This window comes from Ornithodoros turicata, chromosome 10 (genome assembly GCF_037126465.1).
Source record: "Ornithodoros turicata isolate Travis chromosome 10, ASM3712646v1, whole genome shotgun sequence".
In the NCBI taxonomy this organism is placed as follows: Eukaryota; Metazoa; Arthropoda; class Arachnida; order Ixodida; family Argasidae; genus Ornithodoros; species Ornithodoros turicata.
Genome location: NC_088210.1, coordinates 2,147,437 through 2,219,525, shown reverse-complemented (window position 1 = coordinate 2,219,525; position 72,089 = coordinate 2,147,437). Strand labels below are relative to the sequence as shown.

The 72,089-nt window shown below is 47.8% G+C and overlaps 3 protein-coding genes across 7 annotated transcripts; all 3 read right to left on the bottom strand.

Annotated features, from left to right (window-relative positions):
- Nucleotides 1-16,268: 16,268 nt before the first annotated feature.
- On the bottom strand, nt 16,269-49,546 carry LOC135370399 (zinc finger protein 883-like). Of its 5 annotated transcripts, XM_064604142.1 has the most exons (7): nt 49,530-49,546; nt 46,958-47,029; nt 46,625-46,851; nt 43,030-43,182; nt 18,524-19,732; nt 17,936-18,403; nt 16,269-17,843 (listed from the first exon to the last, which is right to left on the bottom strand). In XM_064604142.1, exons 3-7 carry the CDS (start codon nt 46,758-46,760, stop codon nt 17,737-17,739), a joined length of 2,073 nt encoding a protein of 690 aa, XP_064460212.1. In that variant the 5' UTR covers nt 46,761-46,851; nt 46,958-47,029; nt 49,530-49,546; the 3' UTR covers nt 16,269-17,736. The 5 variants fall into 5 exon arrangements, with proteins under 5 accessions (XP_064460212.1, XP_064460208.1, XP_064460210.1 ...); XM_064604138.1 differs by having other exon boundaries at nt 17,936-19,732; XM_064604140.1 differs by lacking the exon at nt 49,530-49,546 and adding an exon at nt 49,164-49,321 and having other exon boundaries at nt 17,936-19,732.
- On the bottom strand, nt 17,321-17,728 carry LOC135370475 (zinc finger protein 233-like). Its single transcript, XM_064604225.1, has one exon. The coding sequence runs from the start codon at nt 17,726-17,728 to the stop codon at nt 17,321-17,323; it is 408 nt and encodes a 135-aa protein (XP_064460295.1).
- Nucleotides 49,547-62,866: 13,320 nt separating the features above from the next.
- LOC135370151 (Na(+)/dicarboxylate cotransporter 3-like) lies at nt 62,867-69,574 on the bottom strand. Its single transcript, XM_064603845.1, has 3 exons — nt 69,366-69,574; nt 64,578-64,721; nt 62,867-63,974 (listed from the first exon to the last, which is right to left on the bottom strand). Exons 1-3 carry the CDS (start codon nt 69,486-69,488, stop codon nt 63,336-63,338), a joined length of 906 nt encoding a protein of 301 aa, XP_064459915.1. The 5' UTR covers nt 69,489-69,574; the 3' UTR covers nt 62,867-63,335.
- Nucleotides 69,575-72,089: the final 2,515 nt, after the last annotated feature.

The window sequence follows — 72,089 nt, the reverse complement described above, 5'->3', positions numbered from 1 at the left end:
TTTAACTCTTAACCAGCGTTGGTGAAACCGGCCCTAAGGGAATGGGAATGCACGTGATTACGCAATTCGTCATGGATTGCGCCTACCGCGGATGCTAGGACGCCAAATGAATGGAAACGCACGCGATTACGCACTTCATTAGTGGTTGTCCTCTCCCGGGAATCTCAGTGCAGCATGGGGACGCCACGCGATCGCGGGCTTCGTAATGGGGTGCCCCTTTCCGCGGATGCTAGGACACTAAGGGAATGGGAATGCACGTGATTACGCAATTCGTCATGGATTGCGCCTACCGCGGATGCTAGGACGCCAAATGAATGGGAACGCACGCGATTACGCACTTCATTAGTGGTTGTCCTCTCCCGGGAATCTCAGTGCAGCATGGGGACGCCACGCGATCGCGGGCTTCGTAATGGGGTGCCCCCTTCCGCGAATGCTAGGACACAAAGGGAATGGGAATGCACGTGATTACGCAATTCGTCATGGATTGCGCCTACCGCGGATGCTAGGACGCCAAATGAATGGAAACGCACGCGATTACGCAGTTCGTTAGTGGTTGTCCTCTCCCGGGAATCTCAGTGCAGCATGGGGACGCCACGCGATCGCGGGCTTCGTAATGGGGTGCCCCTTTCCGCGGATGCTAGGACACTAAGGGAATGGGAATGCACGTGATTACGCAATTCGTCATGGATTGCGCCTACCGCGGATGCTAGGACGCCAAATGAATGGGAACGCACGCGATTACGCACTTCATTAGTGGTTGTCCTCTCCCGGGAATCTCAGTGCAGCATGGGGACGCCACGCGATCGCGGGCTTCGTAATGGGGTGCCCCCTTCCGCGAATGCTAGGACACAAAGGGAATGGGAATGCACGTGATTACGCAATTCGTCATGGATTGCGCCTACCGCGGATGCTAGGACGCCAAATGAATGGGAACGCACGCGATTACGCACTTCATTAGTGGTTGTCCTCTCCCGGGAATCTCAGTGCAGCATGGGGACGCCACGCGATCGCGGGCTTCGTAATGGGGTGCCCCCTTCCGCGAATGCTAGGACACTAAGGGAATGGGAATGCACGTGATTACGCAATTCGTAATGGATTGCGCCTACCGCGGATGCTAGGACGCCAAATGAATGGGAACGCACGCGATTACGCACTTCATTAGTGGTTGTCCTCTCCCGGGAATCTCAGTGCAGCATGGGGACGCAACGCGATCGCGGGCTTCGTAATGGGGTGCCCCCTTCCGCGAATGCTAGGACACAAAGGGAATGGGAATGCACGTGATTACGCAATTCGTCATGGATTGCGCCTACCGCGGATGCTAGGACGCCAAATGAATGGGAACGCACGCGATTACGCACTTCATTAGTAGTTGTCCTCTCCCGGGAATATCAGTGCAGCATGGGGACGCCACGCGATCGCGGGCTTCGTAATGGGGTGCCCCCTTCCGCGAATTCTAGGACACTAAGGGAATGGGAATGCACGTGATTACGCAATTCGTCATGGATTGCGCCTACTGCGGATGCTAGGACGCCAAATGAATGGAAACGCACGCGATTACGCACTTCATTAGTGGTTGTCCTCTCCCGGGAATCTCAGTGCAGCATGGGGACGCCACGCGGTCGCGGGCTTCGTAATGGGGTGCCCCCTTCCGCGAATGCTAGGACACTAAGGGAATGGGAATGCACGTGATTACGCAATTCGTCATGGATTGCGCCTACCGCGGATGCTAGGACGCCAAATGAATGGGTACGCACGCGATTACGCACTTCATTAGTGGTTGTCCTCTCCCGGGAATCTCAGTGCAGCATGGGGACGCCACGCGATCGCGGGCTTCGTAATGGGGTGCCCCCTTCCGCGAATGCTAGGACACTAAGAGAATGGGAATGCACGTGATTACGCAATTCGTCATGGATTGCGCCTACTGCGGATGCTAGGACGCCAAATGAATGGAAACGCACGCGATTACGGACTTCATTAGTGGTTGTCCTCTCCCGGGAATCTCAGTGCAGCATGGGGACGCCACGCGATCGCGGGCTTCGTAATGGGGTGCCCCCTTCCGCGAATGCTAGGACACTAAGGGAATGGGAATGCACGTGATTACGCAATTCGTCATGGATTGCGCCTACTGCGGATGCTAGGACGCCAAATGAATGGAAACGCACGCGATTACGCACTTCATTAGTGGTTGTCCTCTCCCGGGAATCTCAGTGCAGCATGGGGACGCCACGCGATCGCGGGCTTCGTAATGGGGTGCCCCCTTCCGCGAATGCTAGGACACTAAGGGAATGGGAATGCACGTGATTACGCAATTCGTCATGGATTGCGCCTACTGCGGATGCTAGGACGCCAAATGAATGGAAACGCACGCGATTACGCACTTCATTAGTGGTTGTCCTCTCCCGGGAATCTCAGTGCAGCATGGGGACGCCACGCGATCGCGGGCTTCGTAATGGGGTGCCCCCTTCCGCGAATGCTAGGACACTAAGGGAATGGGAATGCACGTGATTACGCAATTCGTCATGGATTGCGCCTACCGCGGATGCTAGGACGCCAAATGAATGGGAACGCACGCGATTACGCACTTCATTAGTGGTTGTCCTCTCCCGGGAATCTCAGTGCAGCATGGGGACGCCACGCGATCGCGGGCTTCGTAATGGGGTGCCCCCTTCCGCGAATGCTAGGACACTAAGGGAATGGGAATGCACGTGATTACGCAATTCATCATGGATTGCGCCTACCGCGGATGCTAGGACGCCAAATGAATGGGAACGCACGCGATTACGCACTTCATTAGTGGTTGTCCTCTCCCGGGAATCTCAGTGCAGCATGGGGACGCCACGCGATCGCGGGCTTCGTAATGGGGTGCCCCCTTCCGCGAATGCTAGGACACTAAGGGAATGGGAATGCACGTGATTACGCAATTCGTCATGGATTGCGCCTACCGCGGATGCTAGGACGCCAAATGAATGGGAACGCACGCGATTACGCATATCATTAGTGGTTGTCCTCTCCCGGGAATCTCAGTGCAGCGTGGGGACGCCACGCGATCGCGGGCTTCGTAATGGGGTGCCCCCTTCCGCGAATGCTAGGACACTAAGGGAATGGGAATGCACGTGATTACGCAATTCGTCATGGATTGCGCCTACCGCGGATGCTAGGACGCCAAATGAATGGGAACGCACGCGATTACGCACTTCATTAGTGGTTGTCCTCTCCCGGGAATCTCAGTGCAGCATGGGGACGCCACGCGATCGCGGGCTTCGTAATGGGGTGCCCCCTTCCGCGAATGCTAGGACACTAAGGGAATGGGAATGCACGTGATTACGCAATTCATCATGGATTGCGCCTACCGCGGATGCTAGGACGCCAAATGAATGGGAACGCACGCGATTACGCACTTCATTAGTGGTTGTCCTCTCCCGGGAATCTCAGTGCAGCATGGGGACGCCACGCGATCGCGGGCTTCGTAATGGGGTGCCCCCTTCCGCGAATGCTAGGACACTAAGGGAATGGGAATGCACGTGATTACGCAATTCGTCATGGATTGCGCCTATCCGCGGATGCTAGGACGCCAAGGGAATGGGAACGCACGCGATTACGCACTTCGTTAGTGGTGGCCCTCTCCCGGGAATCTTAATACAGCATGGGAACGCCACGCGATCGCGGGCTTCGTAATGGGGTGCCCCCTTCCGCGAATGCTAGGACACTAAGGGAATGGTAATGCACGTGATTACGGAATTCGTCATGGACCGCGCCTATCCGTGGATGCTAGGACGCCAAGGGAATGGGAACGCACGCGATTACGCACTTCGTTAGTGGTTGTCCTCTCCCGGGAATCTCAGTGCAGCATGGGGACGCCACGCGATCGCGGGCTTCGTAATGGGGTGCCCCCTTCCGCGAATGCTAGGACACTAAGGGAATGGTAATGCACGTGATTACGGAATTCGTCATGGACCGCGCCTATCCGTGGATGCTAGGACGCCAAGGGAATGGGAACGCACGCGATTACGCACTTCGTTAGTGGTTGTCCTCTCCCGGGAATCTCAGTGCAGCATGGGGACGCCACGCGATCGCGGGCTTCGTAATGGGGTGCCCCCTTCCGCGAACGCTAGGACACTAAGGGAATGGTAATGCACGTGATTACGGAATTCGTCATGGACCGCGCCTATCCGTGGATGCTAGGACGCCAAGGGAATGGGAACGCACGCGATTACGCACTTCGTTAGTGGTTGTCCTCTCCCGGGAATCTCAGTGCAGCATGGGGACGCCACGCGATCGCGGGCTTCGTAATGGGGTGCCCCCTTCCACGAATGCTAGGACACTAAGGGAATGGTAATGCACGTGATTACGGAATTCGTCATGGACCGCGCCTATCCGTGGATGCTAGGACGCCAAGGGAATGGGAACGCACGCGATTACGCACTTCGTTAGTGGTTGTCCTCTCCCGGGAATCTCAGTGCAGCATGGGGACGCAACGCGATCGCGGGCTTCGTAATGGGGTGCCCCCTTCCGCGAATGCTAGGACACTAAGGGAATGGTAATGCACGTGATTACGGAATTCGTCATGGACCGCGCCTATCCGTGGATGCTAGGACGCCAAGGGAATGGGAACGCACGCGATTACGCACTTCGTTAGTGGTTGTCCTCTCCCGGGAATCTCAGTGCAGCATGGGGACGCCACGCGATCGCGGGTTCGTAATGGGGTGCCCCCTTCCGCGAATGCTAGGTCACTAAGGGAATGGGAATGCACGTGATTACGCAATTCGTCATGGATTGCGCCTACCGCGGATGCTAGGACGCCAAATCAATGGGAACGCACGCGATTACGCACTTCATTAGTGGTTGTCCTCTCCCGGGAATCTCAGTGCAGCATGGGGACGCCACGCGATCGCAGGCTTCGTAATGGGGTGCTCCCTTCCGCGAATGCTAGGACACTAAGGGAATGGGAATGCACGTGATTACGCAATTCGTCATGGATTGCGCCTACCGCGGATGCTAGGACGCCAAATCAATGGGAACGCACGCGATTACGCACTTCATTAGTGGTTGTCCTCTCCCAGGAATCTCAGTGCAGCATGGGGACGCCACGCGATCGCGGGCTTCGTAATGGGGTGCCCCCTTCCGCGAATGCTAGGTCACTAAGGGAATGGGAATGCACGTGATTACGCAATTCGTCATGGATTGCGCCTACCGCGGATGCTAGGACGCCAAATGAATGGGAACGCACGCGATTACGCACTTCATTAGTGGTTGTCCTCTCCCAGGAATCTCAGTGCAGCATGGGGACGCCACGCGATCGCGGGCTTCGTAATGGGGTGCCCCCTTCCGCGAATGCTAGGTCACTAAGGGAATATGAATGCACGTGATTACGCAATTCGTCGTGGACTGCGCCTATCCGCGGATGCTAGGACGCCAAGGGAATGGGAACGCACGCGATTAGGCACTTCGTTATGGGTGGCCCTCTCCCGGGAATCTTAATACAGCATGGGAACGCCACGCGATCGCGGGCTTCGTAATGGGGTGCCCCCTTCCGCGAATGCTAGGACACTAAGGGAATGGGAATGCACGTGATTACGGAATTCGTCATGGACCGCGCCTATCCGTGGATGCTAGGACGCCAAGGGAATGGGAACGCACGCGATTACGCACTTCGTTAGTGGTTGTCCTCTCCCGGGAATCTCAGTGCAGCATGGGGACGCCACGCGATCGCGGGCTTCGTAATGGGGTGCCCCCTTCCGCGAATGCTAGGACACTAAGGGAATGGTAATGCACGTGATTACGGAATTCGTCATGGACCGCGCCTATCCGTGGATGCTAGGACGCCAAGGAATGGGAACGCACGCGATTACGCACTTCGTTAGTGGTTGTCCTCTCCCGGGAATCTCAGTGCAGCATGGGGACGCCACGCGATCGCGGGCTTCGTAATGGGGTGCCCCCTTCCGCGAATGCTAGGACACTAAGGGAATGGGAATGCACGTGATTACGCAATTCGTCATGGACTGCGCCTACCGCGGATGCTAGGACGCCAAATGAATGGGAACGCACGCGATTACGCACTTCATTAGTGGTTGTCCTCTCCCGGGAATCTCAGTGCAGCATGGGGACGCCACGCGATCGCGGGCTTCGTAATGGGGTGCCCCCTTCCGCGAATGCTAGGACACTAAGGGAATGGTAATGCACGTGATTACGAATTCGTCATGGACTGCGCCTATCCGCGGATGCTAGGACGCCAAGGGAATGGGAACGCACGCGATTACGCACTTCGTTAGTGGTTGTCCTCTCCCGGAATCTCAGTGCAGCATGGGGACGCCACGCGATCGCGGGCTTCGTAATGGGGTGCCCCCTTCCGCGAATGCTAGGACACTAAGGGAATGGTAATGCACGTGATTACGCAATTCGTCATGGACTGCGCCTATCCGCGGATGCTAGGACGCCAAGGGAATGGGAACGCACGCGATTACGCACTTCGTTAGTGGTTGTCCTCTCCCGGGAATCTCAGTGCAGCATGGGGACGCCACGCGATCGCGGGCTTCGTAATGGGGTGCCCCCTTCCGCGAATGCTAGGACACTAAGGGAATGGTAATGCACGTGATTACGGAATTCGTCATGGACCGCGCCTATCCGTGGATGCTAGGACGCCAAGGGAATGGGAACGCACGCGATTACGCACTTCGTTAGTGGTTGTCCTCTCCCGGGAATCTCAGTGCAGCATGGGGACGCCACGCGATCGCGGGCTTCGTAATGGGGTGCCCCCTTCCGCGAATGCTAGGACACTAAGGGAATGGTAATGCACGTGATTACGGAATTCGTCATGGACCGCGCCTATCCGTGGATGCTAGGACGCCAAGGGAATGGGAACGCACGCGATTACGCACTTCGTTAGTGGTTGTCCTCTCCCGGGAATCTCAGTGCAGCATGGGGACGCCACGCGATCGCGGGCTTCGTAATGGGGTGCCCCCTTCCGCGAATGCTAGGACACTAAGGGAATGGTAATGCACGTGATTACGGAATTCGTCATGGACCGCGCCTATCCGTGGATGCTAGGACGCCAAGGGAATGGGAACGCACGCGATTACGCACTTCGTTAGTGGTTGTCCTCTCCCGGGAATCTCAGTGCAGCATGGGGACGCCACGCGATCGCGGGCTTCGTAATGGGGTGCCCCCTTCCGCGAATGCTAGGACACTAAGGGAATGGTAATGCACGTGATTACGGAATTCGTCATGGACCGCGCCTATCCGTGGATGCTATGACGCCAAGGGAATGGGAACGCACGCGATTACGCACTTCGTTAGTGGTTGTCCTCTCCCGGGAATCTCAGTGCAGCATGGGGACGCCACGCGATCGCGGGCTTCGTAATGGGGTGCCCCCTTCCGCGAATGCTAGGACACTAAGGGAATGGTAATGCACGTGATTACGGAATTCGTCATGGACCGCGCCTATCCGTGGATGCTAGGACGCCAAGGGAATGGGAACGCACGCGATTACGCACTTCGTTAGTGGTTGTCCTCTCCCGGGAATCTCAGTGCAGCATGGGGACGCCACGCGATCGCGGGCTTCGTAATGGGGTGCCCCCTTCCGCGAATGCTAGGACACTAAGGGAATGGTAATGCACGTGATTACGGAATTCGTCATGGACCGCGCCTATCCGTGGATGCTAGGACGCCAAGGGAATGGGAACGCACGCGATTACGCACTTCGTTAGTGGTTGTCCTCTCCCGGGAATCTCAGTGCAGCATGGGGACGCCACGCGATCGCGGGCTTCGTAATGGGGTGCCCCCTTCCGCGAATGCTAGGACACTAAGGGAATGGTAATGCACGTGATTACGGAATTCGTCATGGACCGCGCCTATCCGTGGATGCTAGGACGCCAAGGGAATGGGAACGCACGCGATTACGCACTTCGTTAGTGGTTGTCCTCTCCCGGGAATCTCAGTGCAGCATGGGGACGCCACGCGATCGCGGGCTTCGTAATGGGGTGCCCCCTTCCGCGAATGCTAGGACACTAAGGGAATGGTAATGCACGTGATTACGGAATTCGTCATGGACCGCGCCTATCCGTGGATGCTATGACGCCAAGGGAATGGGAACGCACGCGATTACGCACTTCGTTAGTGGTTGTCCTCTCCCGGGAATCTCAGTGCAGCATGGGGACGCCACGCGATCGCGGGCTTCGTAATGGGGTGCCCCCTTCCGCGAATGCTAGGACACTAAGGGAATGGTAATGCACGTGATTACGGAATTCGTCATGGACCGCGCCTATCCGTGGATGCTATGACGCCAAGGGAATGGGAACGCACGCGATTACGCACTTCGTTAGTGGTTGTCCTCTCCCGGGAATCTCAGTGCAGCATGGGGACGCCACGCGATCGCGGGCTTTGTAATGGGGTGCCCCCTTCCGCGAATGCTAGGACACTAAGGGAATGGTAATGCACGTGATTACGGAATTCGTCATGGACCGCGCCTATCCGTGGATGCTAGGACGCCAAGGGAATGGGAACGCACGCGATTACGCACTTCGTTAGTGGTTGTCCTCTCCCGGGAATCTCAGTGCAGCATGGGGACGCCACGCGATCGCGGGCTTCGTAATGGGGTGCCCCCTTCCGCGAATGCTAGGACACTAAGGGAATGGTAATGCACGTGATTACGGAATTCGTCATGGACCGCGCCTATCCGTGGATGCTATGACGCCAAGGGAATGGGAACGCACGCGATTACGCACTTCGTTAGTGGTTGTCCTCTCCCGGGAATCTCAGTGCAGCATGGGGACGCCACGCGATCGCGGGCTTCGTAATGGGGTGCCCCCTTCCGCGAATGCTAGGACACTAAGGGAATGGTAATGCACGTGATTACGGAATTCGTCATGGACCGCGCCTATCCGTGGATGCTATGACGCCAAGGGAATGGGAACGCACGCGATTACGCACTTCGTTAGTGGTTGTCCTCTCCCGGGAATCTCAGTGCAGCATGGGGACGCCACGCGATCGCGGGCTTCGTAATGGGGTGCCCCCTTCCGCGAATGCTAGGACACTAAGGGAATGGTAATGCACGTGATTACGGAATTCGTCATGGACCGCGCCTATCCGTGGATGCTATGACGCCAAGGGAATGGGAACGCACGCGATTACGCACTTCGTTAGTGGTTGTCCTCTCCCGGGAATCTCAGTGCAGCATGGGGACGCCACGCGATCGCGGGCTTCGTAATGGGGTGCCCCCTTCCGCGAATGCTAGGACACTAAGGGAATGGTAATGCACGTGATTACGGAATTCGTCATGGACCGCGCCTATCCGTGGATGCTATGACGCCAAGGGAACGGGAACGCACGCGATTACGCACTTCGTTAGTGGTTGTCCTCTCCCGGGAATCTCAGTGCAGCATGGGGACGCCACGCGATCGCGGGCTTTGTAATGGGGTGCCCCCTTCCGCGAATGCTAGGACACTAAGGGAATGGTAATGCACGTGATTACGGAATTCGTCATGGACCGCGCCTATCCGTGGATGCTAGGACGCCAAGGGAACGGGAACGCACGCGATTACGCACTTCGTTAGTGGTTGTCCTCTCACGGGAATCTCAGTGCAGCATGGGGACGCCACGCGATCGCGGGCTTCGTAATGGGGTGCCCCCTTCCGCGAATGCTAGGACACTAAGGGAATGGTAATGCACGTGATTACGGAATTCGTCATGGACCGCGCCTATCCGTGGATGCTAGGACGCCAAGGGAACGGGAACGCACGCGATTACGCACTTCGTTAGTGGTTGTCCTCTCACGGGAATCTCAGTGCAGCATGGGGACGCCACACGATCGCGGGCTTCGTAATGGGGTGCCCCCTTCCGAATGCTAGGACACTAAGGGAATGGTAATGCACGTGATTACGCAATTCGTCATGGATTGCGCCTATCCACAAATGCTAGAACACCAAGGGAATGGGAACGCACGCGATTACGCAGTTCGTTATGGGTGGCCCTCTCCCGGGAATCTCAGTGCAGCATGGGGACGCCACGCGATCGCGGGCTTCGTAATGGGGTACCCTCTTCCGCGAATGCTAGGACACTAAGGGAATGGGAATGCACGTGATTACGCAATTCGTCATGGACTGCACCTATCCGTGGATGCTAGGGCGCCAAGGGAATGGGAACGCACGCGATTACGCACTTCGTTATGTTGGCCCTTTCCTGGGAATCTCAGTATAGCGTGGGAACGCCACGCGGTTGCGGGCTTCGTCATGGGTCGTCCCCATCCGCGAATGCTAGGATGCCAAGGGAATGGGAACGCACGCGATTACGCACTTCGTTAGTGACCCAGGCGGAAATTTGAACTGGAATCCCAAGTGGATCCACTTGACTACCAAAGTGGTTTGAAGTGGACTGAACTGGTCCCACTTCAGAGTCAAGTGGCTCCAGTAGGGAACCACTAAGCATGCTTAGTGGTTCCCAAGTGGTTCCTTTCCAGCTCCAAGTGAACGAAGGAATGAAGTGGTTCCATTTTGCCAGCAAGTAGACTTGACAATGTCCACTTTAGTCCAACATGGTTACATTTTGGTGATAAAGCGAAAATTAAAGTGGGCTAGACGGGCCCACTTGGTGTCTGACATGAGGGACACTGAAACCACTTTGACAACAATCTTGGAGAAAGTGGGAGCATCGCTGTCTGGCGCCATCGCTAGCGACAGAATCAGAAGGAGATCATTCAATGCGATCCAATCCGTGTCGTTCAGTTGTGTTTGGCGGATATGGCGTTGACGGCACAGGGGTGACACAAACCCGCCATTGTTGTACCTACCCTCAAGCGGGTGCTGTGGCAAAACTGTCATCTTGTCGTGGTCGCACGTCATAGAAAACGTCATTTTGAGCTCATGTGACTTTGTTTACATGTCGTTTTGCCGCTTACCGACATATTTCCGTCGTCATAACGCCAAGAGATGGACGTATTTTGCCGGCGTAAACCATGCGGCTCTTCTTCCGCAACATGGTGGCCCATTTCTCCTTAGTTTCAGTACATCGCATCGGCTCAGTGAGTCTTAACGCGCGCTTGACAACACATCTTTGGAAGTCGTCAACAGTACGAGGCCTTATGTGCAAAACTGCGCGTTTTGCTGCGAGATTATCAGATAAAAATAATTACCGTGATCGAAAGACATCCAAAACGTCGCGCAGAAGCAATAACCGCATTGTTTACAAACGGTTTTGCCGCCGTTCACGGGCGCCGCCATCTTTAAGGTCACGTGTGCCTTGACGTTTGCTGTGACGTGCGACCAGGACCTGTCCAGGATGCATTGCGTTCGCCCAGAACGCTTTCGTCTACGGAGCAATACATTGGATGCCACCCCTGTGGTTGACGGGAACGCTGTATTGAATCCGACCGCAAGTAATTACAAGGTAAGGCGACTACTTTTGTTGTTGTGACAATCAACATGCATTTTTTAGACCTGGTAAGGCCACTTCATTCGAACTTGAGTCCGAGTAGAATGTTGTGTTGTGGTAATGACAAGATCGCTAGACCGCAAAGACTACATAACCGAAGGTACATATTGGAACCAAAATGTTGCGATACAAACCTGATGAAAAGGTGAATGAGGGATAACATGCAAGCTTTACTATCGGCATTTTAATGATGCGAGCCGTCACTTTCAATCATCGATAACAAGTGCAGGTTTTTACTGGACCTAGGTTAGCTCTACAGGTTTTGTATTAGTCTTGGTTATGTGCTTTGAATCTGTGGTATCACAGCTGTTCTTTTATTGTAGTGCACTTTTTTTTTTCATATGCATTGCTTCCCGTCTCTGCTGATTTATCAACTGATTTTATCGCGTATATTTTTGTGATGGCAGCGCGTGGGCTTTGCGGGCGTCGGTTCATCCCGAATTCCTTGTACCAAACAGAGATAAGTCACGGTTGCATAGGAGTGTAACCTTTTATGTTCACTTTTGGTGATTAAACTATTCGTAGTCCATCGTGGGTGCTGTCCTACATTCCTCGTCCGTGTCTTTTCATCGCTGGTTTATATCTCTAATACCATGTACGAACTCCATATCATTCCGTAAAATAATAATCTGAAATGTCCCTGATGATATAACAATCAACCAATGTAATGTCCGTTTTTAATTTTATAGTGGGCTGAGATGAGTGAATGGCCTTTTGCATAAACGCTAAGTTAGTGAGCATTGAGTTCTCAAATAAATTTTCTTTTACTGCCCTTTTTACCTCGACAGAAAACCTAAGGTACTGTGGGCTGGCCTGAACAAGAAAATGATTGCCAGAAGGAAGACAGATGGCTCAAGAGCAGTTAACCAGATGTGTAAGCTTCATGATTTGGTGTACCAAGTTTGTTAAACTTTGTAATGTTTCAAGTTTTGTTGCATTCTTGTTTCCTTGGGTAAGCTAAGCCATAAGTTCCTCCTCTGGTGGCGACGAATAAAAGTGTGCCCTGTGTTGGCATGCAATGCCCAATACTAAGGACATGTGAAAATTTTGTCCAAAGCTCGTTGACTCTAAACTTAAAAACTTCAAACTTTACAACAGTTGAAGTGACTTAAAGGGAGACTTCGCAAGGATTTGAAAACAATTAGGTGAGCATCATACCAAGCACGAACCACCCCTCGATACCGAATACGATGCTCGCATTCATTTTACGCGAGTAATCAATTTGTAAATGTTGACAATTGCAAACCGATGCAGAAACGCGAAGAGCAGAAAACAGAGTTCCATACTACAGTGGTTCGTCCGGAGGAGGATACCGTGACGTCACCCAGCGTTGTTGTCTGCTTCAAAACCTGCATTCGCCCTTGCCGGATGATGTCAGCAGTGTGTTGCTTTCAGTGCCCTCACGCTTAACAGAGGCGAAGCGCTCGCTTCATAATAAATTCCTTTGAATAAAATCTGCGTAGTTCTGGAACGAGATATTTCGTACACATGTTCCCGACATCCCAAACGTTACGGATATACCGTAACCTTTGTGGTGATTTTGTTGCGGAATCCCACTTTAAGAATACATGTCTATGCAACAAACATGCATGTGCACACATATTGATACACTTTTATAGGTTGCCACCATGTACTCTTTGCTTGAAAGATTTGTGGTGACATGTCGTGTTAGAGGGTTATAGCATTTTGATAGACATTTTTCATGGCTTCATGCACAAACTGTATTGCACACTATACTCATATTCAACTTACGAAGGGAAAGAACATCTAGTCAGTCAGCTCTCCGAATATGAGTGCGCCACGGATAGAAAGGCTGGACACAGTGAGGTCATGTTCCCTGCTTGCGCCAGATAATCTAATCCATCATACTCACTCCGTTTCCGTATTGACTGTTAAGACTGGCAACATGCACTAGATTGCGGCAGAACATCATCATCATCATCATCAGAAAGTGCACACCCCCTACTGATGGCTCATGGTGGCGCTGCAGTATTTCTCCTGGCACACTATTGCTTTTCATTATCTCCAACAGCGTATGTAGTTGACAGACTAAATTCCCTTTCCTTATGTTGAACACTACTGTAGAGGGAAAAAATGTTTTTCTACTTAAGCCCTTGAATACATGTACCCGTCGGGCTCTGACATGAGAGCTCCGGTCACTGCTATTGGTAGTCTGTAAGCAAGTGACCTCTCTCACGCTTCCTCATTGGCAGAAACGCTTACCGTGACTCATTTGCGACTGGGACCTGTCCGAATAGCGAACATCTGTGAGGTACATGGTACCATAGTAGCTCTACCTGTTGGTTTTTGTGTGAACTACCGCCTTTTAAATTTGACTGCAGCAGTGAATATCAAAACTTCACAAGCTTCGATACTCTTGATGCCATTTTTCTGTGTCTATTACTCCCTTTGCTGTAAAACTTGGGATACTGGGTGACATCAGTACAAAAAACTGCATTTGACATTTTTCCGTGACAGCTTGAAATGAATTGTTGCAGCTAATTTAGTATATGTTTCTGTCTTCGCACTTCAGTGTTGTTTTACATTGCTTCAAAACCGGTTCAGTGTGTAAAAATGAGAAATAAAAGTGCCATGCTGTTATATAGGCGTCTGTGGCTGACTGTAAGTGGGCTACAGAAGTGGAACCACTTGCAAGTCGTTCCCCAAAGTGGGAAAGGTTTCATAAACCACTTGCAAATGGTTCCACTTGCAGAAAATTTCCGCCATGGTGTCCTCTCCCGGGAATCTTAGTGTAGCATTGGAAACCCCACGCGATCGCGGGCTCCGTAATGGGGTGCCCGCTTCCGCGAATGCTAGGACACTACGGGAATGGGAATGCACTTGATTATGCGCTTCGTCATGGGTTGCCCCCATCCGCGAATGCTAGGACGCCAAGGGAATGGGAACGCACGTGATTACGCACTTCGTTATGGGTTGCCCCCATCCGCGAATACTAGGACACTACGGGAATGGGAACGCACGCGATTACGCACTGCGTTATGGGTTGCCCTCTTCCGGGAATCTTAGTACAGCATGGGAACCTCACGCGATCGCGGGCTTCTAAATGGGGTGCCCCCTTCCGCGAATGCTAGGACACTATGGGAATGCATTTGATTATGCGCTTCGTCATGGGTTGCCCCCATCCGCGAATGCTAGGACACCAAGGAAATGGGAACGCACGCGACTACGCACTTCGTTATGGGTTGCCCTTTTGCGGGAATCTTTGTACAGCATGGGAACCCCACGCGATCGCGGGCTTCGCAATGGGGTACCCCCTTCCGCGAATGCTAGGACACTAAGGGAATGGGAATGCACGTGATTACGCACTTCGTTATGGGTTGCCCCCATCCGCGAATACTAGGACACTACGGGAATGGGAACGCACGCGATTACGCACTGCGTTATGGGTTGCCCTCTTCCGGGAATCTTAGTACAGCATGGGAACCCCACGCGATCGCGGGCTCCGTAATGGTGTGCCCGCTTCCGCGAATGCTAGGACACTACGGGAATGGGAATGCACTTGATTATGCGCTTCGTCATGGGTTGCCCCCATCCGCGAATGCTAGGACGCCAAGGGAATGGGAACGCACGTGATTACGCACTTCGTTATGGGTTGCCCCCATCCGCGAATACTAGGACACTACGGGAATGGGAACGCACGCGATTACGCACTTCGTTATGGGTTGCCCTTTTCCGGGAATCTTAGTACAGCATGGGAACCTCACGCGATCGGGGGCTTCTAAATGGGGTGCCCCCTTCCGCGAATGCTAGGACACTATGGGAATGCATTTGATTATGCGCTTCGTCATGGGTTGCCCCCATCCGCGAATGCTAGGACACCAAGGAAATGGGAACGCACGCGACTACGCACTTCGTTATGGGTTGCCCTTTTGCGGGAATCTTTGTACAGCATGGGAACCCCACGCGATCGCGGGCTTCGCAATGGGGTACCCCCTTCCGCGAATGCTAGGACACTACGGGAATGGGAAAGCACTTGATTATGCGCTTCGTCATGGGTTGCCCCTATCTGCGAATGCTAGGACGCCATGGAAATGGGAATACCACGCGATTGCGGGCTTCGTCATGGGTTGCACCCTTCCGGAAATGGTACACGATTACGGGCTTCATCGTGGGTTGTCCCCTTTCGCCAATGCTAGGACACTACAGGAATGGGAATGCACGTGATCACGCGGTTCGTCATGGGTTCCCCCCTTCCGCGTATGCTAGGACACTAGGGGAATGGGAATACACGTGATTGCGGGATTCGTCATGGGTTGCCGCCTTCTGCTAATGTTCGGACGCCACGGGAATGGAACTAATCAATGTGTGGACGTTTCGTCATTCATCACGTGTGCTACCTCGTTTGGCGCAACCGATATTTCGAAGGCCGTCGTTACCGGACGGTGGCACTGTGCAAAATATGGCATTTGAGCGTGATGCCATGTAGCCCAGCAACCACCAGAAGCAGTCGAGAGGTGGTTTTAAATGAAATATTCGTTTTCTTATCTATCTCTTTCGAAACGCGTCTGTGTCGCACCGCTCACAGGGTAATGTGCACCGCGCGATGCTCTCGTATAACGATCAAAACTTGCGGTAACAGGCAGCATCGCTATATGTGGTGTGTTAAAATGTAATTCACAAATGTAATGTATTCTCCAACAGATGCTCGTGACACAAAAGGTTGCTCTAGTGGATATTGGTTACAACTTGTTACACATGTAGAATCATTCTTTATTTCCACTGGTTGAGGAGACAGACACAAATGATGTCGAAGATAGTATTCATTATGACAATAATAAAAGGGAAACAAGCATTTTGGTCATAGAAATGAACCTCGGTTGGCAGTTCAGAGTCCGTCTGAGGCTGTTGTTTCCATTTTTGTTTGTTTGTTTGTTTGTTGGCAGTGGATTTTTTTCATCTCACATGCATGAATACGCTATCCAGCTCCGGTCTGTCCACGTGTGGTAGTTTCAAAAAAATCGAACAGAAACAAGACACAGTGAGATTCACAGGTGGCATCCCTATAGTCTTTCGTCTCTCTGAATTGCCACGTGCTTCTTTAGGTCTCCAGACTGAGCACACGCGAAAGAACATATTTGACATCTGGACGGACACGTTCGTGTGTAAGAGTGTGTCACCTCTGCACTTTACTCTGCACTACAGTTTTTAACCTAAGTCTGTCCCAGGTCCACGTGTGAAGCCAGAGGTACGGCCTCTGGCCGAACTACCTCGTGCTCTGCTAGCAGCTTCTTCTCAGGCTGACGTGTGTCTGTGCTCTTGCCGAACTCTGCAGAACAGAGGTATCATTTCACGCCCACATACGAGGGTGGTTCCATAAGTTTCCGGCCCGAGGTAGAAAATGTGCGCGAATTTGAAAATGCGATTAAGGACTCGTGGCGCCATCTGTTGGAGGGCCGGAGCACCACCCTCAACCCTCTCCATGCTTTTGTCGGTTGGAGAGCGGCATTTCAAACAGCCAGGGTGCACTCTTCAGTTAAAGTAGAAAAAATCAAGTACCGCGCTGTGATAAAATTCTTGACAAAAGAGGAACTTTCGCCTAAAGAAATTAAAGCGCGACTGGACAACGTGTGAAAGAGTTTTTGGAGCTCTGTCAAGAGAACGAAGAAAAAATATTGAAGTCAATTGTCACAGGGGATGAGACTATGGTGCGCTACTGTGATCCCCTTTCGAAAAAGGAGTCGATGGAATGGCGCAAACCAGGAACCACCCTCGTATGTACGTCCGCTTGTAGCAGCAGGTTTGTGCTCCGCGTCAAGTTTGCAGAACAGAGTGCGCTGCTTCTCACCTGTGTGTGTCTTCCTGTGATTCCTCTGGTCCATTGCTCTTGCTGAACTCCGCAGGGCAGATATCGTGCTTTCATGTCCGTGTGTGTCCGTTTTTAAAGCTGTAGGGTCCCGCTCTGGCGAAAACTTGCGAGGCAGACATCGCATTTGTATGGCTCTTTGCCAATGTGCGCGCACATGTGACGCCGTAGATGCAACTCAGCAGTGCAGGCATTGCACTTGTATGGCTTCTCGCCCATGTGTACTCGCTTATAGCGTTGTAGGTGCTCGCTCCGGCTGAATTCTGCAGGGCACACATCGCTCTTGTAACAATTCTGGCCTGTGTGTGATCGCTTGTGATGTTGGAGGTGCTCGCTCCGACTGAACTCCGCAGTGCAGGCATTGCACTTGTATGGCTTCTCGCCTGTCTGCTCGCTTGTGACGTTGTAGGTGCCCGCTCCAGCTGAATTCTGCAGGGCAGAGATCACACTTGTACAGCTTCTTCTCGGTACACTTCGGCACATGGTTCTTGTCACCCCCAGACTGCAAGAATGCAGATGAAGAAATGTCGCACCCGAAACTCGTCTCTCCCATTTGAGCATCCGATGGACGAATAGTGGAACAACTGCTTGTGATATTCTGCAGGACAGAGACCGCACTTGTATCACACTGCAAGTTGGGGCTGTGGATGAACACTGCAGGACAGAGGTTGCAATGTTATGGCTGCTCACCCGTGTGTCTCCGCTTGTGACGTGACAAGCTTGCGCGCTGTCTAAACACTCCAGGACAGAGATCGCACTTGTATGGCTTCTCGTCCGTATGTGTCCGCTCGTGACGTGACAAGGTTGAGCGCTGTCTGAACACTGCAGGACACAGATCGCACTTGTATGGCTTCTCGCCCGTGTGTGTCCGCATGTGCTTCTGTAGGTCCGCACCCCTGCTGAACTCCGCAGGGCAGATATCGCACTTGTATGGCTTCTCGCCCGTGTGTGTCCGCTTGTGATGCCATAACTGTCCGCTCTGACTGAACTTCGCAGGGCAGACATTGCATTTATATGGCTTCTCACCTGTGTGTACCTGCTTGTGCTGCTGTAGGGTCCCGCTCCTGCTGAACTCTGCGTGGCAGACATCGCACTTGTATGGCTTCTCGCCCGTGTGTGTTCGCATGTGCTGCTGTAGGTTCGTGGCCCTGCTGAACCCTGCATGGCAGACATCGCACTTGTATGGCTTCTCGCCCGTGTGTGTCTGCTTGTGACGCTGTAGGCGCCCACTCAGGCTGAACTCTGCATGGCAGACATCGCACTTGTATGGCTTCTCACCCGTGTGTGTCCGCTTGTGACGCTGTAGGTGCCCACTCATGCTGAACTCTGCAGGGCAGACATCGCACTTGTATGGCTTCTCGCCCGTGTGTGTCCGCTTGTGACGCTGTAGGTGCCCACTCAGGCTGAACTCTGCATGGCAGACATCGCACTTGTATGGCTTCTCACCTGTGTGTTTCCGCCTGTGGTACTGTAGGTGCCCGCTCCGAGTGAACTCTGCAGGGCAGACATCGCACTTGTATGGCTTCTCGCCCGTGTGCGTCCGTTTGTGACGCTGTAGGTGCCCACTCAGGCTGAACTCTGCATGGCAGACATCGCACTTGTATGGCTTCTCACCTGTGTGTTTCCGCCTGTGGTACTGTAGGTGCCCGCTCCGAGTGAACTCTGCAGGGCAGACATCGCACTTGTATGGCTTCTCACCCGTGTGTGTCCGCTTGTGACGCTGTAGGTGCCCACTCATGCTGAACTCTGCAGGGCAGACATCGCACTTGTATGGCTTCTCGCCCGTGTGTGTCCGCTTGTGACGCTGTAGGTGCCCACTCAGGCTGAACTCTGCATGGCAGACATCGCACTTGTATGGCTTCTCACCTGTGTGTTTCCGCCTGTGGTACTGTAGGTGCCCGCTCCGAGTGAACTCTGCAGGGCAGACATCGCACTTGTATGGCTTCTCGCCTGGGTGCACCCACATGTGACGTCGTAGGTGCTCGCTCCGACTGAACTCCGCAGTGCAGGCATTGCACTTGTATGGCTTCTCGCCTGTGTGTGCTCGCTTGTGACGTTGTAGGTGCCCGCTCCGGCTGAATTGTGCAGGGCAGAGATCACACTTGTACAGCTTCTTCTCGGTACACTTCGGCACATGGTATTTGTTACTTCCAGACTGCAAGAATGCAGATGAAGAAATGTCGCACCCAAAACTCTTCTCTCCCATTTGAGCGTCCGATGGAGGAATAGTGGAACACTTTTTGGACTCGTGACGCTGTTGTGCTAACATGTGGCGTTTCAGGCTCGCTTTCGACTTGCATGCAAGTGCACGTGGCTTGGTCTGGTCTGGATGTCGCTCTGTGGGTCGACCGTCCTCGATGACTAGTGCAGTGTTGTTAAATCGCTGCTCAGCTGTTTTTGTGTCGATGTTGAACTGTGCACTTGTAGATGTACCACCTGAAGATGTTTCATCACAAGTGCCTCTGGGCAGGCCCTTAAAGGTGGTCTCTGCGAAGAATCCGGAATTCTAAAGTTAACGTGGTATCCACTTGGAGGTGCCTTCCGAGAAGAAGAAAAGTTTCGCTAAATTTTGTTCACGTTTTTTCATAAAATATCAAGCACGTCGAATTCGGAACCAACTGCCGGCTTCCTGTTGAAACTGCCATTTCCTGTTTTGCCTCTTCAGCTGACGTAACACTTACGTAACATTAGAATCTTCGATTCGATTGGCCATAGGCTTTGACCAACAACGAGAAAATCACCCAGTTTCACCGTCGGGGAGTAAAACCGTTCGCGAGGGACAGGGGGGCGAAATTACTGGAGTCATTTGACCCCAGTTGTCGCGGAAGATTTAGCACGTTCCCCTGAAGCCAATACCACACCTGTTACAATGTTACGTATACTTGGTGGGTATAACTTAGTTCTGCCCTATAGCAGTTTCTTTTTTTCTTTTTCTCTCAATAATTGTGAAACTTGCGGCAGATCGCGAAAGTGGCGGCATTTGTCCTGCATCAAGGTTGACACTCGTTCTGGACCGCAGCCAACGCAGAGATTTTTGAACGGAGCATCAGTGCCTGCCCACTAAGCCGTCCCAATTGTCTCTGCTCCTTCCTCAAGGTTATGGCGCGTCGTCTCTGTAACAGCGTGTGATACCCTGCCGTACAATCACGCCATTCGATGCAGATCTATAAAGGGGGCGGGAACTGTTATCGGAGGATATGATATCGGTTCTAACAGGCAAAGTCCCAAGCAGCGCAACGTACTGAAAGTGGAGCGCAATAGGGGATGGACGGGTGGTTGGAACGCGCCTTGAAGAGACTCTTGAAACTAAAGGACGTTGGTAAGACACGTACCATCAACCCCTATTGCACTCGACTTTCGGTGCATCGTGCTGCCAGGGGTGCTGTACAGCCAACACGATTAGTGTTTTCACCAGCGCCCGTCCACTTGACGGTTTCGACGAGAGTACCGTGTGCAAGGTACACGTCTTCTGGTGAGCCAGATGTCCCGCCATGGAAGTGCTGCTCGCGACACGGTTGTCTGAAATCTCCAGCCTGTGGCTGAGCGGTCCTGTATTGCCGGTGTCGCACTCGAAGGAACTATACCATAAACCGACTCCGAGGGGAAGTCGCGCGCAGTCGCCACCTGTCGCGAGAAGTAACCCTGGATACTTGGGTGTCGTCAATAGTATGACAGAGTGGGGGATAGCGGCCTCCCCTACAAAGCTGTATTGGTATAGTTCCTTCGTATGCGACACCGCCGATAGGGCACCGCTCTGCCACAGACTGGAGATTTCAGACAACCTGTCGCGAGCAGTACCTCCAGAGACGATTAATACCTTTATACAAACGGCGGTCCGGTTCCAATTTTCTTTTCACGTGCAACGGTCAACACCACCTAGATACAGAAAGCGTGCGCGCTCATCAACTTGACGTAACAGTTGAGAGTCAGCCAATCAGGATCGTGATTTCAACGGCTGTAGACAATCAGGAAAGTGCTTTCAGCGGTCGTGTAGCGGTGAAGACGAGCCACCGTCGTCTGCGAGGTGTGATCGAACGCCCCCCGCGTTCAAAACGGGAAAACTTGGGGAATAAAGCGCCAAACTGTCTCAATCTTTCTCAAAAGTCATATCCTGGGAGTGCGTGTTGCACTTTTTGTCTAAATATTTAGCTCTGCAGGTTCCAGGTGAGCTGCAATCATTTGCGGGTTCTTGAATTTTGCGGAACGGTGAATCGCAATAGCAGACAAATTCTGACTATATATGACCAAGTAGCGAAGGAGGGAGAGGAGGCAATGCATAGGCTTTCTCTATCTAGGTGGCGTTGGTAGGGTGCAGGGTATAAAGTCCCTAGATTAGGAAGTTTAGCAGGGTAACCACACGTCCCATTTTAGAGGGACGATTCGCTGCCGTGTTTCTTTTTTTGTTCTTTTTTTGCGAAGCCGTATGTCGCGTTTCCGTGGAAATTGAACAGTCTCGAATCAGTATGAAGAGAAGAGTTGGAAGTTGAAGTTGGGATCAAAGACGGCATCGCAAACGAAAGAAAGGAAAAGCGCAACATCCCTGTGGAGCTCGAAATTATAAAAGCGCGTAAAAAACAAAAAGCTGGTAATCATCGACGAACATCGTCGTGGAAGGAAGTTGACATCCATCGACCAGAAGTATTATAGCCTTTCCCCAATCGGCAGTTTGAATTATTCTGAAGGCTGACGAGAAACAGTGAAGTCGCCCGACGGTGATGGCGCAAGCAGTAGAGTGCGCGTAATGCGAGAAGAACCGGAAGCGCGCGCATATGACCAGCCTGTTGTGGACCGAATGTTCTTCAACATCGACAGCACCGATGGAAAGAAGAAGGCCCACATTTGAAAGTAACACAGCATGGTACGAGGTACGTAGGACGCCATTGACCATCGAACTGGCTCCTGAAAGCAGGCTTCGTTCTGCCAGTCCAGGGGGTCGACGATGACGAAGTGATAGATTGGATTTGGCGACCATGAAACCCGACGCAGAAAAGGTGGACAGGGAGCTCAAACTCATGTTGAATTCCAATGGCAGAATCGGAGCAATTGGCAGACTCCCCATCGGAGCGGCTTGCTCTAGCCTAGAGCAATAAGTGACCCGAATCTGCGACTGAACACTCGCGCCCACCTTGGAATTCAGCCCTGGGCCAGTCTTCCTCAATGGATGACGGCCACAGATGGAGGAAGAAGAAGGTACCTATGTTCCGCTACAATCGCATGTTTGCAGCATGAAGGTCCTCCTAATCACCCAACGCTTCCCTGTTAATGTAATGACGAGACTTCATTGGGGGACTACGTTTGAAGAAACAGCCATGACCAATGACGCCATGGATGTAGTTCCGTATCGGGACCACTGGCTTTTTTTAAAGACAAAAGATTAAAAACAAAAATCACACGCTTTTACGTAAAAGAGGAGCTAATTAGTAACGAAATTAAACAGGAATGACCCTCGTATATTGCGTGAAACCTATAAAAATTAAATTTTACAGCCCGTTTCTTCAAGGCGATCTTCACTGAGGACCTTCTGATCGAACCCAAGGCACAGTCTCGACGCCCGCACCACCTAGTGCGTGTCTGGGGCGGGGCGCCCCAGAACCTCCCCCAATCTGTAGGACATAACCTGGACTAACCTCACTCAAGTGAAATGATTTAGCCCAATTCAACGACCCTACCTCTTTCATTCAAGATGGCAAGTTTCGTGTCCGTTAGGCTTAGCATTCCTGTGTTTCTTCAGCGCTAGAAGCGAACCTCCGCTCGCATCAATCTCATGGACGGGCCGATGACCTGAGAAGCTTCTGTATTTCCTCCTCTCCACCGACTCGTATTTTCTACAATGTTCGCCGCTGTGTATAAAAGCTTGTGAGCTCCCAGTCGGAGCATTCTTTACCTTAGTGCTGTTTGAGAGCTATCGCCAGTCCTCCTCAGGCAACCGCGGATGCGGCTGTAGAGCATGTACCACCAGTGGTGGGCAGTATCGCAGATACATGTCTCTTCGATACAATCTTTCGATACATTTTGTGTATCGGTATTAGGTATCGCGTGCCAAAAATGAGAGTATCGGAGTATCTGTATCGAAAATACATTTTTAGTGTATCGTGTATTTTAACGATACTCGATACTAAAAAAAAGACGCAAATATTGAGGCTGTTGTGAGACTTAGGGTCGGCGGCGCTCGCTCAGGCGGTAGTACAAGCCAGGCCGCAGCGGCGTAGACATGTCGACCATAAATTCGTTCGAAGCTTACGTCCGCGCGCGCGCTCCATCGTCAAGGTCGCCCGGAGAGGAGGCCCTGGGTCCTGCCCTGGGACGCGCTCGTAGGCGCGCTCGGCTTCTAGTTGGTTCCAGGAGAATCTCTCCCGTCTCTTTCTACGGCGGGCGCGCCGAAAACGCCTTACACAGGACCAACCTCACGGCTTCTGGAACTGCGCTGCCCGATGTCCCCCTCCTCAGTGCGCAAGAGCACGTCCACTTGACTTGAAGTGTGGATTCCGCGTCTGCCATGCGGAAAGAATAACCGCCGCCTTAGCTTGAGCACTGTAACCCGTTCTACAGCTCACAATTCACAACGGCCAACTAAGAAAATCAAGTCAGAGGCAATGTCAGATGTTACCGGGGAAGTACTGCAGTACCAAACGATAAAAGCAGCAGAAAAAAAGTTTCAGGATTATTCGTATGTATAGTCAAGTGCTCACAGACCGGTACGCACGAAGAACATTGTCTTAATTAATTGTTATTTTGCTAGGCTGCTGATTGATGCGATCGTTTCAACGTACCCATGGCTTCAGTCTAAAGTTCTAACAAGACTAGCTGCTTAGCCAGTGCAGCTTCATTAAATCCGTGCGGTCGGATACGTTCAAGCCCTGTCAGAAAAAGTGCGCTATAAAAATACACTAAAGGCTCTAGAAATAACGAATAAATGTTTTTACTTCCCTAATCATATTACCAGCTTTATTATATTGTTATTTCAGTGATGTAAACTTCGCGAACCATAACACCAGCTTTATTATATTGTGATTTCAGTAATATAAACTTCGCTAATCATAACACCAGCTGATTATATTCGGGATTTCAGTTATGTATCGAAGTATCGACGATACAGTACCGAGTATCTGTATCGAAAATCAATTTCGGTTCTGTATCTTGTATCGGTATCGGAAATACAATTTTTGAGGATATCGAGCATCGGCATCGAAGATACTTTTTTGAAGTATCTTGCCCAGCCCTGCCAGCAACACTGAAACCGGAGGGTAATTAGATGGACAGTTTTTGTCACCGCTTTTGTAAATCATAATAACCTTGGCTACTTGCATATTCTCGGTGGAAAATTGCCGGTATATACACAAATGCCTGCCTGCTTCCATCGTTTTTGGTGCCTGAGAATTTCGTCATTTCTCCTGAGATGTCATTCGCAAATTGTTAAAAATTGTAACGCATTCCACAACAGGGGCTCGTAACACGAAAGGTAACTGTCGGGATTCTTCTTATATACAAGTTGTCACTTCTTGTAGAAGTATTCTTTATTTCTTTGGGTTGATTTATTCGTTTATGTTAGCATTTAAGGAGATGTAGGGCACAAAAGAGGCATTCATCATCATAAAAGGGGAATAAAGAAAAGAAAGGTATACAAAGGCAAAAGGGAAACAAGGCAATGCATGTTGTTCATGAAAGTAAACCTTGGTTAGCAGTTGAGAGCCACTGCACGGGTGTCTCTTCATTGTCTATCTGTTTCTCTGCACTGTTCTCTCTTTTTTTTTTACGTTTCTAATGTGTCACCACACAACCCAACTCTTTTTACCCTCGGTCTGTTCACGCGTGCGAGTTTCAAAATGTCAAACACAAGTAAAATACGGCGGGAGACAGATTGCATCCGTAGCAGTAGCATGTGCTTCTTTGGGTGTCTGGGTCCAGGACATGAGATGGCCCAGGGCTGGAGCACTTTCACGTGTACGTGGCCTCTAAGCACTTGTGTGGTTGCCATCACAAGTGTGTCTTGGCTTCATGTTAAGCCACAGCTTTGTTGCTCTGGCTGAACTAGCTCTAGCAGCTTCTGCTCTAACCTTGTGCGTTCCTGCTGTACACGAACTCCGCAGCACAGAGGTTGCATTTGAAAATAGACCAAAATCCAGGGGACATCATGAGGAAAACTTACACACACTGGCTTAACGCAACAATGAAACAAAATGTAATATGACGTTTCTATGCCTGTTCGGGCATCATCATCAGAATGAAACAAGAACGGTACGCCATCCAAATTCTACTTGTAGCTCAGTCATGACCTTGTAGCAATCAGGTAGTGGCCCTTTGTGACTGTTACATGTGTTATCATCACGGTGAATGTGCCAAGATTCCAAAAATTTTCTTACCCCCCATCTATGCTCGTGTGCCACGGTCTTTGCATTGTGAAAGTCAAAAGAATGAGTATAACTATAACTATAAGTAAGTATAGCTAACTATAAGTAGAACTCGTATGGCGTACCGTTCTAGTTTCATTCTGATGATGATGCCCCAACAGGCATCGAAACGTCATATTACATTTTGTTTCACAGTTGCGTTAAGCCAGTGTGTGTAAGTTTTCCTCAGAGGTTGCATTTGTATGGTTTCACAACCATGTAGGTCTTCTGGTTACACTGCAGGTTTGTGCTGTGCCCCAGGTCAGGAGAACAGAGAATTCTCTTTTATGGCTTCTCACCCGTGTGTGTCCGCTTGTGGTGCTGTAGAATCCGCTCTGGCTGAACTCTGCGTGGCAGACATCGCACTTGTATTGCTTCTCGCCCGTGTGAGTCGCTTGTGAAGCTGAAGGTGCCCACTCAGGCTGAACTCCGCAGGGCAGACATCGCACTTGTATGGTTTCTTGCATGAATCTGTCCGCTTGCGCTGCTGTATGTTCCTGCTCGGGCTGAACTCTGCAGGGCAGACATCGCACTTGTATGGCCTCTTGTCAGTATGCTTCGCCACGTAGTTCGCGTCACTTCCAGACCACGAAAATGCAGAGAGACAGGTGTTGCACCCAGAACCCTTCTCTCCCATCTGAACATCCGTTGGAGGAGTGGTGGAACACTTTTCAGACTCACTGTGACAGTGTGTGTGTGTGTGTGTGTGTGTGTGTGTGTGGCATTCAAGGCTGGCTTTCGACATGCATGCAAGTGCACATGGCTTGCTCTGGTCTGTATGTCGCTCAGAGGGTTGGTCATTCATAGTGACTAGTGCAGTGCTGTCGGGCTGCAGTTCAACTGTTGTTGTGCTGATCTTGAACTGTGCATTTGAAGAAGTGCAGCCTGAGTATTCTTGATCAAAAGTGCCTCTAGGCTTGTCCTTAATATGGAGTGCATCAGTGCTGTTTCTTGCATCTAAAATTTCACAAATTGGACATTACAAGGGCATACCAGACGAGGAGCATCTCCGATTCCAGATTTTTGAAAAACTAGGTGGCACCACATTCACAAAGCGTTGCCAAGCCGTTTGCGTTCCAACTCCACAAATAATCCCCATTGTGCACGATTGAGGCCACAAGCTCAAACCGGCTCGCACCACCCTCCAGTATTTGCTGAGAGGTAAAGTGTAGGACTTTCAGATAGAACAACTTGAGCTTGATTTGGGACAGTCACAGTATTTTGTTTCGTTTCTTTTCTTGTACGAGTATTTTCGTTTTGTTGTCATATAATTAGGTTATGCTTATTTTTCTTGCGTCAGTGACGTCTGTACTCTGTTGCGCAATTTTTAGTAAATCTTCATTTTGCTCGAATACCTCAAAGCTGTACTTGTGCATACTGTGTACTTAGGGTTCTTCGTTTTCGGGTTAAACACGATTTTTCACGGTAGTTCCTCCCCGAACAACATTTCCAGAACTCGGGTAAAACCCGATATCTACCCGAAATCCTTGCGGTCCTCCAACTTGTCGTTCTAGGTAAATCGTCGAAAAAGTGGATCAACATATCAGCAAAAAGAGCTATTTGTGACCTATTTCTGCTCCTTTTATAATCCCATCCTGCAGAGGTAAAAGATGAGCTTTTGCGAAGCTCGGACAACTGTTTGAATACCGCTGTCATTCACTGCCCCAGTTTCGAGCAGAAATATAAAGATCAGGAGCAAGAGTTGGAATTGTGAAATGGGGGTTGGCAGCTATGAGTCCGAGCGCTAGTCAAATGCCAACTGAAGGAGTGATGAAATGGTCATGGAGAAGTTATTACATATGATCAGAGCTGGCTTGTCAGGATGGTTTCTCGGAGTATGTCAACTTGCTGTACTAGTGGTTCTATAATATGCTACTGCATGTTTTCAGATGCGTGTTTCGATCGCGCACACACTAATACATAAAAGGGATGGTGATCTTGCTCATTTTTACCCTATTCCTTAATTCGATCTCTATACAATTGATATCAACATTTGCATTCCTGTCACGGTCCAATTAATCGAAATTCACTGTGTTAGCAAATTTGCTGCTAAGGTCGAATTAACGGAAGTTTACTGGGTTATCAAAGCCACTCGTCCTCGTCTGGTTCCCCTACCCTTACAAAGAGTGGTATAGTTTTCCGGAGTCAGGTCAAAAGTTAGCACATCTTACCACTTTTCCATTAAATGGTAACATCCTGGGACCGCGACACCACAACAAACTGCAACGACGAAAGATGAAAGTCAGTGAAAAGGTTAGCCAGCTGTAGGACTCAAACCCACATCTTCTGGATTACCGGTCCAGTTCTGTACCAATTGAGCTAACACGCCTCCTCAGCGACTTTCAAGGGTGCGTGTTAGCTTAGCTCAATTGGTAGAGCCCTGGACCGGTAATCCAGAAGATGTGGGTTCGAGTCCTACAGCTGGCTAACCTTTTCAGTGACTTTCATCTTTCATCGTTCATTTCTTAGGCAATTTGAGGCTTTGTATATGTTTGTCCTTTCTTGTTCCAGCCTCAGAACACCAGCTCTCTTTAACAAACTGCAATTCACAGGAGAGCCATACATATGTCTGCATTAATAATCGAACTCGTCCTCCAGCACTTGCCTGCTGCAGTCTGGCACATGGATTAATGCGGCCAACGACATAGGGCACTGCTGAGCTCGCGTATGACAGAGAAGGATCACTTAGTTGGCCATGGAGTACGGGTACACCCGCATTTTACCCGCAGCGGTCGCGAATTCTTACCCGCAACTCGTTACGATATGCGGGTAACTGCGGGTATACCCGGACCCGCGCTCCCCAGTAAACCAGAGATATCCCAGGTACGTCCCACAAAGGTCGCACACGTCGCATATGTCCGCCACGTCTATGCGACGTTACCTGTACGTCCACAATGTGACTTTCAAAAATATCTTACTTTCTATATCCCTGGGACATCTCATACATGTAAAAAGAAAGGAGCAAGCGCGCATTATTTTTCGGACAGATCTAGGGCACGTGACCCCTAGTGGTATGACGTAAGCAAGAGGGAAGAGTTTACTACCTTATTTACCAAGCAATCACAGTATACACGGTAGCTTGAATTAAAAACACGATATTTGCCAAGATGGGGTGTCAGGAACGTTCACAGGTATACGCTGACGTCGTTTGCAGACTCACAAGCTAACTGCAAAGACGTTGTCACCGTTGCAAACGTCATACGCCACGCTACACTTGATGAACATACTCCAACAATTTGTATTTCAGTATAGCGACTGTGCGACAAACTGGTGGCGTCACGATGCGGCCTCCGGAGAAAGTACCTTGCGTGATAGCCGCCGGGTAGCCAGCTTTGTTTACATGTGAAGTGCGGGCGTCTTTTTTTGCCACACTGGAGCTGTTGCATCGCTAACTGTGCCAGCACCTAAAAGAACTCTTCATTAGGGACCAGATGTTTCATTTCTCGTGATTTCTATGCTTCCAATACCACCGAGGGCATTAGACTTGCAGCGAATAGCGTTCGTGACGTGCGTTCTACCCTTGCATGACGTGTGCACAACATGAGCGAATATATTCTATTTCCTTTGTTCTAGTTTCGATGAAACAGAATGAGGACCTGCAAAATGATCAATGATTTACACTTTCACGACTTTCACTTTCATGACTGTGAAACGCCGCTGGATACTGTATCTCTGTCAAATGCACCGACCAAACGGCAACCTATTTTGAGATAATGATTGAGGTGTTTTATCGCCAGCGCCCAGAGACGATATTGCTCGCAGTAATCTGGTTGATGAGTCTCACAGCGAGAACGGAAGCTCTACGTTGTCCAAAACGTTTAGTATTTACGCACCGACCACTTCACATCTCTCGTGCCGCAAGCCTACGGCGGTAGCCGATGTAAAAATTCATATAATTTCTTCTTTGAGAACCTCTTTAGCGTTATTCTGTCTGAAGATACTGGAAAAACTTCAGTACAAGTTCAGACAATAAGTTGTGACCCTACGCGTTTATTTGTATAGATAAAACGGACACACGATGTAGATTTCAGTGACGAAGCTATGTGTGTGCAAAGAGGACTACAGGAATACAAGACTCCGTCAAAACATGATATTGCAAATGGCTGGAGTCAGAGAAGTACACGTATATAGCGTTCGCTAGCAAGCCAGGATTTTGTGAGGCGTCAAATAACCATCCTCTCGGCGTATCACTTACAGGTGACGACGTGAGTGGCTCTTCTCCTTTCGCACTGTTAGATGCATTATAAATACGGTGGTTGCTTCTGTGCAGTTTGTCTTCATTAGCATCGTTCGTGCCCCAGAAAAGTTCCACATTATTTGCACTTCGAAAATTAGCCCTTCTAATTACGGCGGTCGCCACGCAAGCTACGGTTCCACTTGATAATGCATAGAACGGGCGGTGTGGTATCACGTCGGATACTTCCCAGACCGCCACTGGCGGCGCTGTCGCGACGGAGCAGCGCGCCCCCTTTAGGTGTCGCACGGTCCCTATATGCTCGTTCTGGTATCTCTTGAAATCCGCGTACGCGGTGGAAGGGCCAAAAAGGGTGCCTGCGTCTTATATGGTGAAAGGCAAAAGCACATTTATTAACGCGCGGTCTGCATTCGTCTTGGATTAGGGCCGAAAGGCCTCTGGGCTGCCATTTACCACACTAGAATACGCTTATGGTGCCAAAAACCTAGCCATAATGTAGCCTTGAAATAAAACATTGTTGCACATCCTATGAGAATGTGTGGCACCCCACTGCATAGTATATAGCACATTTCTGAAAGAACACATTTATAGCGATATGTGCAGATTTGAGAACATCCTGTGAATATCCAAATATCCCGAAGTTGACGTTCGTGGAATGTGGAAAACGTGGAACAAACCATAATCGCCAGGACGTACATGCGACGTCTACAGGCTCTCTGCAATGATCCATGGGATATCCAAACATCCAATTTGGGATATCAGGTGGACATCTCCTAGACATCTATGGTTTACTGAGCTCTACATATTCTTCCCTGAACATGGTTTACACTGGTGGTGACATGAAAGCACATTTGAGCCTTGTCCCAAACGATTTGCGGTGTGTTCTAAGTGCATGTAAATACATGTATCATACGTTGCTGCATATTTCCCTGCTCGTCACATATGACAAATCTGAACCATATTTCGCATTGCAAGCCGCCGATCAAATACTCTGCATCGTGTCATCTGCTTGCGATTCCTTCCCTGCGGGCGTCCATGCCACTCTGGTTGCGCTGAATGCAGCTTCTGCCCTCTCTGGCTGCCACAGAGAGTATGACGCGTCTTCTCTGGCGCCTACCGTTCACCTGCCACTTCAACGTCGTTTCCTTACGATGCCGAGATCTAAGCCATCGGTGGTGATGGTGGTGAAAGGGCTTGCCGTTGTCGGCCTCACGTATGTGGGCAACGTCACGACTGACGCCCTGGGGGAATGTGCGTCCTGGGCCGACTTCTAAGGGAACTGTGCCGACATATGTCTGAGAGCGTCTGAGGAAAACCCAGGAAAAACCCCAGACAGCACAGCCGGCACCGGGATTCGAACCTCCCTCCCAGTCTCGACGTGACATGGCCAGCACGACCTAAGCCATCAATTTCATGCCTTACAGGAGATGGACGACAGATAATCCAGATTTGTGCACCGACGGGAAGATATTATAGTTTGCAGGATTTGCGAGAAGAAGGTAAGAAAGGAGCACGCATGGAACATTCAACTATATAGACGAGCACCACGAAGTTTCATCCCTTGACTTTTACAAGGCATGAGCTCTCATGCATTGGGGACGATTACGAACGAGAATCTTTCGAACAAATAAGCGTAACTGGGGCACAATGTACGACGCGCGAAGACGCTTAATAACGACGCAAAAATCAAGGTCGTTCTTTACTATTTATTTACTTCACAGAACTTCAACTGTCACGGCAGTTTATGTTATATGACTCGATTTTTCCTTTTTTTTCTGTCTCTCATAGGTCAATGCAGAGAGCAAGTTCCAGGTGGACCAGCATGTAAGGTCGCACATTTCTGAAAAAGCGAAGGGGAGCAGAACTTCACAACCTCTACATCCCCACGCCGTGAGCTCTGGCCTTGAGTTTGAGGAATTTTGTGCGGACCTCTCTGAAGCCTTTGTCACAACCAATATATATTCCGTGGCGCAAACTCGAAAACCCGACATCAAGAAAATGCCTCGACAAGTATACTCACAGGAAGATACCAGCAGAATCAACTCTCCGCAAGAATTACCTGCCTGTGTTGTACGAGAAAGCCGTGAAGGAAGTAAGGTCTTCCTATGGAAACGGCCCAATGCGGGCGTGCTGCGGATGAGACGACGGACACTTGCGGTCTCTACGTAGCGCAACTCGTTGGTGGAAAACTTGATGATCATCAAAGGTCCAAGCCTTATCTGCTTGCGAGTTGAACACTCGAGAAAACAAACCACGGTACTGTAGCTAAATTCGTAAACGATGCTCTCAAGCTGCTCTAGCAGATGGGGGCAGAGAGAACTTTAGGATATGTTACGCAGGTGCAGCTGCGTACATGATAAAGGCTGCTGACACCCCGAAAGTTTTCTATCCAACCCTCGTGCACGTAACGTGTTCGGCACACGGCAGAGAAAGTTAGGGGGCTCTACCCACACGTCAAGAAGATAGTGTCAGTCGTGACGAAAATTTTTGTGAAGGCGCCAAGTCGAAGAGAAACATACCGAGCAATGATGCAAAACGTTCCACTGCCCCCTGAACCTGTTCTGTAACAAGATGAAGCACCTGGTTGGGGCAGTCGATTTCTATGGCACTCAATTCAGCGACTTGAAGGATGTGGCGAACACGTTCTCTTCCGAGGACAGCAGCGCTCTCTGAAAAGCCAGTGCTAGTTGTGGAGGTACAGTTAGTGAAAAGGCACTTGGTCTTCCTTGTGCGAGCCATCCGGAAGCTTGAAACGGGAGCACTCCTGCCCATGGAATCCTTGGATCCCACTGTGGTTATATTTCACTGCAACCCCAACATATCCGGTTAAATAAAAACATTACATTTAGAAACCAATCGGGTTGGTCACGGTGTGCGAGATCGCTTCATATACAGCTCGAGTTTTCACCACATATATGACACATTTTTACTGCATGCTTTGACCATGTTCAGTGCACAGATGCGTGCATGTTTCGTTACTTTTTAGCGCATATTACGGAAGGAGACCATTTTTTTCTTCCCTTGTCATTACTAAGGTTCATGGGAACTATACTTCTAGTCGTTGCAGTCTCCAGTCAACCCTCTCGGCACAAAAAAAAAAAAAAATTCTCGAGACTGAGGTCACGGTCCTTAATCTCTTATACCGTACACGATTCTCTTTCCGTGATTTCTCCCGAGATGTCATTCACAAATTGTTACAAATTGTAACGCATTCCACAACAAAGGCTCGTAACACAAGAGGTAACTGAGGATTCATCTTACAAGTCGTGACGTCATCTTGTAGAAATATTCTTTTATTTCTTTGGGTTAATTTATTCGTTTATGTTATCAGCTGAGGAGATCCATGGCGTAAAAGAAGCATTCATCATCACAATAAACAGGAATAAATAGAAGGTTAGCAGTTCAGAGCCACTGTTTGGGTGTCCCTTCATTGTTTGTTTGTTTTACATTTCACATGTGTCACCACCCAACCCAAATCCTTTTTATCCTCTGCCTGTTCATGCGTGCGAGTTTCAAAATATCCCACAGAAATAAAACACGGTGGGGTACAGACTGCATCCATACAATGTTCCCCTATCTGTGCATTAGCATGTGCTTATTCAGGTGTCTGCGTCAAGGATATGCAACACCCAGGACTGGTGCACTTTAACGTGCACGGCCTCTAAGCACTTGTATGGTCGCTATCCCAAGTGTGTCCTGGCTACATGTTAAGCCGCAGGTTTCGTGCTCTGGCTACACTAGCTCTAGCAGCTTCTTCTCTAACTTTGTGTGTTCCTGCTCATGAACTCTGCAGTACAGAGGTTGCACTTGTATGGCTTCACATCCATGTAGGTCTTCTTGTTACACTGCAGGTTTGTGCTGTGCCTCAGGTCTGCAGAACAGAGGATGCTCTTTTATGGCTTTTCACCTCAGGGTGTCTGCTTGTGATACTCTGCAGGACAGAGAGCGCACTTGTATCGCACTGCAAGTTTGGGTTGTGGATGAACACTGCAGGACAGAGGTTGCAATTTTATGGCTGCTCACCCGTGTGTGTTCGCTTGTGACGTGGCAAGGTTGCACGCTATCTGAACACTGCAGGACAGAGACGGCAGTTGTATGGCTTCTCGACTGTGTGTGTCCACTTGTGCTACTCTAGGTTTCCGCCCTTGCTGAACTCCGCAGGGCAGACAACGCATTTGAATGTCTTCTCGTCCGTGTGTGTCCGCTTGTGCTGCTGTAGGTTCCCGCTCAGGATGAACTTTGCGTGGCAGACACCACTTGTATGGCTTCTCGCCCGTGTGTGCCCGCTTGTGCTGCAAACACAGTGACATTGCAAACATGTGACATGCGAGGCTGGGACATGCATGCAAGTGCAGATGGCTTGCTCTGGTCTCTATGTTGCTCAGTGCATCGATCGTCCATAGTGACTAGTGCGGTGCTGTTCAGCTGCAGTTCAACTGTTGTTGTGCTGATCTTGAACTGTGCATTTGAAGAAGTGCAACCTGAGTATTCTTGATCACAAGTGCCTCTAGGCTTGTCCTTAATATGGAGTGCATCAGTGCTGTTTCTTGCGTCTGAAATTTCACAATCTGGACAATACAAGGGCATACCAGACGAGGAGCATCTCCGATTCCAGATTTTTGAAAAACTAGGTGGCACCACATTCACAAAGCGTTGCCATGCCGTTTGCGTTCCAACTCCACAAATAATCCCCATTGTGCACGATTGAAGCCACAAGTTCAAAGCAGCTCGCACCACGCTCCGGTATTTGCCAAGAAGTGAAGAGTAGGACTTTCGGACGGAACCACCTGGACTTAATTCGAGACAGTCACAGCACTTTGTTTCTTTTCTTTTCCTGTATGAGCATTTTTGTTAATATGTTTATTTATGTTTAAATATGCACGGTTATATCTCTGCCATCATGTGACTGTGAACGTGCAGGAAGAGCTTCCGAGCCATTATGCACATTTGACACAGCTGAGCCATTCCAGCCAAAACTAGCCAATGTTGTACTAGCTCAGCCCTCTCGAGTAGACTGGAAAAAAAATCGTTCGTATTTCGTTACTGGCGTGCACGCTGAAGATAAACTCTCTTTTTCGCCACCCTCGCCATGGCTTTGGCTCATTTGCATATTGCCATGAATCATCTTCGAGAAACTTCCAGGGCAGGCACGAAACGGTACATCCCATCCCGGCGCATGGTGAAGAAGAAGCAAGAAGCTTCCAGACATCGCCTGCTGCACGTGCTGTTTCTAGACTTTTCGGCGCGACGCTTAAATGCTTGTGCGCTCCAAGCTGGACCATTCATGCTTTGGACTCAGTTGTGTTAAGATAGCTATCACTCTTGTGTTTTTGCTACCAAGTAATTTAATAAACCGTTTGCTGTTTATTCGACGACTCGCCGGCCCATTTCGCTTTGTGACAATATCAAAATTCGAGGATGGTTATTTTCACGCAGGTGCGTGTTTCAGAATCTGTTAGACTTTAAGTACGGCTTGCAACTAGGATGGTCCACTCAACCTGCCCTGACGCTTGTGCATGAAATCCCGATTAAAAAGTTAACCCCTTGAACTTTTTGGAAAATATCTAATTTTGTTCACTAAATTGGTAATTTTTTGTCTTCGCAGTACGTGGCATTCCATAGATGCTGGCGCAAAAATTTCTGCTCTATATAAAGAGATGGTAGAGATATTACATTCTGCAGAAAGGTGACAGAGAGAATACACAAATGTAGGAAGCTCAAAGTATTCGGTAAATTCATCAACCCCCGAAATATCGAAATGCTTCCTAAATGCCCCTGAGAATGAACAGAGGGGGAACATGAATGAGAGGGGGAATGAACATGAATGGGGACAGAGGAGGAGCAGACGGCGGGTCATTTTTTTTGTTGACAGAACGCTAGTGATGGCTGCTTGCTAAACCAGCCACACTGTCATCGTCCTCTTTGCCCAAAGAGCCCAGACGCTCCAAATCACCGCTTTCGTCTCTGCTTCCCGGACACATATCGCTGGTGTCAACGCCCAAGTCGTCGCAAATCTCGTGGTAACTTTGTTTTTATGACAAACGGGATGCATGAGAGGTTAAAAACTGTTTAAAAACCGGCGCTGTCAGCTCACGTTTTTCGCTTCAAACGGCGACACGAAGCTCACTCCAAGACATACAGTGCTGCCCCCTACACCCTTGCAGAACCAGAACATAGCGTGGACGAGTCACATTTTTCCAAAGCAATCAAACGAAAGCTGTTTTTCTGAAGACAATCGACGCTCGTGCAGAGCAGTTAAGGGGTCGAACTTCGAGAACGAGTCAGGGAGGTTCAATCATCACCAGTCAGGACTCATGTAGAGAGACACCACCTCCTATACAAGCACAAATAATCTCAGGCTCCTACGAGCACGCTAACCGGCCAAAATGTGCTCTCTCCTTAAAGGGAGACTTTGGAAGGATTAAAAAAAAATTAGGTGAGCATCATACCGAACACTGACCGCTCCCTCGATACCGAATACAACATTCGCATTCATTTTGTGCGAGTAATTAATTCGTAAATGATGACAATACCAAGCCAAAACCTGCATGCAAAGCACACAGCGGTTTGCACAAAGGAAAATACTGTGACGTCACCCGGCATTGTCGTCTGCTACGAAGCTTGCATTCTTCAATGCAGGATGACGTCGGCAGTGTTGCTTTCAGCGCCCTCTTGCTTCACAGAGGCGAAGCGCTCACATCGTAATAATTCGTTAGAATAAAATCTGCGCACTTTGGGAACGCGATATTTTGTCTGTACGTTGCTGACACCGCAAGGGTTACTGCTGTGTCACAATCGTTGTGGTAAATTTTGTTGCGGTGTCCCACTTTAAGCTCTTACCACGCCACCCAAGTTGTTCTCATTCATTGTGCCCTTCGAGAAGATAGATGGACCCTTCCACTTCGACGCTTCCAACACCAGGCAAAGAAAATGCAGCAGCACCATCTACACGTCACGAGGATGTGCAGGACGAGCAACACTTTTTCACGTTTTCTGGTGCCCCCAATGTTCGAGAAAATTAAACCTTAACGGGGGCTTATATCGTACATACGCAACACTAAATTTTATTTTTACTTATGAAATACTACAAACCCTAAAAGGGTCCAAGTAAGAGAGGCGCAAAAAGTCCAAAATAATTTACAATGAGGCACATATAGTATCACATCATGTAACAGCGTTTAGGTCTTTCACAAATGCCGTGACAGAACGGTGTGAGACCTGAGCAGATGAGAGTGAATTCGATTCTTCGACGGTTCGAGGAAAGAACGATTATCTAAAGCGGTTAGTCCTGCACTGGAATGCTTTGAGTGTGATGAGCTGACGGCTTAGAGGTGTTGATCTGGGTGCGTGTGGAGTGATGTAGTCACAATGATGAATTCAAAATTGACCACTGAGTAATTGAAAAAGGAACTGGAGCCTATGTGTCGTTCTACACTTCCAGCGCTATTAAGCCACTCTGTGCGTGAAGAACAGTAACTGAGGTGTGACGATGGTAAAACTTGAACATAAAATGTAACCCTCTCCTTTGAACAGATTCAAGAAGTCGGATATTCGCAATGGTGTAAGGGTCCCAAACAATATCACTACATTCCAAAATAGGACGGACTAATGTTACGAATGCCATTAACTTAGTGTGACTTGTTCATTCACGAAAATGACGTTTAAGAAACCATAATTTCTTGTTAGCCTTCTTTGTTATGTATCGGATGTGCTTACTCCAGCGCAAGTCTGATGTAAGAAAAACTCCCAGGTATTTGTATTCGGAGACGCTTGAGAGATCCATTGAATTAATACAATAATCGAAGGTGAGCGGTTTCCTTTTCCGAGTGACACTCATCACCACACACTTTTTTATGTTAAAGTAGCACAGAAGGCATTTTTAACACCTTGTTTTCTTCCTACAAAAACTGTTAAGTAGGCCACCAAGACGCACCGTGCGAAGTAATTCACACCACAGAGTCATAATTATTGCAGTAATTGAATTCACGTTCTCGATCTTGGTTTTCATTTGCAGTCATCTGGTGGAAACTTTGAACAACACAACCTGAAGTTTCAAATTAAAAGGAAACACTGGTCCAGGACATCTACTTGAAAGAAATTCACATTAATACAAGTGCTATTTCATCTGTTTCGGCGTTTGTCGATGTTGTTCTCTTAGTGCGGGCCACTGTCACCGCCGCCATCTTGCCAACCCGGAAGCGGCAGTACGAATACCGAGAAGGAGAGGGTGAAAGGAAGCCTCTGCGCCTGCGCCAAACCTCCTTGAAGTGTGTGTAATCATGTTCACGAACGGGGGACAAGTGTGTGCGTTGTTAATCACTGTCGCCGAGACTCTTTTTGTCCGCACGTGAGAGCGATCACAATCGCTGCCTAATCATGATTGCGCACGATGTGGATCGCGCATCAGTGCGTTTTGGGTATCACACTTGATTCCTTCGGTCACATGCATGGTTACCCTTCGCAGTTAGAAACGCAACATATGCGGTGAAAGTCTGCAAGAATTGCCGTAACGCGAAGTTGGATAAAGGACCTCCACGTGCGCGCAGCCAACTCACCCAATTTTCCACCGAAGAGAGCATAAGTTTACCCCATTTGATTACGATACTGACTGGTACAGAAAATCTGATAGCTGTATACCAGAGTTGTCGTCCAAAACAAGCTGTTTGCAAAATCGCCATGTCGGATCATATCAACGAAGAAGAACGGCGCAGGTAGAACACTGTCAACGAAAAAGTACAACGTCCGCACCTTTGTTAAAGGGACCGAAAAGTGAAAAATAACCCCCATATTTTTGCCCACTGTCGTGCACAACATCGTTGTTTGATAAGATACAGAAAGCATTACTTCTCAATTCCGCATATTTTTTACGTATAAATATTTTGAAGATTGCCGGAACATGGACGGTGCTGCCAGCGAACGGCGAAAAAGAGCAACTTGGGTTTCAGGTCCAGGGCTCCCAGGGATTGGTCAACCCTTACCACGTGAGAGTTAATTTTGTAGAGAACAAAGCTTACGCACATTATCTTACAGCTAAACGCCATTTTAAAAATGACGCTCACTTCCATAGCTTTTACGTTAATAAAGCATTCAGCTACTTCGCCGCTACGAGCTACGATCCGCCGCGCCATCTGCAAGGTCGTCTGTGTTATCGCGTTTATTGTTTACATCGTGGGTGGTCGTGTTGGTCGCGCGAAGAAATGTTGAAGAGATGACATGTTCGTGGTTGTTGTGTCAATTATTCGAGAGGCCTACATGTGCCTGGTGTAGTTTTGGTGTTCGGGGATGCAAAAATCATGTTCGTTCACCATCGGCGGCGGGCGTTTTCTACCACAAGATTCAAGAAGAGAGTGCGCGAAAACGAATGTGGTTCGAAACACTCGGTTATTAGATGTAGCAGTCGTGTCGTGTGTGCTGAGCTCATCTTGCTGCCGATGACTAAGAAGATGCCGTAGAAGGCGAATTGCGAAGACGTCCGAAGGAAACTGCCGTTCAGTAACCAGTGATTTTGCTTCACCGAGGTGACGAGTTCAACACAACGTCTTAGGTATGTACAGGCGTCACACATGTATAAATTATAATATAGCGACGACGTATTTCATTTAACTTATGTTATCCTACTTGACCCGTACTCAACATTGTCAACATCAACAAATTTAATTTTAGGGGCCTTCCACTGTTGAAGTGGCTCAAAACTGTTTCGTGTGTGTGTGATCCAGGCACTGACATGACAGAAATAGCTGAAAACAGGTATGCAAAGTCCACAGATTGAAGCACTAGATTTGTTACGTGTTGCAGACATTGTGACATTTTTTTTAGTCTTTGGACAGGTGCAGAACATTAGTATGACGTCAACAAGGGGAGAAGAAACTGGTGAGAACTACTAGCTTGTTTGAAGGGTACAAGAATACTTCCTGTTGAGATGTAGTTATGACTTTATGAATAAGGAAAGCTAATTAATTTTCTAGAGATGCATCCTCTACACTTGAATGCCCAGTGAAACAGCAAACGTTCATTGTCTTTGAAGTCCCACTACTGGAATTGTTCAATGTGTGTCAGAGCTGCAGTGAGCCATGCAAGGTTACCACATCATATTGGTCCTAAATTTGCAGAGTTCCCCTATCTCGGACGCAACTGTCATTTCTCTTTATTGCTGTTCCGATCCTACCTTCTCAGAGATTAATGTGGTTCACCATACGCTGCATGGGTACTGCCTTTCTCTATACTCATGCTTTCGGTTTCTTGTTCTGTTGAATAAATCTTCACTTGAGTTTGAGAGCTATCATGCTGTCTACTGTGTTTGCCCCTCATCTATATTGATGTGCTGTAATGGTATAGCACATCGACATGCCAACAACCTACCAAACAACCTTGCTTAGTCCTACTTTTGGATGGAAACTACACGATGTGGTAACATCTACATATATAAAGTTTTAATCGACGGAGATTTGCTGTTTTTGTACAACCTTCATTGTACATTTCTTTTGTCTCACTTAGCGTGCCTGAAGAAATGTTCTGATCTTCATCAAGATGACAGGTCATTGTTCGATCTGCAGCATTATTGTTCCTGTAATCTTTTCACCAACAGGGAACACTAAAGTGAACAAATGGTAAAATATAACTAGCTTGTTAAATTCAAAAGGGAAAGACGAAACTGTTTATACTGCTCTTGTTTATTTTGTTGCAGGTTTTACAACTCTATCAAGTACGTCAAAACATCAGAGGGCAGGAAGTCCTACTCCTGTTTTCTACTACTGTTTCCTAAATCCCTGGACAATAAAAAAGAAAGATATAGTTCGAGTTGTGACAAAATGTTGCTTCTGCTGTTATATTATATTTCAATTGTAGTGTACACTGAAGCCAGTTTCAATTTGCCGGGCAGTAAAAAGTACTTTACAAAAGTACATCTCAATTACAGTAACAGAGAACTTATGCAATAAATTATTTAGCCATTTTGGAGTACTATGCACACCAATGGTGCATGGTTAACTTTGAAACCAGATCAAGGGTTAATAATACTTGAAGTCAGCCCTCAAGTCCTTCTTTACAAATGTTGGTGATGTCTAATGGGTGACGTGATAATGAATCAGTTACAAGTACTACTCCGTTTAGCAAAACAGAGTTAATTAAGTGTTAGATCCCAATCTTGGTTCAATTATTAGTTGACATTTGGAAACGTGGTCACTAAGAAGTATACTAAAAGGTTATGAACACAGTTTAGGTGAATGACGCTGATGAAAATTATCTTACTTACTCCTCTCATGAGACTCAATTGAGACATGAGTATAACCTACAAATACATCTATGCCCACAGGTTACTTAACCCTTCAGGAACAAACTAGTAATTATAATATGCTGTTCCTGAAGAAATAAGGGTTTTCCGTTCAAGTAGCGCGTAAAGACCACACGGCGCTGCCGGGTTGCCATGCTCTCCGGTTTCTCGGATGTATGTAAAAGACACTTGCAGTACTTCGGTGTCAAGGCACAGTATTTCGAAATATTCGTTAGTTCTGATGCAATCGTCTGTCTGCTTTTTACACGCATTCTCTACCCCTCGGCAACAAAAACCGTAGTATCCATCCGTAGTATCCGTCGGTTTGCATTTCACACATGAACACCTGCACGACGAAAAAACAGCGCTTGTTTCGGCTTACACAAGTGCTTCTCCCTCATACATGGAAATTCCACAAAGCAGTTCATGTTCACGGCACGGTGAGCTACTGCTGAGGACGAATGCGACTCCGATTAATCTCTGGACGAGGAATCTTCTGCTGCGAAGAACACACTTTCCAGCACGCTAACGCACGAACAACAGTTCTGTGTGAGCGACAGTTCTCGAATGCGGAATTCCAGCGCACTCATGTCCAAGAGGCTCGACATTTTCGCCATAGAAAGTGGTCACAAATGCCCACTGCCATTTTCGTTTTCGCCGGATTAGCGCCCGGAAGTGCGTGTATTACATGCGTCCTCGACAGATGGCGCGGGGTCATGCAATTGTTGACAGACTGCTCGGTTTCCTACTAGGTCCCTGGACATGCAATTATGGAAAATTCGATTACAGAAAAACTACAGCGATTTCAGCGGAGTTCTTTGATATTTGAACTTTTGAAGGTTCAAGCTTCTCGCTGAACATAAAGTTTTGATAGGTTTATATTCACTTTTCGGTCCCTTTAAGAGTGCAAAAGCATATTAACCAGCTCTCAAGCTAGATTTGAGCCCGCCAGCTCGGCTTTGAGCCAAGACTTTTTCCCGAGGACAACATATGTACCCAGTGATTCCGTGTGAGGCTCTCCATCCCATGCATCCTTTGAGATTGACGACTTCGTCCAGTACTCGTCATCCAATGCCAAAGACATCATCATTCTCACCATCGGAACTGCATCGTCCACCAGGACGCACCTCAACCGCGGACAATCCATTGACGCGTGTTTCGGTGGAGACACGCAACCTTCTGCCATCTCAAGTTTTGGAAGTCCTCCGAGTACGTGCAATTTCAGGTCGATCCGCGTTCTTTTCCCCGGTAAAACACGCCCGGGAACCACAGTAGCACAGAGCGAACCAGAAAAAAACAAAACAAAAAGCTTAAGGGGGATTGAACAATGTGGAGAGGGAACATCCTCCTCTACTCTTATCGAGCCCTATCTAACACCAGGCAGTCGTGCGCGGATGCGTCTTATTGTCCATCGGGAGATATCTGATCGATATATGCATTATGCAGACAGACGCTTTCACGGCTATCGTTATATTGATGTCACATTCACACGTGCTCCAACGGGTGAGATGACAGGAACCAGCAATTTGATCTTCGTATTGGAGGTACCGTTATCTCAAAGATCGTAATCACAATAAGTAATCAACGTAATAATAATAAACGTAACAATAAATGGGCTCAGCTGGTGCGTGACGAGCAGAACACTGAAGGTTTCCGTTGCATCCCTGTTTCTTGACCGTACGATGCCATGCGGTTTGGTGTTAACTAATATCCCTGTCATATGGGCAGTCTCCAATGGCCATTGGGAACATGCGCAGCGCCACCAACGCATGGACTTTTCAAAGAGCATCGCATCTAACCGACTCTCAATGTTTGACTGGTTACACTCGGTGGTACTACACACACGTTGAATGGCTGTTGGTCTCAATGGTTATTGAAGACTGCTCATGTGTAACAGCCTGGGTATATATGTAAATCCCCATTTTGTATTTACCTTCTGATGCTGAATGACAACTGTGTCCCATCTGGTCCTGTTCTGTCAAGACTGCAATGTTGTAAGGCTCTGTCTTGACTTCTATGATTGGATGTTCATTCGAAGAATCCTCTCGAGGTTCTTCTTTAATGTGACATGTCCCAGACGTCACTCCTGCAATAAAACGAAAACGGAAGAAGTAAGCCACATGACAAAGCTCATATGACGGTTTACCTCCACAGCCTTTTTGAAACTAATCACACTCTCTTGTAACCTATCCGTACACATCGCATACAAAAACGTCAGTCGACAAAACTAGAAATACTCTGTGACTATACGGGGTGAGATAGCCAGATGTATGACATCTTTCTAAGGCCCCGCTCACACGTGCCAGCTTTCTGCTCCGACTCGAGCCAACCTCTCATGAGCAACTTCGAGACAGTGTTCCAACACCTGTGTTCACGCGCTCCAACTCGGTAGCTCCGCCCACAACCGTACAGCAGTCCAATGATGTGGATTCAAATCCAATTGGTCGTGCTTTTTCATCAACTGCATTATTGCAACCTAATTCAGTTTACTTTGCAAAAAAGATAATCATTATCTTAAAGGGGCACTAAAATGCAAAAACAAGTTCACTTCAAATTACGTTGCACGCTATGTCAATTTCGTACTTGTTATCATAATTCGGAAGTTTGATTCCATTATGGAGCTACTATTCAAATTATGCCGGCCTCTTTCTTGCTTTGGCGCTAAGCAGTGAAGGTTGTTTCAGCTTGTGCATCTGTGTTTTAAGCCCATGCCTGCATCTGCCACGCCATGAAGCAGTCTCTGTGAAAAACATAGTTCACGTTGCAAGGCGAACTGGCATCGCTGTTCGAAGGATGTGAAGATAAATGTTGTCAGTGGAACACCTGCAAGAACTGTTGTAGGCTACAATTTGAGTGAGCTGGTATTGGAACATGAAGCAGTACGCATCATGCCACGCATACACGGAACACTACAATCGGACCCGGTAGGTATGGCCACGATAGGTATGCACGCTCTTCTCCTGCTGTCTCATTGGATGCAGCCAATCTTTGCCTCCTGGGGATCCCATTCGTTGCCATCAAAGCCGGCTCTGTTTTCAATGTGCTTTTCTTCTAAACGGTAGCGCTGTGTCAACTAATTTTGCCTGCATTATACCAATTGAAACACGGACTTTCATTCGAGAACAAGTTGTTTTTGCATTTTAGTACCCCTTTAAGAGAATGCCTACAGATATGTTTCTTTGGCATTAGTGGAGAAAAAAATGAAATGATCTCTCAGCTGTATCTGCAGGAGTTGAACCCATGCCTGGTAGTTCGGCGCAAACGAAATCACATTACACCATTGGGAGTCACGTGGCAATGCTTCTCTTGCTGATTGGTCGATTGGCACAACCAACTTTTGAAGTTTCTGCTCAGTGACCAATCTCCACTAACTCCAGTTGCTGGTCCCGTCTCACTGCCACCAGCTCTGAAGCTGGCCTGTGTGAGCGCTGCCTTACAAACATGTGTCATACTACTATTATTACAATAATAATATTAATAATAATTTTGTACCTTTATATCGTAAGCAACTACGATAATGAGTAGAGCCCGGATATTAGGCAAAAAAAAATTTCTGTTAGGCTCAAAATCGCGATTTAGGCACGAAAAATGCCATTATTGGCACGGCACTATAAATTAATTTTTTCCAGCTGTAGCAATTGCGCAAAAAGAAAGTGAACAAATCGGTTTTATCCACAGCAACAATACCATAAATGGCAGTTGTGACTGCTTTCCTTATCTTTTGCTGCACGAAATGCAAAACTTATTGGTCCTACTATGGTCACGAGGCTTCTGGTCATTGCCACCTGTTCCACAACACTTCACAGGAGGACTTGCAGGATGTACCGTTATCTCGGCGTATTAGCCACAGCTTACACGCGATTTTTTTTCTTACAGGCGCTCTGCGGCTTATCCACTGGAATGACGTTGAAATAGATCATGTAAGAATAAAACGCTCAAAAAGAAATCTACTCGCAATATAAATCATAAGAAAATCCACACTGCTTAAATAAACTCTGAAAAATAAACTTTGAAGAATGAACACCTTCGAAATAAATCTTTTAAAATCCACCGTCCCTAATTGGTGGGCAGCCGGCGGCTCTTCGTCCGCCGCGGAAAATAGTGCGCTCATTGCGCTTGGATCGGGCCGAGGCAAGAAGTGTTACTGAGGATCTCGCCCCACCGGAATTAGGTTGTCTGTCTGTATGTGACACGTGTTGCCAACTTAGAGGGGCGATGTTGTCTGGTTTGGATGCTGGCAAATTTTTTTTTGGTCGTGTATCTTGGCCAGCTTTATCTCTCTCTGTCTGTCCTTTTCTTTCTTTCTGTGTGTGTGCACGCTTTCTCTACCTTTCTTTTCTTGACATGGTCCACTGGATATTTGTTTGTTGAGGGGAAACGAGCTTTTGGGAGCTATATTTCTGAGTGCGCTTCTCGGTGACGATTCGTCGCTCGTCACCGAGTAGGTGTTGGAGCTTTAGGATTAAATGTTTTTTTTTTCTTTTTTAATTTACAACTGAAATTCTATATAAAGGAACCCTGAATCCTACTTATGCCCATCGTATCAAACGAGCAGGTGTGCAGTCGCTACAAAACTGCTGAGGCAGCGGTAAAGATTCGGATTCGATGCGTTGTCTCCTGGCTTCAACTCACATTGCCACCACTTTAAATTATGCTACGTGTGACAGATAGCATAATAGCATCCAGCGTGAAAGACTGTCGCTGCACAATATGTCTACAACACCCCTATGGTTATGCTCTCTCCGCTATCCTCGCGAAGCTCGTTAGCCTTGTCCACAGATCGGCTGGCTCAAGGGTCAAGAGTGAGTGCCCTGTATTCATACGCGCATCGTCGTCATCACTTTAAGACTGCATATTTTGAAATCCAAAGTTGTTACGCGAAGAAATGTAATTGATAGCTGTACAAACATGAGCACAAAACCTCATAATAGCATGTTCTGCCAAAAAGAACATCGTGTCACCTATAAACTATGACACGGAACATCACCTTCCTACGCCTAACGACGATTTATTTTAACCGCGTTTATTTTGAGAGCGCGTATTTTTAAGCGGTTTATTTCAAAAAATGGATTCTGGAGGGTGAAATTTTAAGCGTGGATTTTTAGTGCTTTATTTTGAAGGATTTATTTCGACGTACAGCCATCCAACGGTGCGGCGTATCTGATCACCATTTTTCTCCGGTATTTTCCGCATATGCCGGTTTTAACGAAAGGGCCAACAGTGCCTGTGGAACAGTACCGCCCTGCCAATACACGAGCACATCCACAATCCAGTAGACTGACCTTCCCCCGAGGCCACTGACCCCTCGATCCATGGGAAACCCCTTGCCCCTGTTGCGTGTTTCTCATGGATCGGCGGTTGTATGGCTGTCTGAGCAACTTGTACTCCGCCATCAAGTTGCTGGCGTCCTCACCCGGATGTGAACCCACAACCTTGGGATGAGTGGGAGTCTACAAGATCATGTGGCATCAGTGGCATGTCTACAAGATCTTACTACCTTGAGCGTATAGTTTATATGAGGATTTTACCATCAGCACCACCTCCAGGTGAAGGCTCGTTGCACTGCTGTTGCTGTGTCTGGCTCTCTTCTGGCAGGCATGCAACATCGGGTGGTTCCGATTTCACTCTCACGAGATGACCACTGAACTCGGGTGGGAGCTGCATTTCTCGGAGTTGTGAATCCGAGGGGTTGATACGTGATGACTCGAAGACACGAGTAAGTCTCGCTCTTCCTTCATGGGGAGTAAACTCTTGGCTGTCATTGCCCCGTGTAAATTATGAGAGAGAGAAAATTGGCTCCGGAAGTGAGCAGTTGCTGCAGGCTCAAACAAATGTGTGTATCAATTAGAGCGCCTACTCACTGTTTCTCAGATAGCCAGCCCTGTCTTCAAGGGTTCCCGGTCAAGACAGAAGACGTGCCAGAGAGGGGTACCCTGTAGAGATTGTTTCTTAAGAAAGAAGCGCAGTGCTCTGCGTTGAAAGGTTACCCCGAGACAGAGGAAACGCAGAGACAACCACAAATTCTTCCAGGTTACTCCCAGCATCAGCAGAACAACCATAAACTGCACAAACTTTTTCTAGCCTCATTTTACTCCCCGCTCGGTTCAGGTTACTCCCAGGTCACTGCGGTTTTGACTCAATTGAATACCAAAACTCGGGGATGGATGTTGTAACGCATACTTCAGGATTTGTAATTTAGGTAATTAGTCGCCTCGTAATTGCACATTATTTTCGACAGCATGCCCACCTGGCCGTAGAGCTCTGCTGAAAAAAAACGACATCTGTACTGACCTCGTAGTTTTGTTACGAAAATTCCGTAAAGGCTAAAACTAAACACCCTGTATGCAGAGGTGCTAAGTTTTGTCATGGCCTCACAGCTCAGTAAAAGAATAAGGAGGAAAAAGAACAAGGAGGTGGGTAGGCACCGAAACGGAAACAAAAAGAGCAACGGTTGTTAATAGGAATCCAAGGAATCAAATCCGCAAAGCTCATGAATCTCGAATCCTTTTTTTTTAAAGCGTATAAAAAGCCACAGGGAAAAAGTACTTCTACTGAAGAATGTTCTCAAGCAGAATTTGATATTTTTGTTTAATGAAACCTGACTGAATAATAGTTGACTTTCAGGAAAAAAATATATCCGTATACTCGTTCTTAAAGGGACTATCGCGTCCGCCCCGGTCGATTCCGAAACTGTAGTGCAGTTTTACTCCGTGTTCATCACTGATAATAACGCCGAAAGCCCGACGCAAATTGGTGGCGTTGTTCCTGTGCAGTTTGATAAAAAAACTTGGCAAGAGCAGAGGACGCATTCCGGGGGGGGGGGGGGGAGTGACGTATGGGGGGGAATGGCGGCAAGTTGCACCCCATAGACGCATTCCGGGATTCCCTCCCAGGAAACATCACACGGACGAGGCCAATCACTGCGCGCCCTTTGACGTGGAGGAGACCAATCATGGAGCGGCCGGAGGGACCTTGGTAGCCTTGGCGCCCGACCGACAGGCGGGCGGGCGAGCCGGAATGCTAGGGGACGGCGTCTTCTCTGTGATCGGCTCGCGGAATGTTGTTTCTGCTTAGCGTTGAACATGTTCGTACAGCCAGGAGCGTAACACCGTGTTTCACACAACGTGGTTACGTCAGGTCTCACACTGGTAAGCGAAAGTCAGCGTATTTGCCGAAGACTTTTCACTTAGTATAGCGCGATGCGAACGCCAAGCAGACGACCTCGGAGACAATCGCCTGCGCTGCGCTCCCATACGTGTGTCTCGCTTATGTCATCATCGTGTTGGCTGCAGATTGAATGCGAACCTTTAAAACTCGTTTATTTAATATCGAAGCTGTTTCCGGAAGAGAAATTTCGCCAAATTGACTCTGAAGCGGTGACAAACATTACCCTATCGGTATCATAAATACGTTCCCGGATGAGATAGTCCCTTTAAGCGTAATTTATGTAACGTGCTGTTCATCCGCTCCGGGAAAAAGCTACCTAAACTCTCGAGCCTGAATTCTTTCCATAAATCTGGGAAACAATCGAATAAGTAAAACCGGATAAATTTTCAACTTGCAACGTAAGAGTTATTTCTAAAAAGTTTCAGTCTGAAGCAATATAAACAGACAAACAAGAAAACATCCACTGGCCAATCAGGATTTTGGCGCACTCCTCATGAGCAAATAAAAAAGAAAGAAAAAAAAAGACAAAAAGCAAACGCGGTTGGCGGATTCAAAAGATTCGATTCGACGTTTTTTTGCGATTGGGATTCCCAAATCCCTGCCTAGGGTTCAAGGATTCCGTTGGCCCATCCCTAGTAATGGAAACTGAAACGGAGGCAGTAACGGAAATGAAAAAGATTCCGTTACATTTCCCTGCATGCTACCCACCTGGTCTGCTGGTTTCATGATCAGGTCGTCTCTCGTGTCTAGTGTTTAGTTCATAATGCATTTTTTTAATATTTTCATGAGGTTGCGACCGTGTATGCTTGGAGAGGTACCATGGATTGCGTAGTACCAATTAGGAATACAAGAATAGTGCGATTGGTGGCTACTGGGGAAGACAGCCTGCCAAACACCTACGCAAGAGTCGTAAAGGTCTTCCACGAACGTGATGTTGCCGAGATACCGCTACCACCTGCCTTGCCCTATGTGGACAGTTCTTCAAATTCTTTTCAGAGAATCAAGGTTCTTTTTCTGGTCGGCTGTTAAGATGTTTTTACGCACTAGAAAAAAAACTAGAACACCAGAGAACATGTTAGCATGCGCACCTTAATGTTGATGCAGTTCTTTTTGCTTATATTCACACAAAGAAAACCAGTCCCGATAGCTTTCCTTTCAAGGGTACCTGTATTCAGGCTTCATTGTAGTTTTGAAAACAGATAGATATAGATAGATAGAACAGATAGATACTACTAGATACTAGATAGTAGATAGAACAGAACTCACCGTTCTGAAGATGAAGCCTAGAAAAATTTAAAAGCACACATGTATAAGACAACACGTACTCAGGTCCCCCCAAAAATAAGCTCTATACATCCGTTGGGCTGAATTTTCCTGTGATGATCAATCTCGATTAGATGTACGATGGAGGTTCCTCTGTCATATGCTAATTTTATCATTAATAATCTTATCTGAAAATTGCAAACGTAACTGCTGTCTCCTTGTCGACAAACTATCCCAACCTAATCTGGACTTTATCTCTCTTAGCCGGCACTCACACGGGGCAACTTTTCCCAGCAACTCGAAGCAGCTCAAACCAACGTCTTTCGAGCAATTTCGAGTCCGCGTTCACACGGAGCAACTCGGTAGCTCCACCCACAAGCAACCCTAAATCGAACTGGTGGAATCTTTTCTTTAGTTGCTGTTTATCAAATTTCAGTCCGTTTTATTGCCCCAATAGATCATTATTACCTCCCAGAAATGGCAACTGATATGTTTCCGTGAAGTTCGTAAAAAAAGAAAAAAGTTATTCCTCAGCTGCACCTGAACCCATGAATCCATGAACGAGATCCACAACGCCATCGGGAGTCACATGTCAATGCTCCCCTCGCTGATTGGCCGGTGCACTAGCAACTTCTCAAGTTTTCGGTCGGCCGACAACGGCAAGCCCTTTCACCACCCACCACCACCACCTTTCGGTCGGCTAGCGATTCGCAGCAACTCTGAGTAACTCGAGTTGCTGGAGGTTGTCGGTTGACAGCAACTCCGAAGTTGCTCATAGTTGCTGGAAAAAGTTGCCCTGTGTGAACGCTGCCTTATCCTAACATCCATGCAACTCATATGGCCGCATATTCTGAACCCTCTCCTGAATTAAAAACATTTCGTGCGGATCGCATACTGTACATGCACAATCCAAAGTAGGGCGAACCATAGTAATGTATGCATCCCTTTTAACTCGAGTACTAGCGCGTTTAATATTATGGAAAACAAAGTAAAGCACCTTTCTTGCTTATTTGCCTTTTTTTTCGTGTCAAATCAAATCCCATTTCAAATCCGGGTTTGTCAAATTGTCTGCAAAATCCAGAAATATGGGGAATTTGGTAGAAAACATGACCAGGTGGTCAACTTAAGAGCGTCGTGCTGCTAGGGTGTATGCTATAAAAGGTCAGTCACATTTTCGCGCGTGGCGCGGTACCTACTTGACAGACAGACTTCCGCTGCCGCAGAGTGAAGAAGTTACGCCAGGAAACCCTACAAAAAAACCGTCGATATCAGGCACTGCGTAACAAAATAAATACGGCCACGCAAACTTTCGTCGTCATGCATTTCCTATGCGCTATACCGACGTAACAGCTGTGTTCACATGTGTACGCTCCTGAACCGTCAGCTGGCGCAAGGCACAAAGATACAAAATACTGCAGAAACAAATGGAACACGAACGAATATAATAACAGGAATAATAGAGTTCAATGAAACTGTATAGAGACACAAAATCAATGCAATAAAAACGTTAGAAGGGCGGCTAAAAGTGTCGTTCTCGCAACAAACGGCAAACAGACTGTCGTCTGCTAAGAGGAGCTGAAATGTTTCGCTGGGAGGCGCCATACAAACCGCAACATTCGCAGAAAACATCTAAACCAAATCGTATCAAGCTTCGTTAAACGTAAATCTCAATGAGTACCACGGGTACGTATCGTGTATCACAGTCAGTGTTGCGGATTTGGCCGCTCAAATCGGATTTAAATCAAATCCGCATTTTTCTGAAGGTAGTAAATCAAATCCAAATCAAGTCCGGATTTAATTTTGACACGTTAAATCAAATCCAAATCAAGTCCGGATTTAATTTTGACGCGTTAAATCAAATCCTTTTAAATCCGGATTTGTTTTTCTGGACCTAAATCAAATCCGCTTTTAAATCCGGATTTATCGAATCTTTTGACAAATCCGGGAGCCAAAATTCGTGCAGTAGCACTACTAGACCTATAACCGTGTCTACAAGTTACTAATATTGCACGTATTCACTAAACAACGCTTAAATAACAGCGTGACAAGGCACAAAGAGCAATAAATTTCGTCTGATTGATGACGATATAAAGGGCCAACCTATCAATCCGCTGGCCGAAATTTTATTCATATTTTAGGACACAAATTTTTGAGTTTAGAAAGACATTTTCGATTACGCCTGCTCGGCGTGTACCAGACTATCAGTCACCACGTACCAGCCTGTGTCAGGCGCGGATCCAGACGCTCGATTTGGGGGCGGTTTCTTTGTCGGAGCGCGTAGTGGGGGTGGGGGGAGAGGGAAATTCAATGTATAAACTCACGTTTTGGGGGGCGATTGGGGGCGGGGAGCAATTTGGCGAGTTGCTTCTACTTACAGCCGTCTGCTCGCTCCACCACAGGAGCTATATAAATGATATCTATACCACTCGATAGAGAATGAGTTAGCGGTTCTAATGAATCTACCTTCAAGGGAATGCGTTTAACCGCTCATGAACAATAAAAGTTCCAAATCGTACATTTTTTGCCGGAAGTGCTGTGTTCGTGAATTTTTTCATAGCGCCCCTTTAAATTAGGAGTCACGGGACTTTTTCCGCAAGCTGTCTTGAACCCATAGTTTTTATCAGCCAAATTTGAAGGATGTGGTAAAGCAAGAAGCGCGTTGCTATGAGGTCAAAGTTGGGAAAAAATTCGAACCAACATACGCCGCCGCAACCTTCCGCCTCTCCATATCAGAAACGGTTCATCGGATGGAGCTCGAAATTGTTGCATTTGTCATCAATCGAGATGTATCTAACATATATATTTTTTCATGGAAATTAAAAATTGTCAATTTCCCACGCTTGTCGATTTAAAATGGAACTACTCAAGAGTGGACAGAAGGCGACCTGACTGTGTCACCTCTAGCGTTCGCACTCCCCGTGCGGGCAACGGGCATGCCGAGCGTGCTCCTTCTTAAAGGTTGAAGACGCGCAGCCATTTCGGATCGTTGGGATCGTTGAATGTGGATGTTGTATTTCACGCGCGACCAGCCGCCGTACGATTAGCTGGAAGCTAACACCGGCCGCGTTTTGGAGGGCATGAGTACTTCCCCCAGAGCTAGGCAGTCCCGAGAATTGCCCGAGCCCACAGCCCTGCAGTGTGATAGCATTAGATTCCTCCTCACGAAAAAAACTCGTCCTCCGTCATTTAATTCCCCGTTGGTTCAGACGGCTCTCCTCCCCGGCGCGTAGCCGACAGCTGGCCACTCCGCCGTGCGGAATTGCGCAATGCCAGTGGAAGAGGGGCGCAAAGGAAGCCCAACGAAAATACATGTAATGAATGAATGATGGGAGTTGAGTTAAAGGCATCCAAAAAGAAAATAGTAAAACTTTATCGAAAATCAGCCGCACTTTCTGTTGCACTGCCAACACGTAATTCGTTAAGTGCCCTTAAATTTTTGTGTTACACCAAAATAGAAAAAGTGATACTAAAAGTGCATTGAATCGTAGATGACTGGCTCACTCTGGGAGGGGCGGTGCACAATCTCCATCTCCATCATCACGTATCGTGTTGGTGTTGACTCGGGCTTCACGGGGCATGAACAGTGTGGAGTTGGTAGGTATGGTACACCTTCCCAAAAGGGATTTTGGGTCAGGAACCTCCTCGTCATTTAGCACCGGGCGAACACGCCTGAGTGAAGGAATTCCTATCGCGGGCCTAGGCTCAGCTACGCCCAAAAACACACGCCTGAGTCGATTTCTACCATCAGTACTCGAAAGACCACAGGTCGTTGGTTACTATATACCCTGGTGGTCACCATTAAATGGATCGTTAATAAATCGTGGGACATGTTACGAATACTTATACTAAACATGTAGCAGGGGCGGTTTTAAGGGGGGGGGGCGACCGCCTCCCATACAGTCGTGTTCCCTATGTAAAAACCCTATCTCCTGGACGATGCTACGCCGCAAAGCACGAAATTTCCTTAAGATCGCTCCCACCCCCATCACAGACCCTTAAATCCGCCCCTGAGTCCATGGGTCTATTTTAATGCTGACGTTTCGGGGCTTTGTAAAAATTTTCCTCGCACAGTACAGGCTGTTGTAATCAAGGGAAAAAAAAGGTATGTGAGGAAGAGTGGCACATCTTGCCATGATTGTCCGTGGGAGTAGGAAAGGCTTGCCTTCCCGAAATGATAGGATGTGATATATTTATTGTTCGTTTTTATTTTGTTTTGACGTGAATGCGTGTACCTATGCGTTCAATATGACGGCGAAGACCAAGAACTTCGCGACATGATTTGGCAGGCTTGAAACGGCTCGTGCTTGAAGACTCAGCTAGGTGTCCACGGGAAAGGTGCCGTCCAATCGACAGAATAACGTTAACTACGTTCAAAGAACTGCACCTGGTGTTCCCTCAGTGCGACGAGGGGAGGTCGCTCTGGAGAGAGGACGCCGCTAGTGCGTGTGCAGATTTCAGACAAGGTCACATCGCGTAGAATGTGAAACGGCGCTTCGCTCAATTTCAAATCCATGCATCTTGTGAGGGAGCTTGGCAAAATCCACGCGCAAATCCGCTGAAAAAGGGGCGATTCAATCCAAATCCAAATCATTCGTGGAATATGCGATTGAATCCAAATCCAAATCATTAGTGAAAAATGCGATTCAATCCAAATCCTGCCCATATTTTTTTGCGCAAATCAAATCGCAAATCAAATCCGCCAGCCCTCTGGTGGATTTAAATCCGGATTTAAATCAAATCCGTGGATTCAAATCCGCAACACTGGCCCACATGAGTTTGTTTCGGATTCAACGTCACTAGCGCCCCATGCGAAAGCTACAAACAACTATCGACAGACTGGCGTGTTTACGTTGATATAGCGCATAGGAAATGCATGAAGACGAAAGTTTGCGTGGCCGTATTTATTTTGTAGCTCAGTGCCTGATAACGACGATTTATTTGTAGGGATTCCTGGCGTAACTTCTTCACTCTGCCACGTGCGAAAATGTGACTGACCTTTTATAGCATACACCCATACACCCTATCGTGTCAGGTTAGCGAAATTGCAAAATTCCCATATCGGACCCCTCTCCTGCGAACAAGGCTAACCGGAAGTCGCGCGTCGCTAGTAATAAATTGCGCTGTAATTTGCAAATTCCTTAGTGAGGTTACGTTAGGTTAGGTCAGTACATATTACACGCGCAGTGGGGGGGTATCCCCCCCCCACTTGCTCACTTCCGTCTAAGCCTCGTTCCCAGGGTTAGATCGGAGGGTGTCCAATGTGGGATATCTGGCTCACTCGTCAGGTTAGCCGGAGACCGGAGATGAATAATAAAACACACGAAGTTTCAAATTTACAAATGTAACCAAACTAAGGCAGACACTTGGGGAAGTACAGTATAAAAGGAAAAATATACATTACTTACCGCCATTGAAGAAAGGAGAAAAAGGTGGTGCTCATGTCGTTGCGAATGTCTATATTAACTTCTATATATTAACTCTGTGCATATGCCAGCAGAATGGCGTAAATGCAGGCTAGCTGATGGATAAATTCCATGATAGGCAAGCCACGTAAACAAACACGAACACGTGTTTGTGTTTGTTTACGTGTCTTGCTCATCGCTCAGGCTTGCCTATCATAGAATATGCCAGCAGCTACCACCCAAAATATGATCATGTGTTAAAGGACAATAAAATCGCGGTGACTGGAACAAATTTTGAAGCATTTAGTTGCAGAAATATCTCGGCATGTGTCAATTTTTATACACCAAGCAAAAAAAATCGAAGGGTTAAAGGGACAGTCGCATCGACCACAGATCAATTCCGAAACCACAGTGAAATGAGATTCCCCGTCATTCACTGACCATGACTCCGAAAGTCCCATCCCGATCGACGGAATACTTTTTGCATAATTCGTGTGTAAGCGGCGCTACAGCAGACGACGGATGCGGGCGTCAAGCGGAACTCCCTGCTGAGAATCTTTAGCAACGTCAGCGAAGGCGAAGGCACATACGGAGATGGCGGACTCGGAACGCGTAAGTGGCGAATCGTGCTGTTCAAATGTCTTTAGTAATAGATCCCGTGACCAATATACATGTTTAATGACGGCCCATATTCGACGGATCCGCTTCTTCTGCAAGTCACTGGTGATGTACGTGCGGCAGCTGCGTTAGCGCAACAGAACGAGCCTCAGGACCACTGCTTTAGGTACGTTCATGATCGGAGTGCTCAATACTTAATCCCGTGACATTCACTACGACGCAGGAAACAATCCAAGTGTTTAATCCAAGTGTTTGTGCGGCGTCTGTGCTCCCCAGGAACCGGATGAGTACCTATATGCTGCAGTGCTGGTGAAGTGGCAGAGTTGTGCAATGACGGCAAAGTACAGTGTAAGCACGCATCACACTTTGTTCCCAGCTCTCTGTCTTCGGCCAAAACTTCTTGTGATGTATCCACCGCAGTATTGCAGCGACGATCACAGTCTCCGCCTACTGTACCCACGATAGATAGGCACGTTGAGCAATCCTTATTTTCGTAGTTGTTTGCACACACGACGAATGCCCCATAAAGGTTACGAAGGCTCTAACCAACTGTGCAACTCAAGGGCCGGGTTAGAATTAGAATGATTGTCAGGAAATTAACTGTGCTACGTGTTTAGGAAAGTGTCCTTTCTTTTTACAGCTACGTCAGGTTCACTGCTTATTGTGTGTTTACAAGCTGAGTTTGGAGATTCCTTGGACCGAGAAACAGACGACAGATTCCTGGGTGTGTCGTCAGCATGATTCGCCAACGTTTTTCCATCCCGGTCCTATCAGGACTATCATCTTTAGTGTGCCTCATTTCCTGTTCACCTACACCATAATAGACTTGTGTAGTTTACAATTGAGAAATGAGAAACAGAATCTGTGTTACCACAGTAATCCCGAGAAGTGCAAAGAAATATGCAGGAGCAATAAACTACCTGGCCATAAGTGACAGTTATACTTTTAATGGTAGTGTAATGCTTCTTATCGTTGGCAGTATTATAGCATGTGAGGAATATAACGCGTCAAATAATATCAGGTAACGTTTCATAACTCACTAATGGTACAGTTACACCTCGTTATCATAGTAAGTGATACATCTGTCTGGAAATGTGAATGTGTACAATTTGTCATTCCCACGGAAGATTGTTCTGCCTTGATACAGCAAAACAAATTTTGATACCTGTCATTGATCCAATCTTTTTAGCACCACTGTCTTGAAAACAGCTTTCAAGACTAACTTCAGAGATCCTTGGCAGAGCATTACCTCTTGTCTATGTATTATAATAATTATTATAATGACAGGCAATAAGTTACGCAAATGTGAATAAATCTTTGTGTTGACTGAGTGTTGTCCATTCAAGAGCCATTGCACAAGTCTACATCCAACTCTTCATGCACAGATATTTATTATTTGCTATGCACAGAGAGTTATCAGCGTGCACAGCACTGGCAATGTCCCTCGGGATCTGAAGCGGGGACTCACAAAAAAACAGCTTCGTAAGTACTTCAATTGCAATGAAAATCGAGAATTGTGTGTTCCTTACATTTCTGGACGGTTTCATGGACTTCGGGTAATTAACATGGGGTAGACGAGTTCCACCTTCACTTACCTTTTCCAAACGCACAATCAGTAGTTCACCGAGAACCTCAAGCTTGGGGGGTGTTGCAAAAAAAATTGGGGCTGCGGTTACATTATAACAGTGGTACACAGGAAAAAAAAAAAAAACTCGGGGTGTTGGGGGGGGATCTGGATCGATCTCTGGGCACAACCAAGTGTAATCTTTTGGAAGTGGTAGTACATCCTGAAATGACCCTCATGCCTCAGACCCCACTACTCGAATAATGCACCTCCCTTTAACAGTAAGAGGCCTCTTACTATCTACAGCATATCCTATCAAAGCTCATAGGACAGCAAATTTGGCCAATGCTTATGTGACAGTGTCTCGCAGAACATGCAGCTTTTCTGTTGAATTGACACTACATCTCTGGTAGCCCCTTTAATGTCTGGAGGTAGTTGCATCATTTTACATTTAACCGGCAGTAATGTATAGCATTGCAAAAAGGGAAACAAGGGCTTAATCTCAAAGCTGCATCAGCATCATTCATCATTTCACAATAAAGTTGTTGGTGACAGCCTCCGCACAAACATTTGGGTTGACCTGAAAAGGACCTTTTTTTCTTTGTTTTTCGTTTCCTTCTTTCCAGTTATTTTGTCTTGGCATGTAGCTGTGAGATGTCAGTAGAAGCCATGAAGTCATTCTCTTTACTTCTCTTGAACTTGGATGAAGAAAGCACTGTTCTGGAAGATCCTAATTTGTCAGAGGCGTCGTAAAGGCCTTAGGGTAAAAACCAGGTCCCTCAGCAAAATTGTCGTGCACACACGGACATTGTTTGATGCCGTTTCATGGATGGATGGGACTTGATCAGCAGCACCTGCTCCTTCTATAACACTGAACTTGAAAAGTGCACCTCAAGTTGGCTACGACAACCACAAAAACCGCCGCCCTACAGCACACAAACAGTTCACAAACAACGAGATAAAAGGAAACTGGGAAGTGGTTTATTGCGCTTATGTTACGGACAGAGGTACTGCTTGTAGATGGTGCCTGTTTCTAACACCAGCACACAAACAGCGTCAGTTCTTCCTTTTAGTGATCGGGGTTCATAGTTTGCGATTTGTTCTGTGTCCAAAAATCGTAAACACATTATATGTATTTAAGTAATATACCTACCACTTGCGCTTGACCCTGTCGAGCTGCCTGCAGCTGTAATACACAGAACAATTCGCCAATTATGTCTACCACATTCCACAAAAGTCACAGGTTCAGTAACAGGGAAAGTTTCATGATAACGCGTCCGACAACGAGAAAAGCCAATCACGTTCATATGAATGACATCATGTTCTTTTACTTGTTTATTGTATTTTATTTATTTATTAATCATGGGTTAGCGGAAACGTTAAGTAGTACCGATTTCGTCTTCTGCTGCTAAGTTACTCACGCGCAAGAGTGACAGATCCGATTGGGAAACTACATAGACATTGTGACTTACTGTCGAAGTTGCGGGCTCCCTTTGTTCGTGTAACACTGTCGGAACGGCGTCAAGTTTCAGCTCTTTCCTTTTTTGTGTCAATCCAAGTTGCACTTGCATGATGTTCTCATCCAGGTACACATTATCGGTGAAACGCGAGGAGCATACACGGACAGCATGAACACTCCTTGCTTCATCTGGATACCCGTTAGTGATGTAGCTGCGTCTAACTTTCGCTTCGTCTGGGGTTTGGCTGTAGCTGTACCCTAGGCGTGCGAAATCAAACATCGAGGTTTTCGAAGGAGGTTTTCCTGGAGTCAGGAACGCTGCGTCGGTTTCCAAACGACATCTCACGCGAAGGATGCAAGCGTAGAGATTCTCCCGATTCACAAAGAGTATCCGCGTCACTAGAAAGTGTCACATGTGAATACGGGCGACGTGCAGGAAGAAAACAAAGCAGCCCCAGACTTGGCGGCAGACGACAGCGTCCTTCACCGCGGATTAGCCAGATTCCACCTTGCGTCACGCGATGTTGTTGGCGCTGGCGCTTTCGATGATCGAAACGAAACCGGATCTTTTAAATTCGATTCCTTATCACCCGGGCAGTTTTGGAAGGAGAAAAAGAACAAATAGCTCGTGGTAGTGAACCGAACACATTGGTATTGGATTCGTAACCATGGTTCCGGATGCGACAGTCCCTTTAAGAGATGTTAGGATATGTTCCAGATTGCAGAGGCATATTCCAGTTCCAGTTCAAAGCATCAAGTGCCTAAGAAATGAATGATGAAAGAAGGCAGTCACTGGAAAGGTTAGCCAGTAGTAGGACTTGAACCCATATCTTCTGTATTACCGATCCAGGGCTCTTACCAATTCAGCTAAGCTTACACGCCTCTCCAGTGACTTCCAAGGGTGCAGATGTACCCTAGGAATAGGTTTATGGGCAGAAGAACATTAGTCACTGTTATTATACAGGCATAGCTCTCTGTCCAGTATGATCACCGCAGAGCACATTTGCAGGAACTCACAGGTACTAAACTTGCATAATAAATATGTAATAGCCTCAAACAGCTATTATATATAATAACTAGGACATGCAACTCCAATAGCAGATGGTCTGGCAGCACAACACAGGTAATCTTGCCATCACTATATATTTCCCAAAATGCTGAAAATAAATCGACAAAATTTCTGTAATGAACTGCTGAATTTTTCACCTCCGATATATTTTCAGCACTCTGTCTTTCATGTTTCAAAATATACATGCATCGAACCTGCAGAAGCTTGTGTGTGTAATTAGAGCCACACATATCATGTGCAACAGTTGTTGCACATTGGCACAGTTGCACAGTTGACTGCAACAGGTCTAAGTTGTATTGAGATATGTCAAGTCCTTACGCGTGCCCACCTCCTGTACATTCCTTTAAAGGGAACAAAGAACTTTTTTGTTAGTAACAACTTCATGCTACATACCACATTTATAAAAGAAATTGACCCCGTACCTGACGGACAACTGTCACGGCCATTGCCAGATGTCTTCCTCTCCTGTTCCTTCCACTTCCATGAAGTCATCACCCTAAAATTGTTATAAAAAAGCGATGTATAATTTTATGAGGATCTCATTTTATTGAAAATTATATAAGGCTACCAGGCCCGAAAGGCATCAGCCTGATGAGGTGCATAGCACCAATACAGTGTGCGATAACTGAGATATTACCACTACGAGCATACAGCAAATCACAACCACGTTAATAAAATACACAGTTGCACCGAGCTGTGCACATTTTCACACACAAATACATAACAGAGTGGCCTGTCTCTAATAAGAAACAAGTTTGTGTAACTCTGTTTTGAAACTGGACACAAGAATGCCATTTCCAATGAGCTGAAAAAAATTTGTTCGGAAAAGGAACGGTTTCCGCTGATTTCCGTAGTTGGTCCGTAGCAGTGGAATCTTCTAAGGTGGTACAGTGATGGGTTTCATACCGTAATGGCAAGTGTTTGGGATGGCGCTAAAAGATCCTGAATTTGCAAGGCAATTTTGTGTAAATGTCTTGATTTCCAAGTGAACACTTTGTCTACTGTATTTTGCATGTCTTGAAGGAGCTGAGGGCCTGGATGCATGGATGGATTGTAGTGGCACTCCTGGTGGGCCTCTTTGCAACGAGGGTCCAGCACATTGCACCTCTAGCCATAACCTAGCCAGAAAACTTGTGCCTGATCCCTGCCTTTGTATTTCCAACATTTCGTTCCACATCGTGTCCAAGGAAGTCATGAACTACATTGGTGCACGTTGCTGTGGCAATTAAAACGTTAGACCTAGATGCGGAATACACAGCTTCATTTTACGTACTGTGGATGTTGCTTAGTGCATTGGCATGGCTGCATTCTGAACAACACTCGGAATGAACAGTATATATTTTGATTTAGTGCGTAAACTTCAATTATCCTTAATCCTTATTTTGCTTTGTTGCGTAAATGCTCTCCTAACACCTGCATGCCACAACGTAATTCTCACAAGGAGAGTAATCACTGTGTAAATTATAGAGAAGACACTAACCTCATCACGTCCAGATGCAACAGACAGTGCGGACTGCTTGTAGGCGGAGGTCTTTTGTATACAAAATGAGGGGTCTGTCTCATAGTCTGCATTCTTCAAATACGATTGGCAAAATCCGCTGCCAACCATACCTGCCGCTGCGGTTGAACGCGCAGTATCGTACGGAACTGAATGCCCGCCGAGAAATCTCGCTTTGACGACACAACCGAGGCACGTCAAATGAAGTCTGTGATCCTCGATAAATTGGTCGTTGTTCCAAAAGATATAAATAAAGAAAACGTGGAAATACACACACTACACTAACGCTGTGAAACACCGCGCCGGATCCCGAAAGTCATCGTAGCCCGTAGCCTCATAACCAGTTCCTCTTTCCACGGAAGTCGCTAATTGGATTATCGCAGTTATAAAACAAGTCGCAGATTTCGAAGTATATACATATTTTTTATTTCCACACATTGTGACAACAGTATATCGGCGTAAAAATGTTGGTTCTTGCTGAAAGATGTTGTTGTACTGCTCGATCACGTGACGGCATTCTGCGCGCTGATTGCATGGGCGATTGACGTCATCCCAATGGGATGACCAGATGAGTTTCCTATATATGCGTACGTATTCTTGGTTTGACGCTAGGTGTGCCAGCGCCGGCGTGAACCGCGATGCTCAAAATTCGAGTTTACAAAAACTACGAGGTGTTGAGGCATGCATTTTCGTATGCGAAGTTGCTTTTGTGTATTTAATCGGTAGCCACTGAGGAAAAGTCTCTTCAGCTTCTGGTCAGAGACCCTTTAAGACCCACTGAGCCGATGCGATGTACCTAAACTAAGGAGAAATGGGCTACCATGTTGCGGAAGAAGCGCCGCATAGACGTTCATCTCTTGGCTCTATGACGACAGAAATAAGTCGGTAATCGGCAAAACGGCATGTAAACAAATGTCACATGACCTCAAAATGACGTTTTCTATGACGTGCGATCAGGACAAGGTGTCAGTTTCGCCAAAAGCACCCGCTTGAGGGTAGTGACAACAATGGCGGTTTTTTTGTCACCCCTGTGGCGCTATACGCCTCATGCGGGGCGGAGCTTCGTTCTGCCCCTATCGGAGAAGTCGCAAACTTTTCGTTCGAGCGCGCTTCTAAGTAAAAGAAGTCTCTCGCTTGCACGTGCGCTTCAAAGGAAGGCGCAAAGAACTAATCTTTGACAGGAAACAAGTGGGTTAAAAACCGGTGCCTTTGTTGCCCCCCTTCAGATTAGGTTGAAGTCGTTGTAGCGCTTGCTCCGCTTGCTCCAACCACATTAAGAAAACATTTTGCTTGTGTGCCGCGTCTCATCGTCTACTAGATCCGTGTTGGCTGCACAGCACAGAAACTTACGTCGTCACATTTCAGAGAGTGAACGGACGCACCTGCTATATGTGATATGCGAAATCCTAAACTGAAAGTTTACTCGACCTTATTGGCGAACCTAACCAGCTCCCAAGTCCGCCTCCCCCCAGATAAGGTGCCGGGGGAGACTGTCTCTCCAGAACGTATGACTGAGACTGACTTCAGAACGCCTCCGATAACAGGCAGCAACACGATTTCAAGTGTCGAAGCAAACAAGATGGACTTATGTGTCCTCATATTCACACACGTTATCGATAGAAACATGGTGCGCACCTTCACACGTAGAGGGCTGTTCCAACGTGCACTAACAACGCAGCATGCGAATGAACTCAACTGAAGGTTAGCCGCTATTGTTTCATTTTGCTTTATCTAATTGACTCGATAAGGTTAGTTAACTAGACTAATGCCAAGTATTTAACTAAACGGGCTGCCGGTCCGCCTAATACGCGTGCCACCAAGACCAAAACCTTCGGTCAATGGAACGGTGTTCTCAAAAACCTCCATCACACTACACAACGTAATTCACCGAAATATCTTCTCTAAAGTGTACTTATCTCAAACGAGGATCGTACACACGTTTGAGGTGCCAAGACAATACCTGTTGCGGTTATGCACCAATCAACGCGGTCCTGCCAAGATAACGAAAGAGCGACGAAATCACTTGCAGAACGCACGGCGTCAAACGCAATACGCGAGTGGTGCAACGAGTGACGGCCATGTCGTTAATGAGGCCACGACGTCAGTGCCAGAGTGTGCCGCGCTGCGCCATATGCGGAGAGTGGCGCCGCGATCGAGATGCACAACGCGTTTAATTACAATTTTTTATTACATTCACGCTCAACTTATTCTTCTCTCGCGACGCCGCCTTTCTTCTTTGTATATCCGTTTTTTTTTTCTTCGAGCTCGCTCTACTGTGGTGGGTTTATCACTACCGCCAAAAGGCTGGGGACAATGCTTAGACCTCCTGTTCCTCATGGACTCATAAAAAAAGTTTGTCCCTATCCCCGCCGTGCTGCACTGATTTGTAAGTCCTGGATCGCAAGACCGATTTGTAAGTCCTGGAGTGAAAGACACACTTATCGTTGAAGACTTTATGGTGTTTCCAGTGGATAACGCAAGTTTCATTTTAGAGCGTGTCAACGGCACGAACTCTGCGCTCACCGTGAGCAGCCTCTGCCGAAGTTGAGAGAGACCAGCTGTTGCCTTGTCGTAGAGAGTACGCTGGTGGAAAGCCTTAATGACGTCAGCCTGTAGTGTCTTGACTACATGCTTCGTGAGACCCGCCATGAGCAGCACAGCAGCCGTGTCACCCATGAAGAAAGAACAAAAGATGGAACCCACGAGGCAGCCGCACAACAGGTTCCGCGCTCGCGTCCCTAAGAACGCCAGTAGCCAGAGGGACGTACGTTGCAACACGCTCGTGGATTCCATGCTCAGTATCATGACCATTATGCTGACTTGGTGCAGAAGCTCGTTCTATGAAAGAAGTGATGGAAAAACGACGGGCGTTAGCGAAATATAAAAGAGCCCTACGTTTCACTAAAGGAGCAGCAAAATTACATTGAAGTTTGCGCGAACAAGACAACAACAACAATAATTAATGAAGTAGTCTATCAGACACGATCATGCAAAATATTTTCGCTGAATATTGTCGGATCCCAGCGCAATTCAATCTAAATCGCCTTGAAAATCGCCAATCTAAAAAAAATCAATATAAATCAATTCAATCTAAATCGCCAATCTAAAAAAAAATGCCTTGAAAATGCATCCTTACGCGTCGTCACCTTTGTGGCTCTGCACGATCTGCTACGGTCACGTGAGCCGGGTTTTTGAGTGACCTTTATTGTCCGCCATCAGTGGCTCTCCAGGAACAAGAATTTAATGTTATGAGTTGCCCTTGCAAAGCACTCGGCAAGCCAAAGGAAAACACGAGGAATAATGCTATTGTTCCTCTTGTTACTGAAGGCCGCCATGATATCGCATATGCGTGCAAATTATAAATGGTCAGTATTCCATTTATAATTTGCACGCATATGCGATATCAGTATGGTCCGAATGATCGAATGGTCGAATACTTACCAGTATGGTCCGAAAATTGTAGAACTGCGTGAAGTCCCTGTTGATGAAGACAATAAAGGGGACAAATGCGACTATCTGGGCAGGTACGGCTTCGGTTAGCAGAAGGAAGCTGGCGGTACACACACAGTAGATGCATTTGGCTTCCTGAATGAGAAACAATTATGGCCCAGTCAACAAGGAGCGAACTTGACGCGTCGGTACATCATTCAAGATATTCTGGATAAAATCCCTCAGGTTACTTGACGCGGTCGATGATTTCATATTCTTCAACGTATGAAACATACGAATATTGCATACTGAACGTGCGAAATACACCCTGATTCTTTTGTGCAGATCATGCAGAATAGCAGAGCATAAACTTTCCTGACTCAATCAGCAGTCTCTTACTTGTGCGGACAATTCGCACACCCTAATGGTCATCAACATTTCCCGTAATATGTACTGGACACTATAGGCGCGGACTGTGCCTGGGCTTCGGGGATTTCCCTCTCCCCCCACTCCCCCGAGTGGCTGGGCACCCAAACTTGACCCTATTTATCACACAACTGCACTACAAAGAGGAAAGCGCACGTCGCGAAAGCAAACAGCAACCCAGTTTAACACAACAAAACTTTATGATGTTTTAAAACAAGTCAGTACTTACATGCCTTGAGGGCATTAGTAAATAAACAGGCATATATTAGTATTCACTCATTCACATCTCACTGGGGTCTCACAAGCCTCTGGGGATACTAAAATAATCCGATCCCATCCAATCCGGACGACGTTGCAATGCCGTAAGTGTGGCAACTAACTGTTAGCTGCGCTCGAATTTGTACCGAAGGTGTGCCAAGTTGTTGCCTGAGTCGGGGAAGATCACACACGTCTTCTGTGCTTTCCTACTTGAAGTATGACAGACATAGAAAGCCGGAAGCTATCACATTCTTGATCTTAAGGAGGTGGTACGGACAGAAGCACGCTACGGCTACTGTTACGGCCTCTGTGATTTCCTACTTAAAGTGTGATATAGAAAGCAGGGCAGTATCATTTCCTTCAGCTTCAGCAGGTGGTAGGGACAGAGACGCAAAACACAAGTGGACAGGACCAGGGTCGGTGAGAGGGGGCACCGGTGGATGGTGCCCTGGGGCCGGGCATCTTCAGCCTCTTCTATGACGGGCCCGAAACCAGTCTGATCATATAAAGTAGAAATACATAGACTAAATACCCAGGCATGAGGCGGGGGCCCCGGTATGACACAACCACGTGGACCGCAATTTCTCTCGCTGGCCCTGGATTCCGCATTTCTGTTTCTCCGCGAGAAAGAATTCGAAAGACATTCGAGAAAAATCCGTAATAGTCTACTGTTTGTAGCGCAGTCCTAGAAACGAAACGTTACGGAAACGTCAAATATCGACACTGTAACAAACGAAAATAAAACGAGAGAATAAAATATTTTCGTTGCCTTTCCTGGAGACAGAAACGGAAACGAAAATCCGCTCAGGAAACGGGAACCGTTATCGAAATTGTCTGGAAACGGCAACGAGACCGAAAATTTTAAATTCCTCAAGTACCGGAAACATCATTATTTTCTGTAACCACCCCTCTCTATGATATCCCCTGGCAATAAAACCATCGCATGGGCGCCCTATGGTCATCTTTCGGAACGCCATGATTGATTTGAGTTTAGGTAAGGTTAGTACAGTAATATCATTATTGGGGGGTGGGGGGGGGGGTGGAATTCGTCTAAGCCCAAATGACATCAAACAGCGACTTTTTAGCAGACATTCGCATGACTTCCGGGAACGTTATTTTCGTACTTCATTTTAAAACACGTTGTGAATATTCCGCATGTCTGTTTATCCGCAAGAAAGAATCCGAAGGACACTCGTACATCCGCAATTTTCCGACTTTATGTCCGTTACTTCGAGAAAAATCCATAAGTGACGATGATATAGTACAATGGATCCCAAACCGTAGGTCGCGACCGTCAGGGGCTCGCGAAACGGGGCCCACAAATTGAAAGGCACACAACGCAGAAGGCAAGGCAAGGCACAAAGGCACAAGGCAAGGCACCCACTCTTAAAAATGAACTTCACCACATCACACGCTCCTAGCCAACCATCATCCCGAATGACAATGTTCTCGCCCCTGATTTGTTGAAAACGGGAGGCGGAGCCTATTCTGAGCCGTGCATAATGAGCACAAAATAGGCTCCGCCTCCCGTTTTCAACAAATCAGGGGCGAGAACGTTGTCATTCGGGATGATGGTTGGCTAGGAGCGTGTGATGTGGTGAAGTTCATTTTTAAGAGTGCACGGCACACAAATTTAAAGGCACACAAGAGGCCCACAATTTTTTTTAAAAAATGCGGCACCATGCCGGCTATCTTGCGTTACCAGGAAGCCCGTGGTAGCAGACCCGGAGGTTTCTCATGAATACGCTTGCATGCGGAGAACGCGACGCTTTCGATGCTTCACACAGCCTCGCTTTCACGCCTGCTTTCATTTGCGCACGAGGGCCAAAATCTATGTCATGTGGTCCACTCACTCCCACTAAAGGCCACCGCACCTGCGTCTATCGTGGTATACACGGACGCCCCGCCTTCGCGGTGCACCGCGCCACAGGGCCGACACAAACCCGCCATTGTTGTAACTACCCTCAAGCGGGTGCTTTTGGCAAAACTGCCATCTTGTCCTGGTCGCACGTCATAGAAAACGTCATTTTCAGGTCATGTGACTTTGTTTATATGTCGTTTTACCGCTTACCGACATATTTTCGCCGTCATAACACCAAGAGATTACCGTATTTTGCTAGCGTAAACTATGCGGTGCTTCTTCCGCAACATGGTAGCCCATTTCTCCTTAGTTTAAGTACATGGCACATCTTTGGAAGTCAACAATACGAGGCTTTGTGTGCAAAACTGCGCGTTTTACTGCAAGATTATCAGATAAAAATAATTACCGTGATCGAAAAACATCCAAAACGTCGTCCAGAAACAACAACCGCATTGTTTACAAACGGTTTGGCCGCCGATCGCGGGCGCCGCCATCTTTAAGGTCACGTGCGCCTTGACGGTTGCTGTGACGTGCGACCAGGACCTGTCCAGGATGCATTGCGTTCGCAAAGCACGCTTTGGTCTACGGCGGAATACATTGGATGCCACCCCTGTGCACCGCGCAGTGGAGTCTTCTCGAATTCGAGCGGAAGCCAAAAGCCTACGCAAATCGTTTCGTGTACGGTGTAGGTGATGAAAGCGTGCAGCTGTGCTGTGCAGCATGCCGTTGTGCAATACTTTTTTGGCCCAGAGAAGTCGCTCTGAACGTAGCTCTAATAAAATGTCACTGTGTCGTTCTTGTTAACGTTCATGTCTTGAGAGATGTGAAGACGGCCGACATCGACACGAGGGAAACCGGGTGGAGGGGAACGCGGGGTTTGATGACAACCTTTTGTCGCGACGAGGTAGTCTATATTTTTATTGGGAACCACTGCATACTATGTAATATCCAAACAGATTTTAGCGCAAAAAAAAAAGACAGAAAAGGACACACAATGCATTCGCGGGTGTAGTTCCGTACCGGGACCACTCGTTTTTAAAAATTAGTGAAAGGGGTTAGGAAGGTAAATATTGCATAGAAGTAGAAGAAGATCATATACTGAATCTAAAAGTGTAAGAATTATAAAATTCTGTGGACTAGAAGTTTTTTTTTTTATATGCATTTAAACAACCCCATCTGATTCACTTTTAGCGCAGGAGAAACACGGGAATGCTAAGCCTAACGGATTCGAAACTTGCACTCTCGCCAAAGGTAGGGTCGTTGAAATGGGCTAAATCAGCTCACTTTAGTGAGGTTAGGAATGGGCGGAATGTCTGTCGGAATAGGAAATGTCTGGAATGGGCGGCGCCCCCCCCCCCCCCGGCACGCACTAGACGGTGCAGGCGACGAGACTGTGCCTCGGGTTAGGTCAGTAAGGTCATCAGCCAAGATGGCGGATTGCCATCAAGAAACCGGCGATAAAATTTAATTGTTATACGTTTTACGCAATATACGAGGGTCATTCCTGTTTAATTTCGTTGATGTAGTTCCGTAACCGGGTTTATGGCTTTTTTAAACAAACGGAAGTAGACATCTAATAACGGATGATTTTACTAGAAAGATGAGAAAATTACGGATGAAATGAAACAAAAATCAACGTCGTATAACGTACCAAACATACAAAAATTAAATTTTATCGCTCGTTTCTTCGAGGCAATCCGCCATCTTGGATGAGGACTTTCTGACCTAACCCGAGGCACAGTCTCGACGCCCGCACCGCCTAGTGCGTGCTTGGGGGGGGGCGCCCCCAGACCCCCCCAATCTGTAGAACCTAACTTAGCCTAACCTCACTAAGGTGAGGTTATTCAGACCCCTACCTTTCGCAAGATGACAAGTTTCGAATCCGTTAGGCTTAGCATCCCCGTGTTTCTCCAGCGCTACAAGTGCATCAGATGGGGTTGTTCAGATGCATATAAAATAACTTCTAGGCCATAAATTCTTGTAATTCTTATTTTTTTATATTGGCTATATGATCTTCTCTCACTTCAGTGCATTATTTCTCTTCTGAACACTCCGGCTAATTAGAAAAAGCCATAAGCCCTTCTACAGAACTACACCCAATTTCGTTACTAATTACTTCCTCTTCCACGTAAAAGAGTCTGATTTTTGTTTTTATTCTGTTTTCTTTAAAAAAAGCCAGTGGTCCCGATACGAAACTACATCCGCATTGGCTGCGTAACTTTCATTTCCACGCCTTTCCTATATGGTACACTCACATTTGTCCCGATGAGAACGATTGGGAGCAACAGAAGGGGAGAGAAAATCCCAAATATGACGAGGGCGTTGTCGGTGTGCTTGCGCCTGATGAAGGGCCAAACGAATTCCTCTTCCACTTGCATACTTCTGTAGAACTAGCGATGTAGTACGATAGAACAAGACTCTTTGGTCCCAATGCTTCTTCAGACTCCGTCGTCTACTTCTTCCTTGTACATGTGTGAGACAGCCACGGTATGCGCGTGGTCTTGGTTGTAATCCGTAATTATGACACAGATGGTAGACGTGACGAGGGTGCAGGGAAAAACATCGGTAAAAGTTGGTTTGATATTCGTTCCGCATTGATTGTTCACCATGAAGGACAACGATGGCCTGATACATGAAGTGCGTGTCCATCGAGTTCAAACGGATGCAGATCGAGTATTTCTTCAGTTGAAGACAGGATGACGGGCCAATGCATAATGCCTTGCCACATCGCGCATAACATATTGTATGGCTGTGCTCGAAGGAGGCTTTAAAGACTGCAGAGTAGCGCATTGCGAAACAGAAGTATACAAAACGCCTCAACACAGATAAAACCGTATGTAGACTCAATACTGTGGCTTCTAGAAAGGAGACGTCATTACCAGCTCTGTGCCCGTCGACAGGACACACAATTCAAGACAGCACACCTTTATTCACATTATTGATGGACCTCCGTCAGTCGTCAGGACCTGTCGACTGATCCCCAGTATAGTACAGTCGACCCCCGTTTATCCGGACGGTGCCGTTCCCGGCGAAATCGTCCGGATACCGGGGATCCGGATAAATGAAACGACCGAATAGAAACGTTCTACAGAGCAAGGTTTAATTAAAACACAGAAACCTCGTCAATGACAGCTGTTACATAGTAGTGTAGGCACTCGATTGTTGCAAACTTTTGCTAATTGCATAGAGTTGAGCCACCCTCTTGCGCTGCTCTAAGAATGTCAGTGCGGTCGCAAAGTGTCAATGTCCGAGCCTTGTTTCTCACTGGCGTCATCGGCACCGTCTTGCTGCACATGATCGGAGGCAACAGCAGCAATCACACCGTCAACAGTCATAGCTGGACACGCGTCATCATCCTTATCAACGTCAACGTAGTCAGAAACCGCAGCATCATCTACGGCAGTCGCAGTGAGCCTCTGCATCAGGGATCGCAGCTCAGCTAGGGGAATGTCTTCATCGGCCAACGGGCCGTAAGCAGCAGGCCCTCGGGTTGGAGTTTTCCCCTCTAGAACCGGACAGTTGCTCGACATATTTCCAAATGACTCGACTGGTCAACGTAACCCAACGCACACATATAGAAAAGGAGGTCATCGTGCACGGTTGTATCCCCTACGGAGGAATGTAGGTCCCTGACGTGTGACGGGAATAACCCGAAAACAGCGAAAAGGGTGACGAAGCGGGGTCAGCGTCTCCTCTTACTCACAGTAGTCTGGATAACTGAAGCTGGATTAAAAGAATTTTCGACTTTCGTTCCCTGGAATTCTTGTCCGAGTCCGGAAGCTGAAGTCCGGATAAACGAGAACAAAATACATGGAGGAAAATCCGTTCCCGTGCCTTTTGTCCGGTTACCGCGGGATCCGGATAAATGAAGTCCGGATAAACGGGGGTCGACTGTACTTGCCCCATACCGCCATGTCCCCCTTTTGCGGAAATACGTGACCTATGCGTTTTGAACCATGTGTTTTATGGGTACGTAAGGCCGGACCTATGAACCGGACCACTGCCGCTGGACCTCTTGCTCGCTTACTACAAAGGAACTGTGCTCTATGTATTCAGTTATTAGCCTGTCACCACCGCCGTACCATATGTAGTGCCGGAATGCCACCCGTACTCGTAGTGCTAGGACGACGCTTTTGGCATCCGACCTCGTCAACAGCTGCAGAACTCTACACCATGCTATTCTTTCCGCAGCATATTGTTGATTTTAATCCGCGAGAATGGACAGTGCTCGCCGACTCAAACTCTGCACTCCAAGATATTGAGGATATGGGCATTCGAGGCTGGTCAGCACCCTTAGTGACGGTTGTGTTAATGGTGTACCGGCATATGTACGAAGCAAGACTCAAGCTTGTTCTTCACTGAGTTTCAGAACACTGCGGTGTCGTGGGGAATGAACAGGCTGACAGCTCTGAAGAAGCAGGTCTCTCATCTGGGTGACCAACTAGTATTACACTGCTGAGAGGAGACCGGCGTCCCATTCTTCGACGTCTAGTCGCACCCCTGGCTTCCCGCCATTATACATACTCCCCCGAACTACGGTTGCAAGAGGTGATCCAGCGCTGACTTTCCGAATGCCACGAAACACCTCTCGTCAAGGCGCTGCATTAATTCAGCGCATGCCACTCAATGTGAATTTTACAGCTCAATGGCGTTACCGCTTGCGACAAGTTGACGCTCCTAGATGCCGTCACTGCGGTGACCTGGAAGATCTAGAGCACATGCTGCCCCCATTGCGTGCACTACCAACCTTTCAGAGCCACACTTGCAGTGTTCCAAAATCAGCTGGGTTCTCGTCCGCTAAACTGTGCCAAAATGGCTTGGTCCATGTCCCACCAACTCTCTGCTCTAAAAGCATTTACACACTTTATGGACACCCTAGGAGTTCGGTCCTCACTGTGAAGCGACGCTTTAATCCATTTGACCACATACCTCCAGCAATGGGACAGCGTATCACCCCTGGCGATACAACTCCCCTCCCC

What these genes read in the sequence shown, in the direction of transcription:
- LOC135370151 (XM_064603845.1), bottom strand. Translation starts at nt 69,488, where the DNA reads ATGCAAGTGGAAGAGGAATTCGTTTGGCCCTTCATCAGGCGCAAGCAC. An exon ending in TCGTTCTCATCGGGACAAAT is followed by an intron (nt 64,722 to 69,365) that starts GTGAGTGTACCA and finishes TTTCTCATTCAG; the next exon opens with GAAGCCAAATGCATCTACTG. An exon ending in ACAATTTTCGGACCATACTG is followed by an intron (nt 63,975 to 64,577) that starts GTAAGTATTCGA and finishes CTTCTTTCATAG; the next exon opens with AACGAGCTTCTGCACCAAGT.
- LOC135370475 (XM_064604225.1), bottom strand. Translation starts at nt 17,728, where the DNA reads ATGTGCCGAAGTGTACCGAGAAGAAGCTGTACAAGTGTGATCTCTGCC.
- LOC135370399 (XM_064604138.1), bottom strand. Translation starts at nt 46,760, where the DNA reads ATGCAGCTCCCACCCGAGTTCAGTGGTCATCTCGTGAGAGTGAAATCG. An exon ending in TTGTCATTCAGCATCAGAAG is followed by an intron (nt 19,733 to 43,029) that starts GTAAATACAAAA and finishes GATTCTTCGCAG; the next exon opens with AGACCACCTTTAAGGGCCTG. An exon ending in TCACAAGCGGAGACACACGG is followed by an intron (nt 17,844 to 17,935) that starts GTGAGCAGCCAT and finishes TCTGTCCTGCAG; the next exon opens with AATATCACAAGCAGTTGTTC.